Here is a 72,089-nt window from a genome sequence, read left to right as displayed (position 1 = left end):
ATTCAGTGTTAAAACAGTGTTAGTGTTGGTCACTGTGCTAATGATCCCTTAGCCCTTAGAAGGTGAACAGAAGAGCTGAACGAGGTCCAAGTACATGGGGCTTGGTCCTAAGTTTGACAGTGACTGAGTATTTTGACTGTCTCAAAAGTCATGTCCACCTGTATTGCTAGAACCATGCTTAGACTTGCATTCTGCTTTATGTGACAGAGGCAGATCTTCGTACTAATGGAAGATCATGTTTCTTCATCACATGTCAGCACTGCAGTCCCACATCTTAGTTTCTAAGTCTGTTAAGCCTAATGGGATCCCAGAGCTTCCTCTTACCTAGATTTTGCAAAGACTGATGGAAGTATTGAGTATCCAGAGAGAGACAACATTGAGGTGATCTGGGAAGGAATTCTGAGAACAGGCTGACTCTGCGGAGAGCAGATAATCTTTGATCTAATGTTGAGATATGAGGGAGGTATTGGTGAGGCATCTGAGGAAGAAGCCTGAGGTAGTAAAATGCTTACAGTGTTAAATATTGGACAGACGCACAGAGAAATGGGAAAACTATACAAGCACAGGTCACAAGAACTCTTCAATCTGGTGTTCAGTGAACATCAAGCTTTTGTTTCTCAGTCCCAAGTACAGGAGGGAGACCTTTTATAGTTCACTTTGTGATTCCCCTGGTTAAATTCTGAAAACCCTTTTGTTTGTATTTTTCCAGCAAATTCTTTATAGCATCTTCTAATCAGGGTCACTGCAGGTATCAGCAGACTGGAACTGGAAGACCTCACTTATTATGTCCCATGGGCTTGGTTTTTGGGAGTGTCACCAGTAATTAGTTCCCTCTAAAGCCATATCCATGCCTAATTTTCTATTATTCTTCTTGCAGAACAGTCTTCATTGCTCCATCAGCACACCAGAACTACCCTCTTTAGATCTGGTCCCCAGACAAGCACCAAAGCAGAGACAGGGAAGCATATAAGGACCAAAATGTATGGATTCTAGTGTCTCTTCAAATGTTAAACTTTCCTCATAGAAGTGCAACATGAAATTTAGCACCTGGGCTCCATTTATGTGAGAGTCTATTACTTGATCCTTCCTACCTTCCTCCCACCCTCCCTCCCTTTATTTCTTCCTTCCCTTCACCAACACCTCATTATATAATTTTTTGAGATTTTGACTAATTTTTAGAATCTAATAGGGCTTGGTCTTAAGTTTGACAGTGATAGGAAAAATTTTATTAAATTTGCTTGACTGATCATCTTTTTTGGTTTTCTATGTAACTACTAGGATCAGCAGGTCAAATTACAGAGCCACAGAAAAACAAGAAAAAAATCCCAAACACATTTTGGGGTTGATAGGCATGAACTTTATACATAGATACTTTTTTTTCTTTGGGACATAGTCCCCTCCAGTGATGCTGTAGGCCTACAGGCCCTCATCCCACTGTGCTCTGGAGCCTTAAATAGGAGATCAAACTCCTATGTGTGCTAAGTGCTGTGACTTATTCTGCACTCCTGGGGTTCTTACATGCCTTTTAGTTGAGTCTCTAGTTTTGCTATAGAGGTCATTACATCCTCTATTAAATGTAGTTCTATGGAGAATTTTGTCATTCTTTTGAAACAATTTTAATGTGACATAGCAAAAACATTTAAAAGTATAAACAAAAGAGGAGTTATTAGTATTATAAAAATACAATTTAAAAAACTGAACTTATATCCAAATATCTTTCAAAACTCTTATCAATATGATAATATATCTGTAAATTTCTTAGGTTACTTATATGGGCCGTCATATTACCTTAAAATAGCAACAATTTTGGTTCTTATTTCCAATTTTTGTAACGTTTTCCCCTTGCCTTTCTATGTCTGCTCTAGCATACTGATGTTTGACTTAAATGATGATAGTTGGCCCTTTACTTACTCCTAATATTAGAAAAAATTTGAAACTTATTTTATATATGATATTTATATGATCATATTTTAGACATTTTCTTCTATTTCTAGATTCCTAACTTTTTACTATAAATTTGAATACATGCTAAGTTTTATCAAATGCTTTTTCTACATATAATTAATATCTATAACTTTCTTCTCTTTGATCTGCTGATGAATGACTTTTACTCATTGATTTCTAAAGAATGACAATGCATCCTCATATTCCCAGAATAGACCTGGAGGTTATGGCAGAATAAAATTTCATATATATTGCTAACTTCAATTTGCTAATAATGAAACAAGGATTTTTTTACATCTATATTAATGAAGAACAAATAGCCTGCAATTCTATAAAAATATTGTGTTGGATTTTGGTATCTAAATTAAGTCAAATTCACAAAGTAAGTCCATTATTTCTTCCTCTTTGGAAAAGCTGAGAATTTAGGTCATGTGTCTTTTGGATATGTAGTATAGCTCTTTGAAAAATTTAATCAATGTGGTAGTTTTCTGTGTGAAGATTTTAACTATTGATTCAGTTACTTTATAGGAGATGTCAAATTTCATTTTCATTCTTCTTCATTACTAGGGTTTTAATTATTTTTAAAAATAATTTTGACCTTAGGTGTCAGCCTCATGTTATGTTGTTTTATACTTCGCAAATGAGTGCAGTCTTTCTATGTCTGTCCCTCTCTTTCTGACTCATTTCACTTAGCATGATACTCTCCATGTCTATCCATTTATAAGCAAAGTTCATGATTTCATCTCTCCTGACAGCTGCATAGTATTTCATTGTGTAGATATAACAAAGTTTCTTTAACCAGTCATCTTTTCTAGGGCACTTGGGTTGTTTTCAGATTTGGGGTATTGTGAACAGTGCTGCAATGAACATATAGGTACAGATGTCATTTCTACTGTGCTCTTTTGCATCCTTGGGATATATTCCCAGAAGAAGTATTGCGGGGTCATATGGAAGCTCAATTTCTAGTTTTTGAAGGACTGTCCATATTGTTTTCCAGAAAGGCTGGACTAGTGGGCATTCCCAGCAACAGTGAAAGAGTGTCCCTCTCTCCCCACATCCACCCCAGCACTGGTTGCTTTTGTTCTTTTGAATGTGTGCCAGTGGTGTGAGATGATATCTTATTGTTGTTTTGATTTGCATCTCCCTAATGGCTAGTGATGTAGAGCATTTTTTCACATGCCTTTTGGCCATTTGTATTTCTTTTTTGAGGAAACTTCTTTTCATTTTTTCTCCCCATTGTTTGATGGGTTTGGAGGTTTTTCTCTTGTATAATTCTACTAGTGTCTTGTATATCATGGATATTAATCCCTTGTCATATGGGAATTGAGTAAATTTTCTTTCCCATTCTGTAGGCTTTTTCTGTATTTGGGTCACTGTTTCTTTTGAAGTGAAGAAGCTTCTTAGTTTGATGTAGTCCCATTTTGTTTGTGTTTGCTTCCACTTGCATGGTCAGTTTGCTCCATAGCTGGAAGCCTGCCTCATGAGCAAAGGGGAGAAGGCAGCTGGAATAGAGAAGGGATCACTAAGAAAAAGATGGCTGGAAGAACTGGTCAGGATTGGAGACGTGTGTAGAAAGTACATAAAGGACCTAACATGATAACCTCTCAGGGTCTGTATTGCAAACCATAATGCCCAAAAGTAGAGAGAGGTTATGGGGAATCATGTCTGCCATGGAGATAGAGGGAGGGTGGGAAAGGGGGGTTATACTGGGAATATTGGTGGTGGGGAATGTGCACAGGTGGAGGGATGGGTGTTTGATAATTGTGTGATTGTAACCCAAACATGAAACTTATAACTATCTCATGGTGATTCAATAAAATTTTTTTAAAATTTTGAATTAAATTAAAAAAAAGAATTTTGATAGGGGGCAGGTGTTTGTCCAAATCTGGCTGTGCTCACGTTTACTCCTGGCTAGCTCTATGCTCAGAGACCACTTATGGTGTGCTCAGGGAAATGTATGCTGGGATTGGACCCAGATCAGCAGGGTGCAAGGCAAGCTCCCTACCTACTGGACTATCTCTCCAGCACCTTAATATTTCTTAGGAGTCTGAACATTTTAATCTAAATTTTCTGCTTTTAAAATGGCCTCATTCAGCTTAGTTAGAGAAGGGAGCACCAAATAAAGGGTGTTGGGAGAATCCTCCCAGGATGGGAAAAGCATGCTGAAAGTAGACTATAGAATGAGCATGATTGCCACTCAATGCCTCTTTTGCAAACCACAGCACCTAAAAGTAGAGAGAGATCAAAAGGGAATCCTCTGCCACAGAGGCAGAGTGGGATGGGGGCGGGGGAAAGGGGGTGGGAGGGATACTAGGATTCGTGGTGGTGGAAAATGGGCACTGGTGGAGGGATATGTACTTAATCATTGTATAATTGAAACCCAAGCACAAAAATTTGTAAGTCTACACTGTACTTCATGGTGTTTCACTAATAAAAATTAAAAAAAAGATAAAATGGCCTTATTGTCCTTTTAAAATCTGTAGCATTTAAATGATGTTTTCTCAGTATGGTGATTTTTCAGAAAAAAAAAATAGAACATCCACATGACCTAGCAATTCCATTTCTTGATACCTACCATTAAGATACAAAAGAAACATTCATTTAAAGAATACGCATATTACTGTTTATTGAAACAATTAGCACAATAGCTAGGATACGGAATCAGCTCAGGTGTCCAACAAGTGAGCAGAAAATGAAGGTGTGTTATGCATATACAATGGAATACTATACAGCTGCCAGGAATGATGAAGTCATGAAATTTGCTGCAATTCAGAGGAAAATGAGGATGTTATTTTAAGTGAAGTAAATTATAGTAGTGTCAAAGAGTGTATGATCCAACTTAACTGGGGTATATAGAATAATAAGACAAGGGAATGTAAGGTGGTCAAACCATTGACCCTAGATAGAAAGGTTGGACACCTGAGCTGATTAGAAAAATTTGGATTGGGTGGGTGCATCTAAGTAAGTAGATGTGTATGGGAGGTCATGGGCAAGGCTCAGGGGCCTAGGACACATAGGTGGTGTAGAGGGGTGGTATTATGTCCACACCACAGAGCCAACAAAAGTGTAACCATAATTATGAAAATGTGTTTGTTAAGGAAGTGGACTGGAGAATGGGAGGGAACCTGAAGGCATTGGTGAAGGGAAATTGACGTTGGTGGTGAAATTGCTATTGTAACACTGTATGCCTGAAACTCTATTATGGACATATTAGTAAAGCACAAATCTGTAAAGCATAGTGCCTGTTAAAAATTTTACTTGACAAAAACTAAAGTTATGTTTTTTGTTTAAGTCCTGAATTACTTTCTCTTATGTTTCTTTTTTAAATCATTCCTGACATGTTAAAATTGCTCGTTTTAGAGAATAATATTTTACATAATTTTTCATTACTTTTATTTTTCATTTAATATTTATCTGTTTATTTATTTTGTTTTGAAACAGTGTTCAGAGGTTGCTCCTGGCTCTGCATTCAGGAATTAACTCCTGGTGGTACCTGGGAGACCATGTGGGATGCCAGGGATCAAGCTCAGGTCTGCTGCATGCAACACAAGTGCCATACTCTCTGTACTATCATTCCAGTCCATTAGTTTTTATTTGATTTTTAGCAAGCTCTTTGAATTTTTTTTTGAATATTCTTTCATTCCTTAGCCAGAAAACTTCTTTCTTAAAGCTATAGATTTTTTACATAATATTAATATTTAAGACTACTGTTTTCATCCATATATAAATTTATATTTCATTACATTTTGAGATGCATTTTATTATATTTCAGTTTTAAATATTTTTAATTTTATATATATATTATTGAGTCACCATGAGGTACACAGTTACAAAGTTGTTCATGATTGGTTTTCAGCCATACAATGTTCCCTTCACCAGTACAATTCCTACCATCAATGCCCCCAGTTTCCCCCCTGTTCCCCCTAGCCTACCTCGACGGCAGCCGCTTTCTCTCTCTCTCTCTCTGTCTCTCTCTCTCTCTTTTTCTCTCCTGCTCTCTCTCTCTCCTTTTGGGTTTTATGTCTCACAGTACTGAAAACATATTGTGTTTGTCATTTTACCTACTTTCAGCACTCAGACCTGTTGTCTCCCTACCACCACCTGTGGCAAGCTGCCAATTGTTGACCATTCCTTCTAACCCTTGTTCCCACTATTATTGGGTGTTAATCTCATACTAGGATTTTTTAGAAAAGATATATATCTCACAAATGAGCTCAATCATTTTATTAATGATTAGGGGGTAATATCCTAGATATATGGGGAACTGATAGAACTTTACAAGAAAAAAATATCCAACCCCATCAAAAATGGGGAGAAGAAATGAACACAAAACTTCTTTTAAAAAGAAAGACAAATGGCCAAAGACACATGGAAAAATGCTCTGCATCGCTAATAGTCAGAGAGATGCAGATCTAAACAAGAATGAGATATCATCTCACATTACAGAGTCTGGCACACATCAAAAAGAACAAGAGCAACCAATGCTGGTGTGGATGTGGGGAGAAAGGAACTCTCCTTCATTGTTGGAGGGAATGTCGACTGGTTCAGTCTTTTAGGAAAACAACATGGGCATGTTTCAAAAAGCAAAAATTGAACTTCCATATGTTCCAAAAATGCCACTTGTGGGAATATACCCTGAGAGCTAAAGAACACACTACAGAAAAGCCATCTGCACTTTGATGTCATTGCAGCACTATTCACAATTGCCAGAATCTGGAAACAACCTGAGTGCTTGAGAACAGATGACTGGTTAAAGAAACCATGGCATATCTACACAATTGAATACTATGTAACAACCATGAAAAATGAAGTAATTAAATTAGCATATAAATGGATGGATATGGTTAATTGTTGATACTTTTACATTTTTTATAGCCTGTCTCATCACTTCTGAAATATTCTCATTGTCTAGGAGTAAACTAGCTATGTTCTATATAGTAGGGAGTTCCCCACACAAACTATGATTTGGGATGAAGACACATTCTCCTTCCATGATGTGCAGGAGACTTTACCCTCTCAGAGATCCAGAAACTGTTCTTTGCCAAGTTCCATGAATTAAGAACACCACTAGGTTTCAGGACAACACAGTCTCTTAAGGGTTTCAACTCTACAGAGAGTTAAGTGTCTCTAGTCATATAAGGGTTCTGGAAATGCCATTCTTTTCTCTATTGTCCTATTGGATGGGGACAGAGATCCCTGATTTTAAAAAAAGGAGGGGGGAAGGGAGTAAGGAATAGATAGATAGATAGATAGATAGATAGATAGATAGATAGGTAGACCAAGGTATCTATCTACCTTGGGTGCTTCTGAGAATGTATTTGCTTGATCTTTGGGAAATCATTGCATTAGGTAGAATAACGGCCTTCTTGATAGACTTAATGCTGGAACACTGGCAAGAATGGCTGAGAATTCCACCTAGGAAAGGTGTCTGAGCACTTAGAACCATGATGCAGACCCAGAGGTTCCAAGTTCCCAGAAATTCTGCGTGGTTCTTCCATTGCAAATTCTTCAGTTTCTTACAAAAAAAATAAATACACAAGAGCTAAAGCCTGTGTTGAAATTCTGATTCTGGGGCCTGGAAAGATAGCTAAAGTGTTGGAGCATGTGCCAGGCATATGCAAAGCCCTGAGTTCAATGCCTGTCATCTCAAAAACTCCCAGAGCACCCCAGGGCATGGCCTTGTAGCACTGGGTGACCCCGGATGACCACTGGCTTGAGCACTGTTGAGTATACTGGACATACACTGCCAGATGTGACCAGTAAGAAAAGAAAGATCCTGGTTCTGCTATGTCATGCTATGCAATCTGGATGAGCTTTATGTCTCCCTTTCCTTCTTTAATAATGAGGAGAAAATATTACCTAACTTAGAGGATTGTTGTGAGGATTAAATGAATCTTTAGCTTCTACTACGATCTATAGTATGTTTTTCTTAAAAAGGAAGATGAGTAATATTCCTACTTGAGTGCACACTCTAAATCTGCCTTATTCAACTCTGAGCTGTAGTTATCTTACCTCTTAAAGATCTGGGCTACCTAAACTTTTTCTTGTCTTCTAGTAGCTGGTACCTCTTGCCTGTCTCCCATCTCCTCAATCCTCTAAAGAGGTTAGATTCCAATAGTACAGTAATAGTAGGTTGCTTAGACTTTTCTGGGAGGGGCAGGTTTTAATTTACTTTCATAGGATAGATGGGGTTAGTAGTTTGGGAGACACTCATGCATTCTGTCATTTTCTGAAGAATGCCTCTCATGATAGACAAGCTTCGCTAATGGAATTTTTAAGCAATTTACAGTGCCAAGATTTAGAAGAACACACTTTATAAAATAATCTGCTCTTGCAGCAGTGTCAATTGGATGAGGATAATTTAATCTACAGCATGCGTTTCTGACTATGTCCTTTTGGTAGCAAATTTAAAAGATGTTGAATAGGAAGGAAGTATCAGAAGCCCATGACTCATTCCTATTAGTCGGCTGAAGAGCCTCAGCAAAGAGATGGAGATGGAGATCTCTGGTGTGAACTCTCAGGGGACTAATTGTCTACTAAAGGCCTCTAGCGAAATGAGGGATTCCAAGAGTGCTAAACCCAGAGGCAAAGAAACAAAGAGCTTTGTTGATATTGATGCTGTAGTCACAGCCTCTGAAGGGTGAGGGTTGTCCATAAGGTGCTCTTAATTTCTGGGATAATTTCTCTCAGTGGTGTTAGCTCTTTTAAGTAGCATTGTAAACATGCATTGGCATCCCCATCTTTTCTGTGCCTTTTAATTTATTTGTGGAAGGTCTGTTAAAACAACGTTCAGGCGACTTAAGGGCCCCTGCTGTTAATACTTGTCCCACAAGACTGGATGCTTTCATGCTTGGGTCCAGTAGTGCTGGAGGCCTCTAGGGCTATACTTGCAGTACTAGAGGCTCTTGCAAGAGCTGGGGATGGAACAGGGGGACTCATACATGTGAGGTGTGCACTCCAGCCCTGAGCTCTCTTCCCCATTCTTGTGCCTTTTAAGGAGGCTTTAGTTGGCACTAGCTCTATTGCATATTTTAATGTTTTACACTTAACATTATATCACAAGCATTTCCTCAACTTATTAAAAATTCTCCGTAACATCGTTTTATTGCTGCAGAATACCTAATTGCATGTCGGCATCATAATTCCCCTAACAACCCCCTAATAATAAGCACTTAAAAAGTTCTGTATTTTCCTCGGCATAAATAGGACTATAATGGACCTTTTAAAATGGGAATTTTGGTGTTTATTTTGGCATATTTTCTCAGAAGAGAGATCTAGAAGTAGCATTTTCATGATAAAGAATGTGAACCCTCACAAAAATTTGACACATTATCAAGTGCATTGTCGGGGAATTATGTTCAAGTCCACACTCAATGGCACTATGCCTTTGGGATCTTAGTGCCTTTGTATATACTTCCTTTAGATAATCTTATCTTAATCAATAAAGCATGCAATGTATCTGGATATATGCACATGCATATTTGTATGCACACATGTGTACAACACACACTTACATGTATATGTATACATATATATTTCATTTATGTATATATACATATATATTTCATTTATGTATATATACATATATATTTCATTTATTAGCTTGCAGCTGCACATTTTCCCCTCCCAGAATGATCTTTTAAAGGCAGGTGATTAATAGTGGGTGGAATAAACAAATTAGGGAACTTCCTTCTGCCTCCCCAGGGATAATTACTCTTAGCTGCGAAGAACTCCAGTTTAGCTTGTCTTTTTAAACTTTCCAGCCTTTTTTGTAAGTCCAATATATCTGAGTCCAGGGTAGGGTGTGGAGAGACTCTTTGTATATAAAAAAACCAAGATATCTTTCTCAATACTTGAACAAGATATTGAAAGAAAGGGGAAAAAAGATTCCTGGTAGAGACTTTTGGGCTTCAACACATCCGAAGAGCTTCGTCAGAAAGGGCAGAAGACCTTTCTATCTCCTTCCTACTTGTGTGCTAATCAGAGCTCAGAGAAGGGAGACTCTGGCTCTGCTACCTGTCATTTCCCAGGAACCTTCTTACAGGCTTCATTCATGTTTTAAGAAAAAATAGTACACTTGAAGTTATGCAACTCATCTCAGTTTCATCATTGGACACGACTATTTGAGATTAAACATTGTTTTCAAAGCACACATGATCCAAGAAGGGTTGATAGGGATGCTTTGACAGGATGTGAGAGCTAACCACTTTATTCTCAATCACTGTGATGAGAGTGCTCTGAATGATTCTTGGGTACCTGAGGGTGGATGTGCTCTGAATGATTCTTGGGTACCTGAGGGTGGATGAGATGTGATATACTTCAAATGACTTACCTTCATTACCATCCTGCTAATCATTCTCCCAGATTTTATCTAACTTATCAGTGTATCAAACTCAGCAAAGTATAGCTTCCACTCAGCCACCAGCTGCCACCACTCAGAGCTCTGTCCCTCTGTCCAGAGGAGCCCACAATAGAAACAAGAGTGTTAGTCACCACTGGGCGGGACCAGCAGACCTGGGAAGTCTTGCAGCTCTGGGTCTTAGTGGATCTGTGTGCTTTCATGAAGAGCTCATGCTGATTCAGCTTCCCAGCTGCTAGAAGGAGGTTCCTCTCTACTCACGCAAACCTCGGTGCTCCCTTGGCTTCCAGCAACTCCTTTAATCTTTCTACAATTTCTCTGTAGAGCCTGTGTTTCTGGTATAAAGGGAGCAAGAGGCCATCCACCTGGAGGGTGATTGTGAAGATAAAAGGAGGAGCCAAGTGCAAGAAGCCAGAATTTCAGTGTGTACTTGTTGACTCTTCCCTCTTCCTCCAACCCTCCCTTTTATCTCTCCTCTCTTTTTTCTCTAGTTCCCTTCTTTCATTTGATTGGTTTTTGGAGAATTACTGTGATACTGTGATTTATAAGAATATTTTTGAGTCACTCTGATGATCAAAATATATATCCCAGATATACTTGGTCTTTTTTAGAGTTCCTGGTTTACAGTTACCCTAAACTTTGATGTTTTCTTGAGGAGAACAATAAATGTATATTTTGATGTGTTGCAAAGATGAATTTTGAAACTGGTGGCAGATCAGTAATGGAATATTGCATATGTCTAAAACCCAATTGTGAATTAACTTTGTAAATCATGGTGTTTTCACAAAATAAAATGAAGAAAACAAAAGAAAAACTTTAAAATGTATTACATATACACAATGGAATAATACATGGCTGTAAGAAAAATAAAATAGGGGCTGGAGTGATAGTACAGCAGTTAGGGTGTTTGCCTTGCACATGGCCGACCCAGGTTTGATTTCCAGCATCCCATATGGTCCCCTGAGCACCGCCAGGAGTAATTCCTGAGTGCAAAGCCAGGAGTAACCCCTGTGCATCATCAGGTATAACCCAAAAAGAAAAAAAAGAAGAAAAAGAAAATAATGGAATTTTTGCCAGGTGGATGGAACTGGAGAGTTTTGTGCTAAGTGAAGTTAGTCAGAAGGAGAGGTAGAGATACAGTATGATCTATATTATATACATGACATGCGAATTTGTCATCATTAGACAGTTTAGCATGGTGTGGGTGACGGTGTTGGTGAGGGACACTGACACTGGGGGAGGGAAGCCGGCACTTGGGTGGAGGGTGTGGTGCTAGAATAGTTTAGTTTAAATATAAAATTCTACTGGTAACAGTATGTAAACCACAATACACAAAATAAAATAAAAATGTTAATGACTTTTAACAAAGAGATGACTTTTGGAAGTACGATAGGATAGGGATTACCAGCCTTGAGAATGTCTCCTAAGATTAGAAGGTATGAAGTTCCAGTTCTAGGTCCTATTCTCAGCCCTCAACTGTAGGGAGCAGAGAGGAGCTAGAGGTACAAGATAACTTCCGGACATTAGGTTCAGAATTATGCTATTATTTTAATGAAGACTTATGAAAAACTCAAGAGAACAGACTTAGAGAAGTTTGGGGTTGGTGAAGATGTGAAGATTTGGGGAGAGTGGTTTACATGAGAAGCCATGGAATCTCTCTCTCTCTCTCTCTCTCTCTCTCTCTCTCTCTCTCTTTCCCTTATACCTTATCCTCTGCATTTCTTCCATCTGTCTGTTCCCAGATTATATTCTATATAATGACAAATTGGTCATCTAGTGGGTACATGGGCTTCCTAAATTCTATGCACTATTCTCACAACTTATTTCTTACAACTGGAGAGGGACTCTTGGGAATCCATGGCTTATAAACAATTTGACACTAACTAACAATCTGGGCTTGAGACTTTTCTCTGAAGTAGAAGATCATTTGGGATCTATGTGCCCTTAACCTGTAGAATCTGGTGCTAGGTCATCATTGTCAGAAGTGAATTGGAATCTACAATCCCCTGCGGGTGGCTGAGAAATGCTAGTTGATGTGGCCTCTACACACAGTCATGTTGGAATTGATCCTGATGCATGCATGTTCATGCTTAATTGCGTCAGTCAACATTGGTCTCAGGCCTGCTGTGTGGTGATATTGGTTCAATGATGCAGAAGGCTCCAAGAAAAAGGAAAGCTTAAGGGGCACTATTTATTTGTATAATAGCAAGTTCTTGATGCAGGGATGTCATCTGCACATGCACACCATCAAGTGGATTCTCTCTTAAGTGCTATAGATTGGACACCAGCCTGAGGCAGTTTCCTTCTTACTGGCATATCCACTGGGCCACAATGGTAGACCCAAACCTGTGACTTCTATGTCACCACTATACCTGATTCAGGCATGGCCTGGGGATTCTGTGGATTGAGGAGTCGGTTGAACTTCCGCATGGTTTCCAGAACATTAGGGTAGGCAGGAAAGAGAAGAGAGGGAGAGAGGCCAGTTCTCAGAGCACTATATGTACAGAGGAGGGAAGAGGGTAGTAGAACACACTCCTCTTCCCTATGTAGGCACCAATGCCAGGCAGTCCCCAGGTTCCTGGCTTTTCCTGCCCTTGACCCTTTAAATCAGGGTATGTTCTGTGGTGGGCTCTGAGGGTCTTCTTGGTGCCCATTAGCAGAGGTCTGATCTCACAGACTTTGAAGACATGATCATATGCTCACATAGTCTCATAAACAAAGGGATATCACTGTGGGAAAGACATGAGAAGTAGTTTTGTGGTTTCCAAACATGTTCCCAGAAACTCTTGGCTTGCAAATTTGTAGCAGGCATTCTGGGAAATAATGGGATTGCCACCTAAATATATTTTGGAAATGTTGCATTACTTTCTCTATTCCATGCACAATTTTGAATAAAAATGACACTGATACCAAGAAGTCTTGCATTGGGTGTATGGTGCCGCCAGCAGGTCAATCTGTACCTGTGAGGCAAGTGCATCAGCAGCCTGATGGCGCCTTCAGACTTCCAGATACCCCAAAATAGCAGCTGTGCCTTTGGCCAGACCCCAAAAACTTGGGGCAAAGTTTACCAAGAAAGTAAGTGGCCAAAAGTTAGGTATGTAGGAAACACACCCACAAAGCACCTCCGGATCAGCAATATAATTGGAGGCATGGCCTCTCTGGTTGCTGATCGAACTGCTTAACAGCCATGATCCCAGAGACTCAGAAACAAATCTTGAAACTGAATGGCTCTTGACAGAAAAGCGTCCAGTCCCTACAGTAGGTTCCAGGTGCTGGGCCACCCCAGGTGGGAATAGATTTCGTGCTTGGCCTGTTCCCCCTGGCGGCCCGATGGCCACCATCCTCCAGAGGCCACTGGGCAGTCAGGTTTTGGCTCGCAGTGACGAGACACGCAGGGCCTCATGGGATGGGGGTGGAGCTGGCCCTTTCATATCCGTCCCAACAAGACCCCAACTCATCACCCATGAACAGCCTCTCTGGCTCCTGATCAAGCAGCTTAACGGCCATGATCCCAGAGACTCAGAAACAAATTGCGGAACCCAGTGGTTTTTGGCAGAAATGTGTCCGGATCTATGTAGTAGGTTACTGTCGCCTGGCCATTCCGGGGGGGAGGGTGCTGTCCCTCTGCCTGCTCCCCCTAGGTGGCTCGGTGGCCACTATCCTCCAGAGGCCATTGGACAGTCAGGTTTGGGCCTGCAGTGACGAGCATGTGGGGCCTCACGGGATGGGGGTGAAGCCGACCATTTCCTCCCCATCCCAACGAGACCCTGAGTGGCGACTAATGGCCACCCACTAATGGCCTTTCTGGCTTCTGATCAAGCTGCTTAACAGCCATGATCCAAGAGACTCAGAAACAAATCTCAGATCCCAGCAGGTTTTTGCAGAAATCCCTCCAGATTTAAGTGTTAAAATTTTGGAATTTCAAAATCTAGTGGCCACTATTGAAGCTATGCAACATCATATGTTATTCATAACCAGCAATAGAAAACAAATTGTCTACGGTTGCCTTTTCAGCAGATCTGAGTGTTGGGGTAAAATCCCAAATAATAATGGTGGGTCTGGTGTCAAAATATTGAATATAATCAAAGTAGAGAGAGAGGAATGTGGAAATCATCTGCCCCACAGGTAAGGGGAGGGTTGGGGATGGGGGAATACTGGTTTTTTTGGGGGTGGAGAATGGGCACTGGTGAAGGTACAAGTGTTTCATTGTATGACCGAGACTTAAACCCGAAAGCTTTGCAGCTGATCTGACAGTGATTCAATAGATAAAATTATAAAAAATGAAAAAAAATTAAGGTGGAGTTCATGCCTAATTCAATCAGCTAATCAGTGGCTGAATAAATAGCAATACTCCTACATTAAAAAAAAGAAGTCTTGCATTGGCTTGACTCACTTAATATGTCATTTTACAGAATGATTTGTACATGGACCATTCTTTTGGTTTGGGATTCTTTGTTGTCATTTTGAAAAATTCGTGTTTACTAGATCACTACTTGGGAAATATGGATATAGCCAAATCCCTTTTTTATGCATGAGAAGGTCAGTGAGCATGGGTCCCTGATGGAAAAAAAAGTCAACCTTTTTTCCACTAACTTCCTTAACCAGTTTTCTTTTCTTCTCTAATCCACTTACCCATAACAACCTGACAGTCATTATGCCATCCATCCCGTTTGGTTGGTGTTCATTTCCTGCTTATCTTGGACCTATAATATCTCTAGGAAGAATGATGGAGACCTTTGCACTGACTGTCATGAATGAATGAAGTGGTCTTACGAGTGATGAATCCTGAAATTCCTGGAATCCTTGGGATAGAGTATTTAATCCTGGAGATGTTGGCTCTGGAGGGATGGCCAAGCTACTGAAGTCTAAGACTCTCATAAAAGAGGATGGTTAGCAAGTTCATTTCAAATTGTGGTTACTGATCATGAAGCACTAAGAAATGGTGTGATGAGGAACATTCATTTATCAATGTACACACTGCACACTGAGTATAGGACATTAGCATCAGAAGACAAGTTGTCTTTTAGCACTTGACATATTTGTTCCTGTCATCAACCTTGAAAGCCCACTTGTATCTTAGTCATATTCACTTGAGAAACAAGATCCCTAAGACCCTAGAGGTCTTAAAACTAAGAAAGGTGGGCCCAGGGATCAAACTCAAGGAGTGGAAGCCTGCTATCTGCATTTTGACCATGATGCCATCTTCACTTCCTGTCATTATGGGAAGGAAGGGATTCATGTTTGTTTAAGAGGGCCATATTTTTCTAACGCCATAAAGAGAAAATCAACACTTTGACCCATGCTTTGCCCTGGGACAATGTATTTCTAAAGGAACAAGGAAGCTTCTGTTGTTTGGGGAAAGGAATGAGGGTCTCTGGCTTGTCTCTCCCTAAAGCGAGGCTCCTGTGTGATTTCTGCTTTCTGAGAACTCTGAGAACCCTCCTGCTCCCTTCCCAAACTCTATCAGCTACCACAAAAGCCGACCCTGTACAACAGCAATCTTTTACCCAGACAATTGCAGTAATGTCATTTGACTGAATGCTTGGTTACATTTCAAATTTATTTTCAATTGTTTTGAGCTGGATCAATGGGAAACAAGAGTGCCTTTTTAGCTTCAGCACCTGCTGTTTCCCCCCAAATGTCAAGGGCTGACATTTGATGCCCTTATCCCCAATCAACGTACTGATGACTCCCTGTCTTGCTTCCCAGGTGCTCCAGGCCCATTGCCCTGCTCACTCTCTGCAAGCCGGTCACACCATGCTGCTTGCCAATGCACTGCCCTGGGAGAGCCAAATCCTCTCTCTCTTCCTGGCAAAGAAAAGGCCTCTGAGGTGGTCACTTCACCCCGGGGGCCCTGGGAGAGGATGTATGTGAGTCCTCCTCTTTTCCTCCCTCCTCCCTGGGTCGGCACACAGGCAGGGTGAAGACTCGGAACCAGGTAAGTGCTCTCAAGGTTCGCCTGGTGGTGCAGGTAGTGGGGTGGAGTGCTTGGGTACATTTTCTCTCTTAGAGTAGGAGGACGTGTTGGGGAGCTGAGGCCGGGCATCCCTCAGATGAAGTACTCTTTCCTGCTGTTGTCCCCGGCATCCTGGAGAGAAGGGTCACTCTGCAGAGCTGCGTCGGCGCTCTCAGCGAACTCTGTGCCCTTGGCCTCATTGGTGTGGTATGTGCCCTTGTGCCTGTACATGTAGTGCAGCATGATGAGGAGGAGGCAGATAAGAACGAAGGCCACAGCAGCAATCACACCTGTAGGTGGTAAGATATTCGTGATTATGGACCAGGTCCCCTGATTAGGAAGCATTAGGAAGCATTGTAAGGGTGGGGGTGCTGGGTTTGGGTAGGATCTGGGAGCGTTGTGTCAGATCAGGTGTCCTCCTACAAAAAATGTCACTGGCTCCACTTCTTTCCTGCCTCTCTTCTCCCTGCCTGTTGGGTGCCCATCAGGACTTCTCCCTTCTCTCTCTTCTCTCCTCTCTGTCACTCTCTTCCTTCCTGTCCTCCTACCCCGCCCTCTGCAGACAGGTTGAAATTGAATCCTGAAAGTGATCCCGGCGCAGAGAGGCAGCTGCTCACAGATGAAGACATAGAGACCTGGGAAGACTTCAAGACAGCATGTGCATAATTTACACAATGAAGCTATGTGGGGTTTGCTTAAAACTTAAGGGATTATAGGGGTTGGAGCAATAGCACAGCAGGTAGGGCGTTTGCCTTGCACGCGGCCAATGAAGGTTCGATTCCCAGCATCCCATATGGTCCCCCGAGCACCGCCAGCAGTAATTCCTGAGTGCAGAGCCAGGAATAACCCCTGTGCATCACCGTGTGTGACCCTCCCCCCCCAAAAAAAAGCAAAAAAAAATTAAGGGATTATAGGGATCATCACTTCAGGTTTCTAAAGCAGGACAACCCCAACCCCATCTGAGGAACTTCCTGGACATGGGGCTAAGGGGATAAAACTGGCTGTCCTATTGCACACTCCTTTGTGGAAAAAAAATACACCCTCATCCTCCCTGCCCTAGAGATTTGTGCTCATCATTCCATTACACTCTTGTGCTTTGAGAGGAAATGTGGGCTACGAGATTGGCAGAGAGCAAAGGGAGAGGCAAGCAAAGGACTGAAATGGGATGTATACTGAGGGATAGAGATCTCACCAAGATAAGGGCTGGTGGGAATGGTCAGGTTTCATTTCTGTTTGAGGCCAGGAAAGGTCAGAAAAGGTCAGGAGGTTGGATGCGGGGTTGGGCAATAGTGGTCAAGTCACTCAAGGATTTGGAGCTATGGGGGGAGTGGAAAACAGTGAAGAGGTTCAGTAGGGACTAAAGGATATGGCTCTTATGGTAGTAAAGGGGTCCTGTGACTTCAGAACTACAGAACAAACTCTCTTTGAGGTAAGGACTCCAAGAGACCTCAGCCTTTTCTAAGAATAAAGGTGAATATCAGAACCCTTGGCGAAGAGTTGTGGAAGAACATGGGGGGACAGGTTAAACTGATATTTTTATAGAATACTCTCTACACTTTGCACTGCTAACAAGGGAACATTGGCATGCACAATATAATACTGCTACAAAAAGGACACCTCTGAGTCTAAGGAGGTGAAGAATGTCTAATGGATAGAAGTGAACAGTCTACTTTGTCTATCTGTTTCTAGCTGCAAAGTCCTCTGGCCTATAAAAAAGCGAGTGATAAGTGTGAATCTCAAAAGAGAGAAAGATCAAGTCCAAATTTAGCCCTTCCTGAAGTAGCTTGGGGTCACAGGCTTGACATGTGGAGCCTGTGTTAGGTTAGAATGAAGACTCAGGTTGCCTCTCATCTCTATGAGGGTGGAGGGACAGGGTGTGAGACCCGGTATGAGGGATATGGAAAAAAGCTCCAGGAAGGCCTGGTCAGTGCAAAAGCAACACTGACTGTGGGCCTTCTCACTATCTCTCTCATCCTTGCCCGCAGTAAGCTGTGTTGGACATCATTTGCAGGAACCAGCATTTCCAGGCTGCACCCCAAAACCTCTGAGGAGAGGGCAGAGTGCTGAGTGTGCCATCCCCTGCTCCTCTTCCCCTGCCCCTCTCCCTGCCCAGATGGCTGGGCATTTCCTCCAACCCTCCTGACCACCCAACAGTCCCATAACAGCTCACCTGCAATGATGGCGATGTCTGTCTTGGTGGAATCATTCCCTGGGTCGAGCTCTGTGGAAAAAACAGTAGAGCCAGAAGTGAGAGAGGAAGGCTTGCCGTGAAGGGAGCTGACCTGCATGCCATCTATGTAGGACTGCACAGCGCGTGGGCCCGGGGTGAACAGGAAGCAGTAGGGGGCACGGACAGGCCTCTTGCCAGGGGCTCACAGAGCCAGATGCAGCCTGAGCATGTTTGCATCTTTAACTGGGAGCGGGGCTTGCATCTGGAAGATGCAAACAGATACCTGTGAGAGATAGGAAGACGTGCATGATGCAGTGAGTGCCAGCACCTCCAGTCTCTGTGGGTCCCAACTTGTCTCAGGGTAATGGTAAAAACAGGCCATTTGTGGAGCATCTGTGCATTCCATCCAGGTGCTGGTTTAGTTACTTCCCTTCTGTTTACTATATCAGGAAGACTTTGGAGGTTTCCCAGGAGGTGGGAGGTGTTGTTAGTCTATTTTCTGGCAGAAGCCTGAGGCTAAGGGTCCAGTGCCTATAGTCATGCAATTTGTCCCATAGTGTACCAGGACTTTAGAGGTTATCCTTTCTTCTGGGGTGTATTCTCTATCTGTGGGAGAACCCCCTGCCCCAGGACTCATGTCTAGATGTTCTTCCCTGTGACCCTTCATAGTTCTCTGTATCTGGTCTTCTGTGGGAAGGATCCCCTCATTGATCCATGTTCCCAAGCCTCCACAGCCTGACCTGAGGTTGGGATGTCAAGGAGAGCAGGAGCCTGCCTGGGACATGAGCTGCTGCACAAAACATTCCCTTTCTCCTCTGGGAGATGAATGGGAGAAAGGATTTTATTAGACGATGAAACTATCAATGTTAACATGAAAATCTCATGCACCCGTTACAAGGGCTATGCATGTTAAAACAGAGAAAAATTCTTCATAGCAGTCATTTCCGCCCAGATAATTCTTTTAATTATAGTGCCATGAGGTCATTCTCTCCAGCAAGACTGCCAGATGCCTCTTTCTGATAAGAAATGGCTTGTTGGTGCCTTATCCCAGGAGGGACAGTGGTGGAAAGGAAGTGGAGGCTCCAGGCTGGAAGTCCAGAGGAAGCCAAGCTAGGGAGCCACAGAGCCTGCAGTGGGGGAGGAGGAGTAAACAAGACCTGGGTCAGCAGAAGCAAGAGTAGACACATATCGCAGATGGGCAGGAGGAGGGAGGAAGAGTCACAAAGTCAGCCTGACTGGGTCAGGAGCAGCAGGAAGTTTTTGTGCCTCTGTGACTCTGATGCAGATCTGACATGCAGCCTGTGATTTAGTGTCCAGCACACAGTGGGCACTCAATCAATGTTTGCTGAATGCATGGGAGCATGAATAAATTCATGCAGACACAGATGAATAGAATTGGATGCTGGCATTCTAGATCTCTTAAGACATTTAGTCACTAATCACAATTCTTTCAGCAAGAAAGAATAAATGCTTTACTGAATTCAGCCTGGACAGTTAGAGGCTTAATTCAAGAATAGTTCTTACTGACTTTCCGGCAGGGAGGTCATTGGGCCTTAAGTCAGTTTCTCCACCATAGCCAGGAGCAGAAGGAATTGTTATTCACTCTGTTAAATTTTTTAAAAAGTGACTAAAATTGTTTGCCATGCGTCTGGTACTGTTCTCAGAATTAAAAAATGTTTTAACTAATTTGCTCTTTGTGATAGCAATTTTCAGTATTAGTTTTTATATTCCCACATCACAGATTTGGAAGTTAAATCCCACAAAAGTGTTACCCCTTTCTCTGGTTTGTACTGTTAGCAGGAGAGTGAGCAGTTCATCGATTGTGTCTGGTCAGTGTGTTGACCCTGACAGGCATGTACCAGTGACTAAGCTGGATATATACCAGAGGATGTCCTGGTTAGAAGATATCTTGGTGGGAGAGGGGGGTTGGAGGTGGGACTGGGAATAGTTTAGGTATCCTTTGGGGTCCACATCCAATGAGGTGCGTAGTAGATAGGACTACCACTCTCCTGCATGCACCCATCGAGTTGGGTGGAATCAAATTGCAAGATGTACTGTGGGACAGATCCCAAGGTAGTGACTCTTCAGTGTAAACTACCATGGATATTGGAACTGGCACAAAAGAAGAATTCTGGACCTATCAGGGAAAGCAAGGGTGTACAATAGAAGGCCCCCTATGTGTGGTCCTCCGAACAGCAGCATTTCTGGGGCACTTATTAGAAATGCTCATTCCTAGTACTCGGAGTCCACAGAGGATAGACACTAGGCGCCAACCCCCAGTGTTGTCTCAATGGGACTATTACACAGGAGTCACTAGCAGCAGTGTTTGTTAAAGGGTAAGTGCCAAAGGGTAAGTTCATAATGAGAGGGTGTGATGAGGGGACTGGAGAGACAGGGGAGAGGAAAAATACAATGACAAAGAGGGAGGTGAGAGGGAAAATGGAGACAGAGACCTTCCCCACAGGATCTATCATGTGCAGATGGGTGAGTATCTGTTAGTGGAGCTGAGATTTCATCTTCACCCTTTCCATCACAAGCACAAGGACAGGTCAACGTGTCAAGAGCATTTCTCATTAGGGTTTTACCCACCAAAATATTTGAAGCAATAGCACAGGGGGTAGGGCATTTGCCTTGCTCGCTGCCAACCCGGGTTCGATTCCTCTGCCCCTCTCGGAGGGCCCAGCAAGCTACCGAGAATATCCCACCCACACGGCAGAGCCTGGCAAGCTCCCTGTGTCATATTCGATATGCCAAAAATGGTAACAACAAGTCTCACAGTGGAGATGTTACTGGTGCCCGCTCGAGCAAATTGATGAACAATGGGAGGACAGTGCTACAGTGGTACAGATGTTTGGAGACTATAATTAAGGCAACACTACTACAAACAGGGGAAAAAAACAAATCCTTGCTTATACCGTGTTGGGTTCAGGAGACCCAACTACAAGAATAAGTTACAGAGCCAAACACAGCTTCACAAAAATGGCAGTAGAGTGGCTAAGTTGTGCAACAAGACTGGGATTCTCAACACCCAGTGTGGCCCCTGGCTGCAGACCTGGCCCCAAGGCCAAGTTCAGTACAACAGATGCTTCCTGTGAGCTGGTAGATCCAGAAACAGGAAGGGAAAGTCTGAGCCTCACAGATGCTCTTGCTCCCAGTGCACCGAGTGGAGGGAGCAGGAAGGCGGGCCCCTGTGCTCATGGAATCGCAGGAAATCTGGGTGTGGGAAGGATGTTCCCCTGACTATGGAAGTGATGCCGTTCCTGCAGGTCTGGTCCCGTGATGTGAAGACAAAGGGGAACACCTTGTCCTCTGTGCCTTTACTAGCTTCAGGCCCTGAGAGAAAGTGCTACTGAACTCCACATTTAATACTACAGAAAGTCTGCAAAAGGGAAGCTTTTCTTAAGTGACAGATAATGAGTGATAAAAGAGGTCACTCATCTTGTCAAAAATCTCTCAATCTACAAAAAAAAAGAAATTATTCTAACCTGGGATTCCATGGTATTAAAATATACTCATTCAGAGATGATTGGATAAAGAAACTATGGTATATATAAGCAATGGAACACTACTCAGCCTTAAGAAAAGATAACGTCATACAATTTCTGCAATGTGAATGGATCTGGAGAGTATCGTGTTGAGTGAAATCAGTCAGAGGCAGAGGAACAGATACAGAATGATCGCTCTTATATGTGGGACATAATTAAATCTCACAGGGAATATCATGTAAATGCCCAATGGCAATGGAAATGAAGAGCAAGAGAACCGGTCTTTAAAAGGAAGCTGGACACTGGGGAAATGGTGGGAAGGATAAGTTAGGGAAGGGAATACTACGACAATAAAAGAGGGGAAAGTGCTTACCACTGAGTCAGGTTGGGGGGATATCAGGGGCATTGGTGGGAGGTAGTGGGCACTGGTGAAGGCATGAGTGCTATAACAGTATATGACTGAAATTCAATCCTAAATATCTTTGTAGTTAATGGTAATTCCATAAAATAAATATAAATATATCTTTTTTAAAAATACCCTGCTTATTCTCTATAGTGCTGCTGTGTATACACATATGTTCCCATGAGGTCTATACGCTGGGTGACAGTGGCCTTTCACCTATAGAACCTTCATTTACCAGCAGTAATATCCTTTCTTATACTCAAAGTCCATCGGGTGGTCAATTTTTCTCCTCTGGCTGTCAAGGCATAATTGCTACCCTCTTTGAAGGTGAAATTCTGTGCTATAGTTTGCAGCTGGGTACAGCTAATAGGCTGCATAACTTCTAGAGCAACTGGATTCTGGAACCTTGATGTTGCTTCTCAGAGGTTGATGGAGAGTGGTGGTTGTGTCCTGGCCTCAGACATACACGGCCACCTTCCTTGGATAAGTGGAGCTATGCTGGGAAATCTCTGTCTCTCTGTCTTTGTCTCTCTTTGTCCCTCTCTCCCTGTCTTTTTTTCTCCCACTCTTTCTCTTTCCCCTGAAAAGGCTTGTTTCCATTCCTCCAAGGCCATAGCTAATGGATTTTCCTTCGTCCTCAGAGTTGTTGGAGGAAGAGCCCCACTTCCAGTTTCCCACTCTCCAGTTTTGAAAAAGGAAAACTCCATCACCACTCCCTGAGTGATCAAGTGTAAACATGAACCAAAAAAAAAGTGTTTGGGTGGGAGTTGGGGTTGAAGAGGGGATTCCCCAGTCAGAGTCATCTTCTGTACTCACAAATTGATCACCTGAGAGTAAGTGCATGAGATTGTTTCTTCATTCCTTCCATCAGCAAATTTTCTCTAGCAGTCACTATACCCCAACAGTATGTTTCTTAGTGAAGGTAAGGCTATCCCTTCAGGGAGCTTACTGTGTACTGGGGACAATTGTATCTGTGGGTAAATTCAGAAAGGGTTGTTCTCTAGTTCTCAGGAACGGCTTCCTGGAGGAGATTACTAGTCTATTAGACCTCAGTAGACCCCAAGGCTAGTCCACTGAGAGCGAGGGGTGGGTCAGGGTAGTAGAGAAACTGAGAGTAACAGTAAGAGTAGGACATGGGGGAAATTTCCTAGTATTAGTGCCATTAGCAGGGTATCTGTGGGGGACTAGAGGACCTCTATCTGCATCTGTTATGCTACCTGGCCATCATGCCAGCACCCAGGGTCTAGGAAGTTGCTCTTGGCATGTCAGGGGCCTAATCCGCTAGAATCCTGCAACATGGGTGCTTCTGCCATCTATGAATAACACACAAGTCCTAAGTTCCCATACCAAATTTACAGTGTAAGGTGACACCTGGCCAGGAATATTCATGTGAATAGGATCACAAAGAACTGGCTTTCCAAAGATGTCCAGAACAAATCTTCCCAAGACAAATAAATTTGACATGAGTATTATTTTAAGCACAGATCAATCAAGACCCTGCATAATCAAGAGAAATTTCTTACCACTCCTTTCACTAACTAGAGGAGTAAGAATTGAGGGGTATTAGTTTTAGTGTTCTCTAGAAATAATGTTTCTGGAAGAAAAACTACTTATATGACAGAGAAAATGTCTAGTTACAGAGCATCTGGTTTTGTCATGCAAGTGCCTCTGTTGTCCTTTCTCTTCTTGACCCACCCAATTCTTTACCTTTGATTAAATACTCTCAAGTTGTTCTATTTTCTTTAAAATCCACATTCATGTTGATTCTTTACATTTCTCTTTTCCCTCACTAATCTAATATTAATTTGATTGTTCCAAAATCTCAAGAATAACCTTGAAAGTTTTGGGAAAATTCTCTTATATTCTTACAAACATCTTAGAATCTCAGAATATACCTGCCTCTCTCAAGGTCAAAATGCCCTCATGGTCCTGATGTGTCACATGATAAACACTGTGTTCCAATCCCAGAATCACTCAAATGCCCTGCAGTGTGGCTGACTGCTGAGACATACAGCTGTGAATATATGCAGCCATGCTTCCCTTCCCCTAACCACTATCCCTCATCTTTATGCTCCCTTGGTGGATGTCACTGTGTAAGAGCAGAAACAAAAAGGCAGTGGGTATCAGAGGTTTGGAGGTGGCAACATCAACTACATCAAATCGTTGCATGGTAGACCCATGCTTGAGACCCACATGACTAGGAGGACAGAAGATGTAGTTTCTCTGCATTCTTGGACTCAGTAAATTGGGGAAGACTACATAACCAGAAGCTATCTGTGGAAAATTAGGAAAGGAAATCCCTTCCCTGTGTACTCTATGGAATCTTACACAGGGAGTTTTTATACCTAGGCAATTGCAATGGAGCAGAACTCATAGAAAAAGGAATGGGGGAAAAAAAAAAGAGACGATGACATTACTAACAACCAAAGTATCTATTCTTAGGTTTTCTCTACTTTTATAACTCTGCTCTTATCTCTGAGCTTTATTTACAAATTTATTTATTTTTTAAAACGGAATCTTATTTCAACACATATCCAATCCGCCTCAGTTGGACTGCAGGGTCTAAGTTAAAAGGAATGAATGCTCTGATTCCATCCTTGAAACAGAGTGTTTCTTAAAAATGGAATAATACTCCCCATTTTAACTATAAAAAAGAATGAAATGTGACTATCTGCAACAACGTGTACTGACTTAGAGGGTGTTAATAAGTGGGGAACATTCAGGTGGAGAAAGCAAACACTGTAGGATTTCATTTTTATTTAGAATACACCAAAAAAAAAAGCTAAAGAAAAAAAGCAAAGAACACAAAAGCAAAGCGAAACTAATTGTTAGAGAGAGCATATTGGTTACAAAGGGAAAAAGCATTGTGTGGGTGGGGAGAATGATGAGGATAAAGGGAGTCAATTATAAGAGGAGGGACAGATGCTTGACTTTTGGTGGTGATCACAATGCAACATATTGAATTATAATGCTATACATCTGAAATTATAAATAATGTCTATAATATTATAGATGCAATGTTAAAAATTTTTAAAAAGGCTGATGATATTTCCTAACCCCAGAATGATGTTAGCAGAGGAAATCACGTAAAGTGAATCTTGAGAGCCAAGGATTGGCTAGGAAGTGGCAACTTTAGGAGAGGGTACTTGTCACCTTAGGATTGTGTGGGGTTTAGGGTTTATTAAAAGCAAATACCCTCCTTTGACTCATGGTACTGAGGAAGGAGGGGAGAACCATTGTCCCTTTCCTGAAGATACACTCTGAGGATTTAGAGGAAAATTCAATTCGAAATAAAGAGGAGAGGAGAAGGTTGTAACCAGGTTGTGGAGGTTGTCTCTTGGGGAGGAGGGTGGTTAATTGGGAAGCTTTCTGGGGCTTGATCCACATCCTGTGAGGCTGGGACAGAAAGAAAGTGTTTGGTCTCAGCAGGCAAGTGAAAAAGCTCAGGATTAAGACAATGCTAAGGCCACTGAAAGGGAGTGTAGTATATTTTTTTCTTCTTAAAAGTACAAGAAAGTCTAGACTTAAAACAGTTGGTGCGGCTTTTGCAAACCAGGAGAGGAAAACCAGCTGCTTAATGCCTAATATGCACCTGTCTCTTCATCAAGCCAACTGATCCTTGTAGTGGGAGAAGAACAAAATCTTTAAGTGGGACTTGATGCTGAAGAGAAAGGCCCGGAATATAGCCTGGGAATGAGACAACGCTTGCTCTGAACAAGGGCAGCATTCAAGCTTGAGAGGACTAGACTGAACACCTCCCAGTCAATTGTAGATGGGTCACTCAACCTCATTTTTATGTGGTCTGTGTGGGGAATTGCTGCAAACTTTTATGAATTAGCCCAGTTCCCCCACCAGTGCTCCTCAGCTCCTTGCTCCTCCATTCAAGGGAGCAATCAGCAGCCTGGGGGTAAGCTTTGTCCCCACAGATATTCTGCAGCTCCATCGACCTCTCCCCAAATCCAATCCACTTTCTTTCTTTTTTTTTCTCTTTTATTTTAATGTAATTTTATTTTTCTAAAGTAGTTCATAATATTTGATTACATTTAATATTCGAACACCAAACCCACCACCATTACACCTTCCCACCACCACAGTTTGGATGTTTCCATCCAAATTCCAGCCCCTGCCTCAAAGGAGAACCGAAATATTTTTAGTTTGTATTGTTTGCTATGAATAAACTGCTGAAAATGCTTCAAAAACTTCCTTAGAGGAAAGTGTGTGAAGATTGTTGTATTTCACCCAGGGCCCATTAAGCCCTTCTGTAAGAAATCACTAACATGCTGCTAAAGGTTGAGCCTTGTGTGCACATATCTATCTATGCATCTATCTATCTATCTATCTATCTATCTATCTATCTATCTATCTATCAAAATATATTCCCCTTTAAAATTGGTTGCCTTCTCCTTTAAATTCCACCAAATGTGGTGCCCTACTCTTGGAGTATGAGTGGTGTGAGGTATGAAATGTCACGTAGTCCAGAGATAGGTTCATTCGTGGGTGAAGCTCTGCCCTAGAGTGTGGAGAGTGGCCATAAGCATGGCAGTGATTGAGTTCTGCAGAGTTTCGGCTCCTAGGGCTGGATCCCTTGGGGTGTGGAGGGGCCTCACCCACCCATCTCTGCCTGTCCAGTTTCTATGCCTGGATTTATAAGCCTTAAATGGGCTCTGTTGTCTCCAGACACCAGACATCAGTAGACCCAGGCATTCCTCTACTTGGGTTTCCTGGGAGGAGTTCTACTCTGCTAAGACATTTATACTCTGCTTCCCTCCCAAATCCTGGGGCCCTTGTTTGTATACCTTCTTTTCCTTAGTTTGACAAGCTTGTTTGGAATCTATTTTTTGCTGATTTGCCTTGGTAAGGCAGTGATGATAAGGAAGATTATTACCAGAAGCGCCCCCCCCAACTCCCCTCAAGATTTTCAGCTGACCTCCTTGAGATGCCTCACTTTGACATGTAGATTACTTTAAACTGAGATCAAGAGACCCTGGAGACTAAAGAGAAAGTCTTGCTCTTACTTCCTAGAATAATGATGATCTCCAGGGATAGTTTTTTTTCCGGTAGAAATGATCTCACCATCTAAGAATCTTATTTCAGAATAAATATAAAGAATCCCCTGCTCATGACATTAAGTTACTTCTCTGTCCCCTTGCATCCCAATCCATTTGTTTGTTTAGAATTTCAATCCTGTTTGTCCCTCCTGATAGGTAAATCCTTATCATTTATGCTGTTGATTACCTATTAATGTCTATAGTATTAAAATGATTGTTTCTTTTGCCAACCAATCTGATGCTAGAAGAATTCTCTGTAGCACTAACCCACAAAAACATTGTGGTAGGAGGTGGACCACTGACCTGTGTGAACTGTATATCCGGTACTTCTCTACAGCTGCTAGAGTGGACCCGTGTGAGCCCAGCATGGAATTAATGTTTATCCATGTGGGGCTTCCTGGGAAAGGACAAACATCTTATGTTTCTATTTTTCCTTTGGAACCAATAGGAAGCAACAAATATGGGAGCACTTGGTAGGAATTTGCTGAGTGATGGATAACTGGGAATGGATTAATGTTTTTACCATCAGCTGAGATCCTGAGGAGGAAGGATTCTAATCTACTCACAAGGAGTCATACCTCATCTTTCTAAGCTCTCAGGAGTTCACCTAACCTCTAGGGCTAGCTCTCCCAGGTAAGATACCATACCTCTCCTCTCTGCCTTTCCTCACTAGTAAAACAGAGATGATACTGCCCAAGGGAGCTATTGTGAGCCTGAGAGCTAAATTGTTGGTTCTCAAGCCTTATGAAACAGCAGAGTTGCCAGTCGCTGGATCACTGACCCCAGCCCATTCTGAGCCAGTAGATCTGGTGTGGGTTGGAGAATTTGTGTTTTGAACACAGTCCCAGGTCATGTTATTCCTGCTGTTTCTGGTTCAGGAGCTCTCTTGAGAACCAGCTATTTCAGTGAGAGGGTGAGAGGGGCTTATCCATCATGTGATCAGTTCTCCTGCTTACACACACACATACACACACACACACAAACACACACCCTTTTGCTAGCGGAGATGTCAGATTTCAGCAAACAGAACTCTGAAAGATTGACAGTGTGGCCTGTCAATCATGCTAATAAAGCCTTAGCCCCTGGGCTTGGTATCCTTTCTTCTTGGAGTTAAGTTATATGATTGGTGACCCAGCCCTGGAGCAAACTGAGACTCTGTTACCTCTGCCAGCTCTCCTGTCTGTTCTGTAATGACCAGAGTCCTGTGGTGCATTGTGCTAGTGATACACATGCCCTGATGATGATGGATCACGAGGAGGCAGCATCCTTAGCCTTGCTCTTTGGACATTCCACAGAGTCTGCAGCTACTTCCTGCATGTGATTTGTGTGCTCAGTGACTCAGTGGGATGAGTGGAAGGGAAGACAATTCCTGCTGATTTATTTATGCTCTCTGATGAGGCAACAGCAAAGTGCTTCTCCAAAGGCTGGTATCCTGATATCAAAATGGGGAAGGAAATGAATGTTTGGAGCTAATTCAAGAAACCAAAAGGGACTGGGTATCTGAATCAGCATTTGCTTCCAGATCCGAGCTTTACCAGAACTGGCTAGAACACAGCAAGTCCTGAATATTCCTGTGCCCAGCTCCAGTTCCATGCAGATGGGGAAAACTGGGGTGCACAAGAAGATGCTAGCTCCCAGTCTCAGGGTCCAACATCCACATATGTACATGTGAGACCAGAACATTGACTGAGATGGTCAGGCTTGGAGCTGACATGTCAAAAAGTGAGAGTAGAGGGAGGGTCATGCTGTAGAGGTATTGAGACAACAACCTCTCCAGCCCCCACCATCCAATCACAACTAGACCATCTTGTAGTATGCTGTGGCTTCTCAGACTTCAGGATCCTTAAATGTAAAACGTGACAGTGCTCCTGAATAGGATCCTTAAAAGACAGTATGTGGTGAGCACTCTGCAGTGTGCAGGGTGGGTCTGCAATTTGAATATTAGCTCTTATCACTGATATCAGTGTTAAACACGATCTTGGTCGAAGTGGATTCTCAAAAATGGACACCTTAAATGTGTATGTGAGACAGCTGACAAATGCACCACTCACTCTGAGAATCAAAAAATTCAAGTAATTGATCCTCGAGAAATAAGTGGAAACAGAAATTTATGATGGAAGCGTTGCAAAATAGCTTAAATAAAAATCACAGTATCAGTATCACAGTCCTCTCATTGTTCATCAATTTGCTCGAGTGGGCCCAGTAACATCTCCATTGGAGACTTTGTTGTCCCTGTGTTTGGCATATCGAATACATCACGGGTAGCTTGCCAGGCTCTGCCGTCTGGGCGAGATACTCTCGGTAGCTTGCTGGGCTCTCCGAGAGGGGCGGAGGAATCGAACTCGGGTCAGCCTTGTTGGCCACTTGCAAGGCAAACGCCCTACCACTGTGCTATTGCTCCAGCTTTAAAAGTTCCATGGTGGGAAATTGGCTATGCAAATTATGATGCACCCATATCGAATATTATGCAGTTACTGAAGTGATGCATGGAGGTTTTTAGTGACAGGAAGACTTGCTTGCAGTATTGTGTAGGGGAAAGAAACAGAACTCTACACATACAAATTATATTAAATATTTGGAAATCCTAGCAAAGGAATAAAGAAAATACTCAACCTATTGAATTAGTGGCTTTGGGTAGTGAATGTGGATTATGAGTGGTGCTGTCTATTCTAATATGTATAGTTTTCTACACTTTCCAAATCATCTACTACAAAGGTGCTGTTTTTATCAAGGAATGGCAAAAATCTTCAGAATTGGTTATGATCTCTAAGTCTTATGAAAGACTTTAAACTTTCAGAGTAGAAGGCCCATGAAGGTTCCTCCTGTCCCTCCCTCACCCTCCATCGGTGATTGGCTGTGTCTCTCACAAGGCATATTGAACTGCCTTTGACTGTCCTCTCTGAAACATCTGAGTCTTTGTTCACACACCCTTTGCTTAACCTGATAAGGATATGCTTCATGTTCGCAATTTCCTTTCCATTGTAGAAGTGCACAATGGGAAAAGAAAGTGTTCATGTCACCCTCTCCTGGGCTATCACTGCAGATTAAGGCATTCTAAATGTTCTTTGAGTTCAAAAGTCCTAGAGATCCTTTATCAGGAGTGGATATTGGAAAGTTCTCTGGGAGGGGACAGAGAAAGAGTATAAGAAATCTCAGGATTCCCAGCCTGCATGTTTCACTTCTCTGTTTTCATTTGCTTGGCTAGTGGCGTGACATCTTTGAAGATACCATTAACTTCAATGTCGTGGAGGGTTTTGCCAACTTTGTCTTCAATGTACCTTATGGATTCTGGTCTGATGTTGAGGTCTTTAATCCATTTTGATCTCACTTCTCTAGCGCTGAGATCATTTTGGTGCCCTATTTAATTGACTTCTCAAAGTTCCAGGATTTAAAGCTATTTAAAGGGCTCTTCTCACTTCCTCATTTTGTCCAGAGTCCCACATCCAGAAAGCTCTGAAGAGAGTCCTTGGTTGTCCCTCAGACCCCAGCCCAGGGCCAAGGGCCTTAGAATGGAAGAGCCAGACTCAACTTTCCTTCTAGGCCTCCTCTATCTTGCAACCCTACCCTCAATCTCTTTTGCTTCTTTGGGAGGGTGGGGGCGGGCTGGGAGGAGAAATCACTAATCTTCCATAAATGATTTTGTCCTATATTTTTGGAGTCTATCCACTTATGTGTTTATCAAGATAACTTTGTAATTCACAGTGATTTGATGAAACAAAATTAAAACAAACAAGGAAGCAGTGGCATTTGGACTCTTGAAGCAATGATTCCTTTGGAAGTTGTCTTATAGATAGGTATACTAAATTGGGTAAAACTCTCCTTTCGAGCAGAGAGAAGAATTTATAAAGATCCTATAATCACCAAATGCTTCTTATTGTAACATAGGGGTTGCTAGAATTGTATCTCAAGGGTGCTTTATTTTTATTTATTTATTTATTTGCTTTTTGGGTCACACCCGGCAATGCACGGGGTTACTCCTGGCTTTGCACTCAGGAATTACTCCTGGCGGTGCTCAGGTGACCATATGGGATGCTGGAAATTGAACCCAGGTCGACTGCATGCAAGGCAAAATGACTTACCCACTGTACTATCACTCCAGCCCCTGTATCTCAAGGTTGCAAAATGCTTTTCAAAATCTACAGAAGGAGTTGGGTGAGGAAAAATAATCTATTAGTAATCTAGTAGTGAGTTTACATTTATCTGTTTCTGGGATCACAGCACTTTTGTGCTGGAAATGATTCTGAATGTTCATCCTGGCCTTCCTTGCTGGGATCCTCCACTGCAACATGTCCTCCCCAGAACCTCTCTAGCTTATCAGCCCAGTCCCATATTCCATGTCTTTGCATCTGCTGGGAGCCACCATGCCCCTGGACCCAGCTTGTTATCTGACTTTCTTCTGAGTTACATTATCTATCTGGAAACTATGCACCAACTGGGGACTGCCCCCAATGTTTTACATTTTGAGTCGGAAGAAAAAGAAATACAAACGGGCTATAACGATATTTAGTTAATAAATTCTTTTTATGTATTTTTCCACTAAGCTTCAGCACATAATACTAAAATCAACCACACATTCACAATGTAATTTTCATTCTGGTCTCTTACTGTTATGCCTGGAATGAGTAGGTGCTGGGAATCAGACCTGGAGACGGGGGTGCTCTGTAATGAGAGAGAGGCAGTGCCAGAAGAAGGAGGGTTCTTATGATCCTACAGTGGGGAAACCTCATCTCTCCTCTTGACCATGCTATCAGTCATGCTCTGTGAAGCTGGCCTTGCCCCTGGACCACATCCTGGGTACATTAAGTATTTTCTAGGATCTTCCAGGAAGAAACAGGCAAATCTAATGAAAAGCTTTAGATTCACATTCGTTTCAAAGAACCTAAGAAAATGAGCTTTAGAAGGGTTAAGTCTGTGACTCTACTTACGTGACTAATGTAAAAGAGTCCACTCAGAATCAGACGGTAGGAAGGTGGTTACCAGGGGCCAAAAAAGAGGAAGTGAGAGCTGCTAACTGACAGTTTCAGTTAAACGAGGCTGCTGAGCTCCGGAGAGTGCTGTTCACAGTGCCTGTAGTCAACTGTCGTGTATCGTCAACTGTGTGAGTTGGAGTTTCTGTTCTAAGGAGGGAGTTAGCAACCACGAATTCATCTGAGGATCCATGGTACTGGCAAGGGAGTGATGAGTACTATAAAGACATGCAGAGAAGAGGAAAGGAGAAAGTCTTTTGGATTTTACCTCTCACTGAATGCTTGTGTCCTCTTCATACCCCCATTTGCTTGTGAAATGAGTCATGGGGAGAGACTTAGATCATAAGGGTGGGACACAGTGAAAGAGATTAGTGCTTGTATTAAAAGAGACCACAGAGAATTTACACCCAGGGAGAAAACAGCCACTGAGGACCCAGGGAACAAACCCTCACAAGACACCCAATCTGCTGGGGTCTTGACCTTGCACTTCTACCTTCCAGAACTGTAAGAAAGAAATGTCTGCTGTTGAAGCCTACACATCTAGAGTATTCTGGGATAGAAGCCTGAAAGGTAGTAGTCAGGCTGAGATGAGGGAGAGAATGAACTCTAACTACTTTGGAAAGAGGAGTGTCCCATTAGAAAGTGGCCCATTTAAGTCTAATGTTCTGGGGTATGTCAGAGGACACTGGGTAGCCCAGGACAGCTTGATGGCTGTACTTTGCAGCCTCAAGACACAAGAAGGTTGAGCTCTTCCTGCACTGTCAGGAAATGACAAATGTAAAAGAAGAGGCTGAGGTCAGGGGATGGTCATGTAGTCACAGGTCCCAGTGGGCAGAGAAGTGGGGAGCAGTGGCAGACTGGGTGGAGGGAAGGTCTTGGGATGGGAAAGACCAGAAGGAAGTCTCAGGAATTGAGGGGGTCTTTAGGTTTGGGGTCAGGTCTGATGTTTTCACAGGTCTATGCCTTCTTTTCTCACACATTGTTCAGACCTAGAACAGACTCTCATGCGATTCAAAGGCTAAAGATAATGCCTTTTGTCCACTGAAGTCCCTCTCCATTGCCTCTGTCAGGAATAAGTGACAGCCATTAATATTGTTGAAGCCTTGGTGTAAATAAGTGGAGTGGCTGTTTAATGTCTGACTTGGAGAGTCTTTGCAGGGAGGGTGTGTATATGGGAGATGAAGGGGTGAAAAACAAACAAATAAAACAAAACAAAACAACAACAACAACAACAACAAAACACCAATCCTGATAAAAGACTCAACTGGGAAATAGCAGAGGAGACTTTCTGCAGCAAGAGTTGTTCTTTCCTCCCAGCACTGTGACAGCTACTGAGGGTCAAGTGTACCATCTGGCTGGATGGCTGCCTGTGCTGCTGCTACAGCTCTCATCCAAGATCAACTGCGAGGCATTTCAGAGTCTCTGAACTCCAGCAGCACTCATTTTAGGTAAGAATATCCTAAATCTAGTGTTCCTTACTTCTAGTGTGTGAGCCAACTCTTTGCAAGAAGCTCCTGGGAGGCAGTGCTGAAACCTGCCAGAGAGCATCTAGGTCTCACCAAACTCTTGCTCTTTTGTGGAGCTCAGATGTCACCTCCTATAAGAAGTCATCCCTGACTGCTACCCAGGACTTCTGTATAGCTTCCTCTATTTCTACCACAGGTGCAAAGTCTTCTTAATTATAGTTTTGGGCTTTAAAGGTCATATATGGTCTCCACTCCATGTTCTATTTTATATGTCATTTGCTTTATTTTTTTCTAACCCTTTATACATGTAAAAATGAAACAAAACAAAATATTCATAGCAAGTTTAACTACCAACATAGGCCAAAGGATGGATTTCACCCATAGGCTGGAACAAATTGTGCAAATCGCCATTAAAATGCTCTGCAGCTCTTTGTCTCCACACTAATTTTGGAGCTACTAGAGGGCAAGGACTATATTTCATACCTTCATGCCTGACACATGCTGAGTGAATGAAAAAGTGATGCTGCATAAAGTAGCCTCTGGCATGTCTCAGCTGACTCTTTGATCATGTTTTTTTTTTCTTCTATACACCTGCCTCTCCCGTGTTAAATAAATAATCCCCCCTAAGAGTCTCCAAGCCGACCATTAAACAGTCACTCTGCAGTTGTACACTGAGCTTTCAATAATATTAATGACTGTCATTTATTAAGCTCCTGGTATGCAGCAGGCATCGTATAGTAGTGGATTTGCAGAGCCAAAGTTGGCAAGTGTGTATGTGTACGTGTGGTTGTCTGTTTGTATGTGTGCATGCACACTCAGACAGGATTCAAGAGTAGTCTCTGCTGTCTAGAGTCATGCCACTGTGCGCTGAGCGGGTCTTGCTCTCTGGCTGGATCACGTGCCCTAATTCTCACCACTTCTCTGGAGGACTTAATTCACTTAAAAAATCATATAATTACATTTTCAGCATAATTAGGTACCTAATTACATGACTAAATGTCCTCGATTCAGCTGCATGTGTAAATAATGATGATTTAGTTAGCCACACTTTGTTATTGGGTTTCCAGAAGGCTCATCAGTTGGTGAACAGGATGAGGAAAATGGTTTTCTCCTTCCTTCACTGGGTCTGACAGGCGGAAGCAGCAGTTTAGGTGTCAGGAGATTGGTCAGGACAGCGAGGGCATGAGGAAGGGTGGACACCTGTGCTGCCCAGCATGTGGGTACAGATGAGGCACAGTTTGCATTTCAAGGTCAGACAGAACCTGCTAAGGGGACGCCTGGATCACCCAGAGGCAGAACCTGTAGTTTATGAACCAAGAAAGTGGTAAAGAAGTCAGTCAGGAAAGAAGCCTCAGGAGCAAAACATGCAGGTATCATTCCTCCTCTGTTCCTAGAATGATCCTCTTCATCCCAAACCAGGAAGGGAGGTGGGTGCTGAGTCATACCATTTTCATATGGGTCATAGGCACTATAAAAAGTGGCACACATACATGAACTCTGTGCGAGTCTATCTGTCCTGCATTCTAGTTGGTTGTGTGCTATGCTTTTTTTGATTTGTTTTTCTATTGGACAACTGCTGAAAATGGGACAAGAGGGCTAGAGTGATAGCACAGTGGGTAGGGCATTTGCCTTACATGCGGCCAACCTGGGTTCGATTCTCAGCATCCCATATGGTTCCCTGAGCACCACCAGAAATAATTCCCGAATGCAGGTCCAAGAGTAACCCCTGTTTATCACCAGGTGTGACCCAAAAAGAAAAAATGAAAATATGGCAAGGGGACAGTCGTGCATTTGGATCTCAATATGGGGACCATATTTCCTGGGATGTTGGGGACTAGGACATGCACACATGCACATAACCAAACAACTCTTTGCAAAAAAAAAAAGTTCTAGAGTGCTTCATGGCACCCTAAAACATGATTTGTGGTGCCAAAGAGATGAGTTGAGTGTCCTGATGTCCTGCAAATGCCTAGTCCCAGCTGCAAATGAACACTCTCTCCTCAGCTCAGTCATCTGTAGAGAAGGTACTGCTGCATATCTCCCAGGGAGACAGACAAATGGTGCACACACACACACACAGAGCACATAGATGTATGTGGAGACATATATAGACACATAGATATTCAAACCCAGAGAGACATGTATACACACACAGAGACACACACAGAGGTGCATACACAAGCACAGGAAAGGAAGTTCCTATAACCTGGGGCTGGGGGGCAGGTTATGATTATTTCTCTTCTAGAATAGTTGGGCTTCCTGAGTCCTGCTTTCTCCACTGCCCCTGAAAATCATAGCGACTCCAAGAAGTCACTAATTCACCGACTTGTTTTTTTTTTTTTTTTAAAGTCCAGCGACAGAGCAGGAAGCTTTCTGCACTTGGCTCAAGCCTCTGTCCTATCTGCTTGGGGAGAAGAATCCAGGTCTCCTCACAGCCCCCACTCCCTGTTTCCTGGGCTGCTGACGATCTTCTCTAATAACGCTCAATCCATCATGGTATGCTCCTATTTTTGTCATCCCAGACCCCGATCAAGTCTTGTGATTTATACTTCCCCAACATTAATCTTTTAAAAGCAAAGAAGCCACAAACACATGCATAACTCTTCGTCCCATCAGTCGAAATCCCATGACACAAATCAACTGACATCTAAATTAAATGCTGCTTTCATAGAAAGTGATAAATGCCCTGGAGACTAATCAAAGGAAAGCCAACAAGCTTCACTCCACTCCGGAATTCTGTAGGTGGCTGAGTTAAAGTTCGTCAACTGATCATTGTCTAATGACCAGAGGTACAGAGGACACACTTCTGCCGTTTTAATGCAGCCAAGGACAGGCTAGGCTTTGTCTAGCTTTCCTCATCAACGATCTTAGACTTCAAAAGCAGCTTTGAATCTAACCCATAATCATAGGGGGAGAAGGGAAAGTACAAACATAATTTATTGTTCTGTCAAACTGATGTGTCAAATTTCTTTTTAAGCATACTAAATAACAGAGAAAAAAAGTCACCAAAAAAAAAAAAAGACATCAGCTATAGGACTAGCTCTATTTGAGTGGTCAAGATGACAAACTTCCCAGATAAATAGTCTCAAATAGTCTCAAAACAGTCAAGATGCCAAGTGACTGTGTCCTTAGTAGCAGAGATAATTTCTTTCTCCTCCATCAGTAAGTTTAAAATAAACAAACAAACAAGGAAATTCAGAAGACTTTGTTAGGCAGTCCCAAAATGAGAATATTTTCTGTAACATTTCCTGTAGAGTATCATAAGTTGTATAGTGCCTTTAATTTTAGTTAGTCCCGTATGCAGTTCAGTTCATCTCAATAATATAGTGTACACTAGTCACTTCCTCAAATCTTTATTCTTGGAGCAGCCTCTGGGAACGTGCATGCCTAGGGGAGAAGCTTTGAGAAGTCTCAAGTTGTTAGAGTACACTTAAACAGTCACTTTTGTGCTGTCCCCTTTTATACTTATTGTCATTAGTTTTCAGTACTGCAGAATTTGAAGGATATACATTAACATCTTTATATGATTTTCTGGTTTACTATACACACCACCAAAGTTCTAGCACCAAACCAGGGTAATTCCTAATGGAAACATATGCAAGTTTTAAATTTTATATCTTTCAAATAATTTTAAAAATACAAAAGATTTGGTATTATGGGAAGGAAGAAAAAAAAACCCGAATGACTATATCTGTAACATATTTTGAGTTTATTCTCCTCTCTACCTTTTCTTTGTCTTATATTTGTTCCTCATGTCTACTTTTAAAATAATTGATAAAATTCATCTTTTTTGATGGGGCTGGAGCGATAACACAGCGGTAGGGCGTTTGCCTTGCACGCAGCCAACATGGCCGACCCGAGTTCGATTCCTCCGCCCCTCTCGGAGAGCCTAGCAAGCTACCGAGAGTATCTCGCCCGCACGGCAGAGCCTGACAAGCTCCCCATGACGTATTCGATACGCCAAACACAGTAACAACAAAGTCTCCAATGGAGACGTTACTGGGCCCGCTCGAGCAAATCGATGAACAATGGGAGAGCCTTTACCTTTACCATCTTTTTTGATAAGTAATGATCAATAAAAAGTCTTAAAGATAGGATTATTAATGGGGTCTTCTGGGTCAGAGAGACAGTATAGGGATGGAGGCACTTGCTCTGGTTTGAAACCCTGGTATTGTATATGGTTTCCCAAGCATGGCCAGGGTTGATCCTGAGCACAGAGCCAGGAACACTCTCTGAGCACAGCCAGGTAAGCCCACAATTAATTAATTGAATTAAATGGTGGCGGGGGTGGGGGGAACCAGGTCATTTCTTTCTGGAAATGAGAAAGTGAAAGATTATAAAAGAGATTCTCTAGAAATCTTGACACACAACAAGAATAAAGAGAAAAGCAAGTTTAGAAGAGAATTTGGCAATAACTGTAAAGGATCAATCAGCTCAACACAGGCAGAAGACAAAGGACATGGAGAGTTTGGGTGTGGGGGTAAAGTAGGGCAGACTAGACAAGATAACAAAACCAGATAATGCAGGAAGCCCACAGTAAGGATCTGAGGTCCTAGCAGGGGTGTGATTCACATAACTGAAGACTGTAAGATTCACAGTGATTTAATTTTTAAAAAAGATTTTTTTTAAAAAAGGAGATGATAAAATGCAGAGGTAGAAGCGCTAATGAATATAGATTTATTATTTCATATTAAAATGTATCCAATCACTGAATCACTTCCACAATAATTATATTGTAATGTCCTAAGACATTACTTAAATCTTAAGAACTAGGATGTGTTTTAGATTTTAAGACCTGGGTAAAAATATAGGTTTCCAAGCATAGTGGAAGGCTTCCAGAATACAGCGAGAATCTTGTAAAGCTTAGTTGAGGCTGTGGTTTTAGATAGGAAAGCTCAGTCTTCCCAGTATTAAGACTTTTTGGTCTGGAACTTGAGTAACTGGGGAAGTAGCTTCCAGCTGGAATTTCTTTGCTCCTAGTTCTAAACTTCAGCTGCAAATCCCAGGGGACCCTAGACAAAAACACCCACGCTAGCTCCCATTTTCCTCGGGTTGCCAGACAAAACACAAGGAACCAGTTATATCGGAATTTCAGATAAACAATAAAAGTTTGAGTAAAAGCATATTCTAAGCTTCACGTGCCAGCAGCACAAACAGTCTGGCTCTTCGACAGCTTACCTCAGCCATACCAGAAAGCAGCCCTGTTAACTCTATGGCACCAAAGTGCTGTTTCCACACACACCAGGAGGTCCTGCGTGGACACACCTGAAGGAATGCATTGGAAAGTGCCGGGTCTGAGTCCAGAGCACAGGCTCAAACCAGCAGAACTCTCCCAGTGTCATTTAATACCTTCACACTCCTATCTCCAGGAGACCCCTGTGACTTCCAATTCAATTTCATTCCTCTAGGTTCTATTCATACCCTTCACTCAGCCAGAATGGCTGCTACATCTGTAACATATCTTGAGTTTATTCAGTATTCTGCTGAATTTACACACTCCGACCCCTACACCAGTTCTTGGCCACCCCTAGGTGATGTCTGTTCTGGCCTCTTGGGAAGATGTGATCTCAATCTTCTGTGTATACACTCATTAAATAAATGTCAAAATGCCTCAGAATGCAGGGAAAGTTATGGTATCTTCCTCTGCGTGTCTGGACATCTTGCAACCAAGTATCCTACATGGAATGGCCACCGACATTTTTCCTCTCAGCCAGCAGACTGAAATACAGCAGGAAAAAATACCCAGAGTAGCTCCATTGAAAGTAGGAGTTTGCATCCATCACTAAATTAAGTGAATTGGACACTTAGCAGCTGCTTGCTGCTAAAATCACGTTTTGCAATTACCTCTTCACACAGCCAAGAATTTCTGTGTACACCCCTATTCTGACCCTTGGAGTTTACAGGTGATGCTTTGACTGATTCCAGGAAAGAAAAGCGAGGAGCCATCACCAAGCAGTCCTCAGATGCTGTCTCTCCTGGGCAGAGAGCCAGGATGCCTGGCTGCTCTCCCTTTGGCCAGCCTTCTCTCTTGCTATTCATGGTTTATCAGCCCCAGTGACTGCTGGGGCTTGTGGCCTGCCTGGCAACTTTTCTAATGAGGTTTACCTTGAAGGAACCATGGGAATGACCAGGGCTCATGTGAATGAGTAGGCTAGACCTGCCCTGCTGGCCCCTGTGGAGCCTCTGAATGGCGTATCTTCAAAGGAAGACACCTGTCATAGGCCCAAGTTCAGGGAACCTCTGTATAACTCTGTCTACATTGCTGACTGCCTGGTTTGGGAGCATCCACTGGCATCAGAGCCTGGGCTTAGGGCACCCAGTGCATCGTAAGTGCACATCAGAGCTGGGGTAAGAGGGGTGTCAGCTGGCTGCTATGTGCTCCAAGCTGGGGGATGGGGGGAGTGGTACCCTCTCCATCCTCTCATACTCAACTATCAAATCCTGCTCTCCTGAAAACAACTGAAAATCACAAGTATTCATTCACTGACTGTCATTTCCCTGGCAGCCATGGCAGCCCTGTAGCAGTTTCACTTCTATTTTGCACATGAGAAGACTGAGAATTAGCCAAACAGTCACCTCCCCAGGACCTAGCCAGGATTTAAGGCCAAACCAGTAGACCCACGGTCTACTGCTGAGCACTCACCCCTTGTCCCCTCCCTGCCAGATCCAGGTAGTGCATCCCAGGGTGGGACTGAACCTGGTGGTGGCAGCCCAACCTCTTGTGCCCCTGGCGGGGTGCAGGCTGCAGGGCCTCCACGTGACAAGAATGATCAGCCCATTTTAGAGATGAGACAAGTAAGGTTAGAGAGGCTAAGTTATCTTCTCAAAGGCATATTCAGCTCACCCAGTCTGCCCTTTTCGAAAGAGAGAGCAGGCAGGCCATTCTCATCTTTGAAGAGTTTTCAATGGACCTAAAGGGAACACAAAATCCTTCTGTGCCCATGGGAGGTGCTTTCTAGTATCATCTTCGGGGACCCAATACTCTGCATCATCTTCTTCTTCAACAATCCTCCTTGCCAAAAAAACCAAACAATTTCCATTAGATACTATTGCTGAGGGCTAGAGCAATAGTAGGGCCGGAGCAATAGCACAGCGGGTAGGGCATTTGCCTTGCACATTGCCGACCTGGGTTCTATTCCTCCATCCCTCTTAGAGAGTCTGGCAAGCTACCAAGAGTATCCCGCCTGCACGGCAGAGCCTGGCAAACTCCCTGTGGTGTATTTGATATGCCAAAAACAGTAACAACAAGGCTCATAATGGAGACATTACTGGTTCCCACTCAAGCACAACAACTGGATGACAGTGTTACAATACTACTATTGCTGGAGGCCTGCTTGAGTCCTAAGAAAGCCAAGAAGCTTCCTGTGTCTAACTGTGGAGGTCTGAGAAAGCTGCTAGGGTGCTCAGGGCCCCCTTATCAGCACCAGGCCCGCCCAGCACAAGCCCCAGATCCCTCTGCAGCTGTCAGATAAGATAAAGCTTTCTCAGAAGCCAGTCAGAGGCAGGTCTGGGTGAAGGACACATTTCCATCTACTTAAATAAAACAGGAGGGAAAAGGGCCTTGAAGACATAGAAATTCCTTCCACTTAGACACAGCCTAGCTAGCTGGTCCCTAGGCACCAATGCCCCTTTTCCCCCAGCCCCAATCTCACACCCCTTTGAAGCCAAGCTCTGTGCTGCAGAAGGAGGCTCAGCTTAGAGTGTGAATGTGTCTAAGGAGCTGTTGAGAGTCCTCAAGCAGGACGGGGCACTCAACAGGAACTGGTACTGTGATCAGAGGCAAATTCTCAGAGGTGGGTATCAGTAAGACCCACAGTGTGTGAGAATGTTCAGGCATGTGCGTGTGTGTGTGTGTGTGTGTGTGTGTATGTGTGTGTGTGTGTGTGTGTGTGTGTGTGTGATGTGCTCACACGCCTACACACTCATTGGAAAATCAGAGACTGCTTATGCATGAAGCCATTTTTCTACTTCACACGGTTGCACAAAAAGCATAGGGCTGGAGAGGCTGGTGCCGCAGAAGTTGTTGCAGAGGTTGTTGCAGAGGTTTTTGCAGAGGTTGTGGGACCAGATTCTAGCTGAAGTACAGTCTGTTCTTAGGACATACCCCTTCCAGTACCCACATAAAGTGGCAGCAGGACCCAGACTCCCCCAAACCAGTCCTCACAGGGAGCACCGGCGGCCAAAGCAGCTTCCTGTGCACAGACAGCCCACGCCCTCTCCACCCTCAGCCTCCCGCCACAGGCCACCAGAGGAAGAGCAAGATAAGGACTGTCATTTGCTTAGGTTCACAGGAACAGTTGCCAGCACAGAATCAGGCCTTGGGGCCAGACTTCCAACAGAATGGCTAAACAGAAAAGAAAACCTGCCACTTAAAACTAGATTCTGAGAGGTAAGGAGACAGTGCGGAAGTACCTCCCCTCCTGGGATTTAACTAGGCCCCTCACCTGCTCCTCAGACTGAGGAGAAAGGTGTGCACCTATAAGCAAGCAGAGTTTGCCACACATCCTGCCATTCTTATGTACCTGATGGTTCATGGGACTTTTCTATGGGAGGAATCATATTTACTTGTGTATCTGATATGGGAAAGACTGAGTTGGTAAACTCCTGGGTTCTGTCTCATTTGAGCTGCTCAAGACTGTGCTAGTCTCTTGGGCCCTCTGATTCCAGGAGGATATAGAGTTCTATTTTCATTTCTCTAGGGATGGTTAGGTGAGACTGAGCATGCTGTCAGGACTTCCTTCTCCAGCCAGACTGTAGTTGGACACCAGGAGCACGGGCTACAGACTCCCTTTGTCCACCTGTCTGTGCTACAATCTGCTGGGCTATTGCCCCACTCCCCTCACTCCCAGGTTTACAGTTACTCAGAATTTCAGGTGTCGGGCCCATGAACATCCTCTAGCTCTGCAGGCACTGGCTTGGGTGTCCTCATTCCTAGCTGTTCCCAAGGGATCTAAATGCTTCGTGGACTAAAAGTGCTGCAGTCAAGGACCCCCTCAAATTCACTCCTTTTCTGTAAAGCACATTGTGAGCTCTGGACTGCATAAAAATTTCAACCAGAGAAGCAACTAGCAATTTTGTAGGTGTGCTTCTGGCAAATGCTCTAGGAACTGACTCAGGATCAGTGCCTTAACCCCTGTACTACATCTCTAACTCTTCATAGAGGTTTTTGAAAATGGTATGTTTGTGTGTGTGTGTGTGTGTATGTGTGTGTGTGTGTGTACACAAACATGTGCATGAGCTCATGCACATATGTGCACATGTACAACTAAGGCATCTATCTTGAAAGACTGAAAATTAGGGCTGGAGGTCCTAATTTTAGCACAGAGGCAGGGCACCTGCCTTGTATACGGCCGACACTAATTCAATCCCCTACAGCCCATATGATCCCCTGTGCCTTTCAGGAGTGATTCCTGAGTACAGAGTAAGAAACAACTCTTGAGCAGATCCAGAAGTAACCCTTGAGCACTGCAGGGTATGGCCCCCAAACCAAAAAAGTGAAAAATACACTAAGCTCCTCCCCTCCCTTCCTTCATCCTCCATTTCAGGTACTCTTCACTACCACCTTCTTTTTGTTGTTGCTTGTTTGAGGGCCATACTCATCTGCACTCAGAGCTTACTCCTGGCATAGATTGCGGATCATATGGGGCGCTAGGGATCACACCTGGGTCAGGCTCATTCAAGGCAAGAATCACACCCCCTGTAATCTCCCTCCAGTCTCTGCAACTACCTTCTTGGTTCTGCAGTTTTCTCAGCATCTGCCACCTGTCATATCCCACCCAGACTATGTTCTCAGCCCTAACAAGAGTAGAGCTGAGATGCTGAAGGACACAGTTCTGAGCATCTGGAGGGGTAGAGCCCCTAAACTCAGGAGGATGCTGGAATTCCTGTGACTCCAACAGGTGTGGGAGATTATCCCATCACTTCTAAGTCAACCATCCTCACCTGTTTCACAATATCTCATGATGACAATTCCTACTTCTTCCCTCAGCTGGACTGGCTCCTGAGTGGTCCTTGGTCAGGCCAGGGATGCATCTGTCTCAGGGCCTTTGCACCTGAGGTGTTCTTCCTTTCATGTCTTCTCTCAAATATCCTGCTCCATCCCTTTTCCACCCTCTTGGTATAAACTTCTCTGACCACGCTCTTGCAAACAGCATCTCTATCTTCAGCTTCCCTCTCTCTCTCCACCTGGCTTCATTATTCTCACTAGCACATGGTACCTTCTATTGTACACTTCTCTCCTGAGCATTATGAGTTTGTTTCAAACCCACTTAGGAAATGTTAAGATGCTGCTGAAACAAAGATGGACAAAGCCTGCTGCCTACAGCACCTTCATTTAAATAGTGGAAGTGTGCGATCACCCATTTATGTTGTTCAGAAGACATTAGCCAGTTGCCTGATTTTAGCCATACTACCTTCCCTTGTATTCTTGGACCTTGTGCCCACTTTCTCTCTTCCATAGAATGCAGATCCTTGGGAATTGCTGATGGCTGGCTGGGTTACCTCTCCCAGGTTTGACTAGAGTCTGACACACACTTGGTGCTCAACACTCTTTCAAAGTATCTGACTCTGGGTCCAGAGACTTGGTACACATGGCAGAGTCCAAGGGCCTAGGCACAGACTCAGGCACAACTGCTGACCCACCATCTTATCACTATTCAAATGTGAAGATGCTGCTTCTATGAGTCTCCTCTCCAAATCTGAAATGTGGGCTAATAGTTTCCTGATTGGGAGAGAAGTTTCAGTAAGATCCAGTAAAGTACACATGGCCCAACATTGGCATTTGGAGATAAATCTCTTTGCTTGAACCCTCCCTTGGTCATCTAGGACTGAGGTGGGTCAAGTCACTGGAATACAGTATTTTCTGTATGACCATGTGAAGGGCCTTTCTGACTGCTGCCTGGATCCTGACATTTCCTGCAGGTCTCTTTTCTGTGGCTTCTCATCTACCATGAGGATATGGTGTTCCTGGAGGAAGGTATAATGGGACAGGTGGCCTCTAGGTCTAAGTGCAGCCATTAGAGCTTCTATTATTGACTTAAGTTGGCCAAAATAAATAAATAAATAAATTAAAAGTCAGCAAATATTTTAGCTACAGTGCTGTAGTAAATAGTTAAGGCTTTGTGGACCAGATGGCCTCTGTCACTGTCCCATGAAAGATATTATGTAAACAAATGAGCACAGCTGCTGTCCACTCGAACACACCTGGGTTCAACTGGCCCCGCAGATCTTAGTTTGCCACACACTTAATCTCTGTGCCACCACGTTTCTCTCTTCCCTCGAGATCAACACCAACTGGGTGTTTGCTCCACACTAGGCCTGGATCTCTACCTGCATCTTCTCATGGAAAGGACTTGTAAGAATGGGGCTGTTGAGTGACTGAGCTATCTTTGAACCCACATCTGTCACAACTGAAGCCTAGACTTTTAACCCATGCAATGCTCCTGTTCCTTGCTAGCTAGTTGTCTACTACTGTGGCCACATCTACAACATCAGCCACATACTGGCTCATCTTATCTTGAATCCCATAAGTTGGTGTGAACATGGGCATCAAGGAATTGGAGGACAAAAGCTATGAAATCACTATTCCAAGTGTGTCCTCTGTGGTGAGCAGTGGAGTCAAGAGAGCAGATGGTGAGGGGATGTGGGAGAGAGGAAGTGGGATTCTATGTGGAGTTAAACCTCTAGGATAAGGCGATGGATTGTAGTAATGACTGTCTGAGATCTCCCTGACCCTGGCTCTGAAATCATATGAGTGATTACTCTCATTGTTAAAACCCTATCTCAGAGAGGTTCTCAGTGATCCTTGACTCCCAAGAGACTAGGTCCCAGAACAGGACAAAAGTCCAAGCGACCATGGTAAGACTATATGGAAGGGCATGGAACAAGCATGCCAGAGGACTTAGAGTTTGCAAGGAAACACTCAGAAGAAACCTGGAGGCTCAGGAGACTATGAACAGAGACAAAGAATCCTCATTTCGCTGCCCTCCATTCCCCCTGAATTCCCCTTGGGGAGGATCCCTCTCAGTCAAACATGAAAGAGAATGACAAGGACCACTTAGGTTCAGGAGGCAGGGCAGTGAGAGGTCAGGCTTTTAGCCGCCCAGACAGTCATCCTCTGTCCTCACAGCCCTGGGGCAAGGAGAGGAAAATGGGGCCAGGAACTGAGATAATTATGCCTCAGAGACAGCAGGAGAAAAGGACAGTAAAGAAAGCTGAGACCAAAGCCTCAGAAAACAAACCACCCAGAAATGCCCATGAGTGGGAAAGAGGATTCCAGGGTGACTGTCTGAACTTTAAAGGAGAAACCATGGATCCCTCTGGCTTTGACTGTGGGACCATCAAAGCATTTGAATTTTTCCAACATTGTTTGCTTTTACCATTGAGTGACAGGCAGCATCGCTCTTAAATGAGTGTTTAAAAATAGCTTAAAAGAAAAGTCTTGTTAGAAATCTCTCCATTCTTAACTAGGAAATGACCTAGGGGTAATCACCAAAGGCTGATATAAAAAAATGAAGTTTAAAAAGCCCATTTGAGTCAACTTTCTTTTATTCATTCTGTGAAAGAAAACCTTGTTTTACCAATGGGACTCCCTGTTTCTTACACTCATGAATGGTGAAGCAGGGGTGGACCACCTGGGTTTGAATCACAACCCTGCCGCTCATAGCCATGCTCTGCTTCCTGAGCACAGGGTGCTGCCCTTGGGGTCACTTACAGAGAGAGATGCTGGCCTGAGATAAATGAGATTCGCTAACCAACAGTGCTCAGTAGTTACCCAGAAGGATCAGCCCTGCACTCAACTGGCACTCAGATTATTGGCATTTTTCCCTTTTTACATTCTTAAGACTTTTCTTCACTTAACTCAATCCTCAGAGTTGTATATTCTCCACAGTCAACACCGACTTAGATCTTATCAAGAAGCAACACAGATCTTTGACAACTTGTTGTTCAAGCATAAACTTTCATCAAGATGAAACTGTGCCCACTAAAGTAGAAATTGACCATAATTGAATATTAGTTATCAGATAATGATAGCTGACTAATATCTGATATCAATGTACATCTCAGGGGTATATGGTGATCTTTTTAAATGTCCAGATATTTATCTAGCTACTTAAGTAATTAATCACAAGACATTGGAGATTAATTTGATACCCAAATTATTTTTTTCTTCCCCCCCCTCCCCATACCCAAATTTTTGTGATTAATTTCCCTATGTTTTGTTGCCCTAAAAGCTCAATTATGCTTCTGAGGGCAGGACTCTCACACACATAGACACACACACACAGACACACAGAAACACAGACAGTCACACACACATATGCACACACATACACTTCAATATTCTTTGACCAGGCCCTTGTCTATTTCAACTAAGCTGAAGACCCTTTGAGACATTTGTCCCTGTGTCTCTTTGGCAAACACTTGCACAAAAAAATGTGTTCCTTGAATTAAAATAAAGATGCATCAGATTGCACCATGGTAGACTAATTTATTAAAATTGCATGGAACAGCTGAAGGCTCAAGAGACCTGTTACACAAGAGGTAGCAGAAAACTTGATATTTGGTAAAGGATCCCAGATCATATGATAGGCTGGAGTGTGCATAGGGGTCAAATTTGGGACTGGTCATAAATTAATTACTGGAACATTTATGTATCTCCAATATGACCTACCAGAGCAACAGTTAGCTTTATTCATAGACTTTCTAATCAATTGTTACCTTAATTAAAAGACTTGATGCAGGTTCTATGCAAAATACCATAGGCAAAATAATCTGACCTCCACAATCACATTGACCTTGGGTGATATCTTTAGATAAAGAGAATATTGCAAACAGTCAGGCAGATGACAGACCTTCTAGATTGAGGCAGAGAAACTGGAACATGCCTCAGAAATGATGGCATACAAAAAAACATTCCAAAAACATGTGCATGGCCATAACGGTGGTAGTAGTAGTTCTTGCATTTGCTTCAAGCTATCTCTGGGATACAGGTAGGACCCATGGATTTTATGTCTGTCTGCCTTGGCTCAGGACAGATTAAATTTTCACTTGCTGCTCTTAAACCTGCAACAACACTGGCCTGTTGCTGTGGAATGCAGGTAAGTGGAAAGCAGTTGCATACCCACAGAAGCGTGTGGCCTTCTGCGCATACATGACGCCTATGGGCACTCCTGTAAGGAAGGGTTGGAGACAGGGAAGGTCCAGTTTCATAGTTTCTCTCTCAGTCACCTGAAGTCTTGGTATTGACTCTTCAACATCACCCCAATCCTCACTCCCACTTAACACAATGGTTGAGTTTGTGGTGCAGAAAAGTTCACCCCAGAGGAATGAGAGGCCTAAATTCAGTCTTTCTCCATCTAGTATACCTGACTGTGTGAGTTTTAATAAATCATTTCTCTTCAGTGAGATTCACCTCATTTCCCTACCCAAAGAGAGAGTAGTAACTCTTGCTTGAAAAGAAGAAATGAGGGGCTGGAGCAACAGCACAGTAGGTAGGCATTTGCCTTGCACGCGGCCGACCTGGGTTCAATTCCCAGCATCCCATATGGTCCCAGGAGCACTGACAGGAGTAATTCCTGAGTACAGAACCAGTGCAGAGCTAGAAGTAATCCCTGTGCATTGCTGGGCGTGACCCAAAAAGCAAAAAAAAAAAAAAAGTAGAAGAAATGAGTTTAAAGGGGTCAGAACAAGGCATAGCCCCCTGGAATAATAGCCCCAATGACTGGTGATATTTAACAAAAGACACAGCAGCCAGCCCGGGGTTAGAGGGGCCTTCTATGGTGGAGGCATTCCAGGAATTGGCCAGGAATTGATGGGGGCAGGATTCTCTCCCTGTGCCTTTCTGGTGACCCTGAGAAGCAGCTGCTCATTGATTCCAGGGGGAACGTGGGACCTGTGTGTGGGTTGGTCTTGGCTGGCAGAACTCACCCAGTCAACAAGTGACCCTGTGTGTCTTTCTGAGCATTTCATTGGCAGCTGCTGGGTACCAGGTGGGGGGCAGCAGGGTACGGCAGCAGGAGCACATGTGATGGAGTGGGGGGAGGGGGGAGTAAGAAAGGCTTTTCTTTGGAGGTGACCTCAGGACCACAGATAACTTGGCAGAAAGGCAGTTATGGGCAGTCCCTTCTGATGGCTCAGGTTGCTGTACCCCTCACCCATTGTGCCCACTCAAGGCTGGAGGGTTCCAGTGCTTCTGTGCAACAACAATCTCTTTGAACCTCAGTGTTTGTATTTTCAAACTGGAATTAGTGATTTTGACATTCATGTAATGTGAGGATTCAATGGGTCCCAAGAAAATCCTTGCCCTTGGGTGTGGAATAGAACTGAACAGACATTTGCCAACTGCTATTCACCACCACCCACACTTTGCACCCATGCTTGGACCCACATCCTACTCTCTGCACTCAGACTCAGAATGACCATGTACCCCATCAGGCTTTTCCTTTCTTCATTCTGTGCCACTCACTGGATGGCCTTTTTGTTGTTGTTGTTTTGTTTTTCATATTTGGGCCACACCAGCGGTGCGTAGGGTTTACTCCTGGCTCTTCACTCAGGGATCACTCCAGTCAGGGCTTGGTTGACCAAATGAGAAACCAGCATTAAACCCAGATCAGCCAAGTGCAAGGCAAGCACCCTACCCACTGTACTAACACTCCAGCCCCTGGAGGGTCTACTTTACCAGGGAAAATCCCACCTTTCTATCGGCCTACATCTCCCTCTGAACTGCCTTTTGGCTGCCATCTGCTTATCCTCCGAGTACTTCAGTCACCTCTGTCCAAGAGAGAAGATTTCTATGTCCTTCATTGTGGTCTTATATAAATATATAATCACAATCATCCTGTTGTTCGTTGATTTCCTCAGCAGGCACCAGTAACGTCTCCTTCTTCCTAGCCCTGAGATTTTAAAACAGCCATTTCAATGCTCTTTCAGGATTAGGAGAATGAGACCCATCATTGTTACTGGTATTTGGCATATTGAATATGACACAGGAAGTTTGCCAGACTCTGCCGTGCGAGCAGGACACTTTTGGTAGCCTGCCAGGTTCTCCAAAGGAAAAATAAGATAATAAGATGTCACGCAGCCGCAAATGCAGCTGCGCGCTTCTGGGAGCTGGGTTTTATAGTCTCTGTATCTTGGCTGTTGATGGGACCAACCTGGCGCTGGTGGCAACTGGTGGGTGTGATGCCTACCTACTGGAAGATGGGGGTCTGGTTGGAGAAGGCTCGCTCTCAATCCGAGGGAGACCTCAGTCCCAGGACCCGCATGCCTGGGTTCCTCTGCCAGTTCTTTCATGCATGAGGCCCATCCGGACGTGTGTAGCACACGCACTACTCAAATATATAATAAAACAATAAAAATAATCTGCTGAACTCAGAAAGATAGCACAGTGAGATGAATTCATGCTTCGCATGTGGGTGACCTGGGTTTGATCCCCAGTAATGGTTCCCCAAACACCACCATAAGCCTAAGCACAGAGCCAGGCATAGCTCCTGAGTACCACCAGGTATGCCTACTCTAAACCAAAACATTAAAAAAGGTTAAAAAATAAATTCCTTCTGTAATTATAAAACAAGGAAGAAAACATTCTATTTGAATCTTGAAAGCCAAGATTAGTCTCACTCTAAGACATACAAAGCCAAGATAGTAAGAGAAAAGCAGTGTTGGAGGGGGGAAAGAGGGAAAGAAAGAGAGAGAAAGAGAGAAAGGGGAGAGAGAGAAGTGAGACAGAGAGAGAGACAGAGAGAGACAGAGAGAGAGAGAGAGACAGAGATAGAGCAGAAAATGTGGCACCTCAGGACATTGATATTGGACTGAATTACTGGAGGACAAAAGTCAAAGGCAGGCAGAGACTGCTGGATTGCAGTTCCCTGCCCAGGGCCCTGGCATGTCAGGGCAGACTGCCGAGGAGATGTGTGAGGACTAGAGGATGGACAGCCATGTGGAGGAGATTAGAGCACAAGGGGCAGAGTCAAGTAGGGACAATGGCAATACAGGGACTGTGGGCATCCCTGCCTTCCCCAAACCCCCAGTCTTGGCAATGCTGAGTTATCGCCACAGCCTGACCCTCATAGACATATGTCTAGTCTTTTGTGGGACCTACCTTCTGCAAAACAGTAAAACTTGCCTTTTAAGGTGGTATCAGCAGAAAGACAGTACTAACACTTAAATCTCAGGAAGCTCATTTGTTTTTTTTCCCTTCCTATTTTAAAAGAAGCAAATATTTTTGTGATTCTCTGAATTCACTGTGGGCCCTAAATCCTATGCATAATGTTCAGGCTATGCTGGTCCTAGAAAACTTTCAGGAAGCGTGGATGAGAGGGTCAGCTGTGCCTCTCTGTAAGTCATGCTGCCTCTTAGTTTCATGTTTCAGTTTCATCACATGCAAAATAGAGATAAAAATAGCTTCCAGAGGGCTGCTGGAGAGGGGCAGAGATAACCTGAGTGAAGTGAAGTCGACTTGCTATGTTTGGAGTCTGAAAGCCATTCACCTTAGGAGGACAGCAGGCCAGAATAATTTGTAGAATTGGTATAAATGGAGGAAAACAATTGAGAAAAAATAATAAAAGGACTTGTTGGGATTTTCAGCCATAGTTGAAACGAATGCTACTAAAATGAGACCTTTGGCAGCAGCCAAAGAGGACTATTGAAACGAGTCAGTTCCGAGGCCTGGTCCAAAGCACCAAGGGACAGTGCTCTGCAGGCAGGCACTGTGTCTGGGGTTGTAGCTGGAAGGAATGAGAAGACAGACTCCTCGGAAGACAGGTAAGCCTCAGTGTCTGAGAGGGTTCTCAGGAGGAACTTGAACAGACGGCGGCACTGAGGAAATGAGAGAAATGGGTGATGAAAGAGGACATTGGAAGGTGGAACACATAAGGTGAGAAGAGCAGAGGTTCCACACAAACACCAGTTGGGGTGCATAAGGAGCACTGGGAGGACAGAGGTCAATGAGCTGGGCTAAGTGCAGATGAGGCCACTGTTTATTCACCAAGGAGGGCCAGGGTCTTTTACAGAATTGGACGAGGACACAGGTGAATACTGGGGCAATAGTTTTCTCAGGAAATCAGCCTTTGCCTATGCAGGTTGGACCTCCATGTTCTTTCTCTACTCCTCCCTTCTCCCTTTTCTTCTCCCTTCATCCTTTCCCCCCTTCCTTCCTGCCAGTTTAGGTACAAGGCAGTTGAAATACCTTTTGTTAAGGGACTGGTGTTCAGGTGAGATGGAATGGGCCACCTGCAGCAAAGTAAGGAGCAGTGACTAGGAGATTTGTCCCAAGCCACACCGCTAGTGTGACAGGTGATAGGTCTAGTCCACATGTGTCCTCTGGTCTGTTTCCCTCCATACCACACTGGCATACTAGAGTCAGGTCTCATTATTCAGAGGGATCAGAATGCAAATGCTATTAAGATGTTATTGAAAGCCCTCCTGGGCCTTCAGTCTTTGCTATCATTCAAGGGGATTTGGTACAAAGTCCTACTCGGTCCTTAGGTTCTATTTCCAAGTGGACAAACAGACAAGACTGAGATTAGAGGGGAGCTGGGTGGTAGGGAGGGTTCCAGCATCATTCAGGAGCCAGGGAATCAAAAACTCAGTATGTGGCAGTTTTTAACATGGACCAGGTACTACACTCATAATTTCAGCACTTGTAGCACTGTCATCCCGTTGTTCATCGATTTGCTCCAGTGGGCACCAGTAACGTCTCCATTGTGAGACTTGTTACTGTTTTTTGGCACATCAAATATGCCACAGGAAGCTTGCCAGGCTCTGCCGACTCCAGTGGCACAATCAGTTAGCACGCTGTACTCATAATTTTATCTATAATAATATCATTAATCCCTTGAACAAGTTCCCGAGGGAGAAATAATCCTTATCTCTCTTTGTTGTTTAAGACTAGCTTTAAAACTGTAGGCCATGGTGAAAAATGAAAGTGTGAGGTTCTAGTTCAAATATTAAAACCTTCAGGATAGTGACAGACGTATGTGAGGGACCCTCTAAGGGCTGGGCCCTCTCTGACTTCAGGGACATTGTGCCCTCGAAGCCAGCCTCATCCTGGATGATGAACTAAACAAAGAGCGGAAAGGGTTCAGGTTCAAACCAAATCCTTAAACTAGAAACCTGGTGTTCTAACCTAACTTCTTTATTGCTAGTAAATCAATGCAAAGTGTCCTGGGGCTAACCAACTCTTTTTAAATAGAGGAGGAGAAACTAGCCTTGAAACCTCTGCTTGCTAAAGTCTGTGTTCTGGCAAGAGCGGGTGAATTCGGAAGTCACAAACTGAGGCCCAACACACAAATGGCAGGAAGTCATGACGGCTTTATCTGGGTTTCATCTAGCAAAAACATATTCTTCTTCCCTTTAAGACTGCTGAGAGTACATACGCACACAGCTACTGATAAAATGTGACCCATTCTTGGGTTCAGGGCCAGGGACGTCACATTTGAAGGCCTCTTAAAACATACACCACAGGCAGGAGAAAGTATCAGGAGCCCTGAGTGTGCCCTGCGCAAGGCTGTGCCAGCCAGCAGCAACACAAGGACCAGAGGCAACGCTTCTATGAGAGTGCAGTGGGTGCAGTGCGGTTAACTGGCCAGAGTTTTCCCTCACAAACAACTGCTCACATTGGCTCTCTTTCCTCAGAGACCTGGAAGGAGCTGACATGTATCTACCGAGCCCCAAATATTATGCTAGAGACTTCTGTCAATAAGAGAGGTTGGGCTTCAACTACCAAAGGGGGTTGCTAAAGAAGAGAAACAAGAGAAACACTGTATTCAGTGTCTTAAAATATTATTAATCCTGGTTGTCTGATAATTCTCCTGACCCAGCCATGTCTGGAGACTTGCCCTGTCTCTTTAAACTCATATTTTCAGGGCTGTGGGGATAGTCTGATTTGATTTGATTTTGCCTTTCAGTATACTCACCCTTCCCTCCCTCCCTCCCTCCTTCCCTCCCTCCCTCCCTCCCTCCCTTCCTCCCTTCCTCCCTTCCTTCCTTCCCTCCTTCCTTCCTTCCTTCCCTTCCCCCTCTCTCCCTCCCTCCTTCCCTTCCTCCCTCTCTCCCCCAGGAGAAAAGAAACCACTCTCAGTGCACAGGTAAGGGGTAAAACATGGTTCCATGGTCATACAATTAGTTCTCAGTCTATTCAGGAGCCTGTGTCTCAGAACGGTTAACCATCATCCCTCTTAATGTTGGGAGGAAACATTTATTGTTGGATAAGATTTTGCACACTAACATTTGTTCTGGAAGGACACACAAAACTTAAAACTTATAATAACAGAGGACAGGAGCCATAATTTCCTCAGAACTTCAGATTGCACAGAATAGGGAAGGATGGAGGTGGGGATGGGGGAATACCAAATATGATTCAGTGCTGGAGGGTGAAAAGAGCCAGATGGAGAGGACTGGAGCCCATCACTGTTTCCTTAGAATTTGCTTTTGGTTTGACTTACTGTCCATTTTAATTTATGCTTCCCGGATTTCCATGTACATACCTAGTTCTGGATTGAGAACTGCTGAGAGTGTGAGTTTTAAAAGGTACTTTTGGGTTTAAGATGGACATGAGCCTGGGACTGCTGCCCTCTGGTCTTCTGTACAGGGTCACTTCCTGTGCCAAGGAGTGAGGGGGACAGGCAGGGTCACAATTGGAAAAAGTCTAGATCAATTCCAGAAATCAGACAGATCAAGGAATCTGTCAGAATCACAGTGGACAATTTGCTAGTGTTCAGGGAGGGCCCAAGCAGTGTGGGAGGGGTGTGTGTGTGTGTGTGTGTGTGTGTGTATGCACAAATTCAACCCTGTCCAGCAAGCAGATAATAACAAGACAGAGTGGGGTGTCAGTATGTATGTATGTGCATGGGTACATATTTGTGTGTGTTGGTGGTGGGTACCTAGACAGACTATGGGTGGCCGCAGAGATGAAGCTGGAGACTCAGGATGATATTAGCATGAGGAGAGTCTATGAGAGAAAATCTTAAGAAACAACCCCAGTCAGCTCTAGAGGGCCTAAGAGAGTTGAGCCTGAGATTGGAAAAGGAGCCTGGTGTGGAGGGCAGCAGTGAACTAAGGATGGCACAGGCCCACCTGCAGAGCTGTTGGGTGCTTGACAGGTCTGAACATCTGTGCCTCACACAGTTCCTTTGAGTAAGAAACCACAGGGGTGATTTCCAGTCCTCACCGTGAGAAGGTGATAGAAAGGGCAGATGCAGGCAGAAGGCCTTACCCCAGCTCTGCCAGCCCTAGAGTCTGACAGCTTATGTCCATGGCCTGGCTGTGCCCTCAAGATCTGGGTGCCTGAAGGTACATCATTCCCCCATGGTCAACATTCCAACTGCAAACTTGTATAGAAGAAAAATGTCAGATGATGCCAGATTGTGAAAGGGTGACCCATTCACCGGCCACCGCAGGGCTTAGCACCTCAGTACTGTTGCTGATGTTGTTACATTAGACAAGCAAAACCACCAGCTGTTTTCAAGGAAAATAGAGATTACCAGCACCTGCAGGCCAGGTCTGCTTTGATAAATTCTGTTAAGGAACCCAACCACCAACACCACCAATGCTGGGCATAGTGCCAGGCTCTTGTGCATTCATTCATCACCTGATCTTTGTGGAGCAACTGGTATTTTATCCCCATAGACAGACGAGAAGAGTGCGGCTCTATATACTCCCTAGAACCAATTTGTGTTGGAAAAGGGTTCAAACTCAGGTCTGACTTCAGCACTTAGTGTTCTACAGTCTGCTCTGCCTCGAGCTTGCCAGGAAAAGGAGGGCACACCATTAATTTCTGGACACATTTCCTCTTTGGGGACAGGAACTGATAAAATGAGAAAAGGCAAAGGCCATTTAAAGGTACTTTCCAAAAAAAGAAACATAATACCTTAGGGAGATTCCAAAACACGACCAGCTTCACTGGTAATTACAAAGACACATTTAGAAATGAATTTACTTATTGTTGGCAACCAGGATTGGCCAACACAAAGACATCACTGTGAGTGAGAAAGTGGGGAGTAAGAATTCTCATTGGCAAATGTTGTCAGAAATTTACGTGCATATTGGAGGGTGAATCTTCAGCTGTGACTGACATTTCAAATGTACATATTCATTGTCTCAGAAATTAAATTTGGGGATATGTGTGTGGATTTATCCTAAATGTACACAAACTTAAACATGTAAAATTCTACTTTACAAGAGTTGCCATAGCAGCACTGAGTCTGGTTTAAAAAAAATTCAAGTAACGATTGTACACAACCTAAGTGTCCATTTGTGGAGGAATTAGCTAAATCAAACAGCCAATTTATTCATATATTCACAACAGCCATACTCTGAGATGAATGAGTTAGCCTGCATAAGGTGATCAGGCATAATTTTTAAGATACAGCCTTATGAAAAATGACAAAATGAAGTAGAAAATATAAAATATGCTTCACTATGTAAAATAAAAAGTAATCATGTATACCTATAAACTTCTGGAGGAATTCTTATATATCAATAAAGTTACTGTTCTGGAGGTATAAAGTTGTCTTTCTTTAACTCATTGTTCTTTGTTCAAATTCATTTGTTTGTTTTATTTTTAGTCCATTGGGGTCACTCAGGTTCAGGAAGGTGTTTTGGTTGGGGCATCAGAAGGGCAATTAGAGTGTATATACCTGTCAACCAAAGACACAAATGGACTGACTTGCCCAAACTCTTCCTGCCTGTGAGGGCCCTCCCCCCACTCATTGTAGATGAGGAAAAGTGCTCCCATTGCCAACTCAGAATGTCCCTTACCCCACCTCCCTATTTCCCAGGGTGCACCGCAATACTCAGAAATAGCAGCCCAACCACAGACAGGCACCCTTGAAAAAGTCTAGCTGCTGCCTATGCCAATGCCTTGTGATTCTCAACACCACTGATATCTGGAGGAGTTAAGCAATGGCTGAGATAGAATTTCATCTGGGACTTAATGCAATCCTTTCTGCTTCTGCCAGAGACAATTCTATCTAAAGCTGCCAAACCTGGCCATCTCCTTTCTCACTGAGCTTTGACCCCTTCCATCCAAGGGCAAGGCCCCGATGGATTTCCGTGCATGACTCATTCAAAATAACTGTGGTTTGCAGGCTTATAAGAGTAGGCTGAGTCTAGCTGGGTAAGGCAGGCCTGGCAAAGAGAACCTCGGCTCCTCTAACCTCTGGTTCTGAGGAGCAACCACGTAAACTGAGACAGGATACAGACACATCCTGCCTACATTAGCAGCAAGAAAGAGGGTGCACAGCTTTTTCACAGACGAGATGCCGCCATAAGTCAATTCCTCAGGGGTAATCTGGTGTGAGATGCAAGTAAGGGCTTTGTCCCCACCAGTTCTGGAAGGGAGGTGTCACAGTCATTGATCAAGGTCTGAAATTGAAATGTAGAACTGCAGGGGGTAGGGTAGGGACAAGACTCTGGGGTGGGTAGAAGCGTTTCTCTGGATAGGAGAGTGGCTTCAGGCTTGCATAAACTCAGATGACAGCAATGGCTCTGTCCCTGCAACCCTGGCATACTCTCCCCCTGACACACACACGCACACAAACACATGTGCACACACAGCATGCATGCGTGCATATGTGTACACACTCAATAAGGTCTATGAGCTTACAGAATCATGGTCTCAAGTCACTGTCACTGGCACTGTCCTCCCGTTGTTCATTGATTTGCTCGAGCGGGCCCAGTAAGTCTCCATCGTGAGACTTGTTGTTACCGTGTTTTGGCATATTGAATACATCATGGGTAGCTTGCCAGGCTTTGCCGTGCGGGCGAGATACTCTCAGTAGCTTGCTGGGCTCTCCAAGAGGGGCAGAGGAATTGAACCCAGCTTGGCCGGACTGGCTACGCGTGAGGCAAGCCCCCTACCACTGTGCTATCGCTCCAGCCCATGGTCTCATATAACTGAGTATAAAGATGCCTTACCTTTGTTTTGTTTAGTTTTGGAGACTATACCTGGCTGTGCTTGGGGCTTATTCCTGGCTCTGGGCTCAGCGATTACTTCTGGTGGTGCAAAGAGAATCATATAGGGTCCAATTGAATCTGGGTTGGCAGTGTACAAGGCTCAGGTGATAGCACCCTATAAGCTGTTCCATTGCTCCAGTCATCTGACATTTAAAAAATACTTTGTATGTGCTTGTCTCTGTGCTGGGCCATTTTTATTTGCTCAATTTTTATGTGCTCCGTTTTTACAACCCAAGCAGGAACATCCTGTTATTCCCATTTTGTAGATGATGAAACTGGAGCTAAGAGATGTTGGCTTGCCTCTGGCACTTGGCTAATAGTGGGCCATAAGATCCCCAAACAAGCAGGGAAGCCCTCACTCCCCTATGTCCTGTCTCTGCACGTTCAGGGCACATGAACTTTGCACACTCAGAGCCCATTACATAGGAATAAAGACCCACAGTCAGGTTTGCCAGGTGAGGCTCACAACTACCTGAATTTCAGACCCCCAAATGTGAAATGTGTTGGTGTCTTCATAGTCAACAAAATTATCATATTAATTGCTTAACTTGATTACATTCTAGACTCAGGCTTTCTTCTCCCCTGGGTGACAGTTTGTAACGAAGTTGCTGTGTAGGGTGGGAATATATATAGCACTGTGGTACTGTCCTCCTGTTGTTCATTGATTTGCTTGAGAGGGCACCAGTAATGTGTCCATTATGAGACTTGTTGTTCCTGTTTTTGGCATATCGAATATATATATATATATATATTTTCTTTACAAAACTAATTCTTTTTGCTACAGAACATGGTAGGGGAAGAACAGAGGGAGGCCCAATCATGTTTTGAAACATGCTCACAAAGAATCTCATGGTATGTGATTTCCTGCCAGCCAGAAAACATGTGCTAGTTTTTAAAAAGAAAGCCATGAGGAGTAACAAAACACTAAAAGGGTCAGGGTGCACAGATCCCCCTGAGACCTGCCTAGACTCGGTCCTGGGGGCCCTGGGATCTGCGACGGGGAGGAGGGTGGGGGGGCGAGGGGGAGGGGGAAAAGTTACTGTTACAGTTAGCCCTGAGCCCCAGCCGGGCTGCCCAGAAAGCAACTTGTTGCGCGCCTTTCTTCTCTCCGGCCCGCTGGAGCCGTCTCGCCTGGAAGACTGAGCCTTCATTCCTGATTCTTTCAGCCTGAAAACTTTCTTGCCCCAGTTGCTTCCAGCCTCCCCAGCCACACCACACAAAGAAACAGAAAGCGAGCGAACCGGCGGCTGGGCGAGCTGGTCCGCGGCCCTGTCCTGGCCGGCCGGCCGGGGTGAAGGCGCGCACAGGGTCCGGGCGGAGCGATCCGGGGGTGGGGGGTGGGTGGGGGGCGTACCTAGGACCTGGAGCCCAGAGATACAGACACCCAGAGACCCAAAGACCCCGGAGACACCGAGGTCCAGGGACCCAGCGACGGGGCGGGCGTCCTGGTTCTGAGCCCAGCGCCCATCTGGTCCAGCCAAGTCCGGACACCGTCCCGAGAGTGACCCGGACCGCCCGGGCTCGGCCTTGCCGCCCCTGTGTCCCGGCTGGGGTCCGCCTGGCCTGGGGCTCCCCGACCCCCGGGCGCGCGCGCCGCCGCTCCCCGGGGACACTCACCTCGTCCGGGCGGCGGTGGGGTGCCGCTGGAACCGCTCATCGCAGACGGTGCCGGGCGCCGGCCCGGGAGGACGCCAGGGGGGCTCCCTCGGAGTGGCAAGGGTCGCGCGGGCCCTCCCGACGCTCTGCAGCGGGAGGAAGCGGCACCTGTGTCACTCGGGTCTGGCGGGGCCGAGGGGAGGGACTCGACCGAGATAGGCAGACTTCATTTATGTTTTTCTGCAGCCCGGGCTGGTCTGGTGGGGTTTCCACCCCTCCTTTTTTTTTTTTTTTTAACACACATACCCGCCCACTTCTGAACTCTTCTTTGCTCCAACTTCGCTGCGCAAGAATCACTTTTTTTTTTTTTTGCCCCCGCCTGCTCTGTTCTGTTTCCATCTGCAAATAGCAGATACAGAGACCGTGGTTGAGAATGTCCCCCTGTGTTTGAAAAACACTCAAATGTGGAAAGCTGGCCCCAGCAATGTCAGGGACGTGACCATAATCGCATTGGGACAGACAAGTCTTTGAACCTTGCTGGCTGCTCTACTGCTCCGTGGCTAGGGGAAAAACTCCAGCCTTGCTGGCCCCTCAGGGACCCCAGGTCTCCATGCCTGGGCTAACATTTGGGAATGATTCTTAGAAAAAAAGAATTTGGGGAGCAAAAAGGGGAGTACTGAATATAAGGTTCTTGCCTTGCTAGCGGCTAACCTGCATTTGAAGCCCAGCACCCTATACAGTCCTCAGACAACTGCCCAGAGTGATCCCTGAGCACCGAGTAAGGAGCAAACCCTGAGCACCAATGGGTGTGGCCCACAAACAAGCAAACAATAACAACAAAACAACACCAAAGTAAAGTAAAAGAAAAAAAAGAACAACAACAAAAAAGAATTTCTGGGCAAAAGTCTTGAATGTATTGGATCCCCTTTTGTGAGGCTACCAAAGTGGAGTTTGCAAGTGTACACTTCAATCAATTAAAACAGGACATATATTTTGGCAGTTTGGTTAGTTAAATATATTCCACCCACAAAGCCCACAAAGAGTGCTATGTTATACGTAGCATTATTATACTCCTCCTCTGCTCCATTCCATTCCAATCCTTGGAGAAAGACAGAGGTTGGAGAGTGTCACCCTTGTTTCAAATCCCAGCAAGTCTGCTCCATCCTGTAGGACTTGCATGGTGTTCTACTCAACAGTCCAGGGGTGTAGAACTGTAACTCCTCCCACCTATTTATCCTCCTGGGGGGGGGGGAGGGCAGGGAGAGGAAGAGGGTATGTGAGGGAGGACCAGGTTCCAATTGTCTGTATCATAAATATCATTTACAGTGCAAATATTATTTACGGATCTCAGTGCAAGGCTGCCCCCTAGAGGTGTGCAATACAAACTTTCTGCTCTGCTCTACCCAGGCTGGACAAACTTGTAGCATCCTGATTAGGAGTGTTTGCTTGCTACATCTGGGACAAGCTCATAACTTTAAAAATATTTTAGTAATGAGGAACCTGTCATTAACTTAACAGATCTTTATTTAAATTTCCTACCTGACATAAACACATGTTGAATTGAAATGAACTAGTCACAGAGTGCCTTTGGCCAGGTGTAGAAACTTTTAAGCCTTGGTTTCCTTATCTACAAAATAGAGACAGAAAACTCACATTCCAGAGCTTAGAGACGTAAGTCTATAAAACAACACTGATAGAGAAAAGAAGCTAACAATGACTTTAGTAGAAACTAACTATGTAAGAGGTCAACTTTTTTTGTTTTTTAATGCATATTGGTGAGTGATACCTACAAGATGGTCAGACTTCTTCGTCAAGACCCTGAATGATCGGTTTGAGGCTCTGCATGTTCCTAGAACGAACAGATACCATTGGGCTATGCTAGCACGCAACCGGGATGAATGGAGACGTTATTGGCACCCGCTCGAGTAAATCGATGAATAACGGGGATTAAGTGATTAAGTGATTGGTGAGTGATAGGGACAATCCCTTGTGTTTGGAGCCTAAAAAGCATCTTTAAATATCTGACCTGCAACTGGGGTGCTGGGAAAAAAAACTGAAGGAAATTCTTTTTCCCCAGATAATCAATCATTGTACCTCATTAATGGGAAGTTTCTCAAAAGCTCACTTATAGCTGACTAGTCTTTATACATATTCAGAAGAAGTTAATTGATTTAACTTTTTTGATTAGGACAAGTCAAAAGTACCAAAGTTTAAGAATTCGTTATGGAAAGGATGACTAACTAATTTTCTATCTAAACTGTACAGGTGAATTTTTCTATAAACTAGCAAAGTCATATGTAAGAAGAAATTGACATTGACTATACAATTAAAGTATTTGGCCCCAGCCAGGCAGATGTGACTGGTTCATGCCATCTCAAGTAACTGAAGATTTTGGTCTCCATCTGGATTTTTGACTTTACAGTTTTCTAGACCTGGGTAACCTTTAGCTTTGACCTAACACTTCTGTGTTTCAATTTTCTGATTTATGAAATTGAGACAAACTTCAAAGGTAGGTTGTGAGTAATACATTAGACTATCAATCATTAATGGTATAATTGCTATTCTTAGTCTACACATAGAAGTTACTTAATGATATGGTTTTCATGTACCTCATAAAAACAGTTGATTTATAGTATGGATCTCATACTTTTCTTTTCTCCAAAGAAGGTAAATAGTGCTTAATAGTGAGTAGTGGTTTGGTAAGCTGAGAATGATTTATATGTTTCAGAGTTAATCAAGGAAGTTTCAATTTTAAAGGAGCGGCCTAGTTTTAGAAGTAAAATAAGTATATAAAAATAGATTATATGTTAGAAGTTGACATTAAAGCACATAAATGTGTTATTACGGTCTCTTCCTGCACTTAATACTTAGTAATAGAGTAAAAAGTTGAAGAGGGTACAGAAATTACATAAAGCAAGGAAGGAATTATCATCAGTTTATATAGAAACATTGTAGAGTATTTACAGTCCGACAAAGAAGCCTGCTAAATCATACCAAATCACACATAATGCATAACATCATACTCTTATATAGCATAAACAGGAATTCCACATGAATCACCTGACTTGAGTAAGTAGTTCCTGGAAGGAACATTGCAAGTTTGCTGTCAAGGCTATGGGTACACAGATTCTGGAATGGCTACCTTGTGTAAAACAAAGGTGAACTCTATTTTTGCTCTTTGTTGATCACTTGATTATTTGACATCCCATTGCTCATCGATATACTCGAGTGGGCACCAGTAACGTTTCCATTTGTCCCTGTCACGTGCTAGTGTAGCACAATGGTGTCTGGTCGCTCCAGGAACACGAAGAGCCTCAAACTGATCATTCAGGGTCTTTATGAAGAAATCTGACCATCTCATAGGTGGGTGGCCATGCCGTCTTTTGACGTTCCATGGAATCCAGTCGGTAAAGACTCTAGTCCGGCGGTCATCTTTAAATCGCATTATGTGTCCAGCCCATCTGATTTTCAACGCCTTGGCAAACGAGACAGCATCCCTGATTCTTGATCGCCGATGGAGGTCGGAACTCCGGATTCTTTTTCTCACTTGAGTGAAGCGTGATACTCCAAGCATAGCTCTTTTGATTCCTCTTTGGGAGACCCGAATAGTGTTCTCATCCTGTTTTTGTAGGGCCCAGGTCTCTGAGGCGGACGTTAATGCAGGAAGAACAGTCGAATCAAAGAGTTGTGCCTGGAGCCAGCGGTTCTTCGTCCTCTTAGCTATTTCTTTGAATGTGTTTCAAGCCACTCTCCTCCCGAGCAACTCAGGTGCCAGGTCATTCGTCATGTTGACTTCTCAACCTAGGTAGACATAACTGTTGCATTCAGAGATGGTCGTTCCGTTGAGAGCAAATGGAATGTCAGGAACGAGACTGTTTCTCATAAACATTGTCTTCGTGAGATTCAGCTGTAGTTTGACCTTTCCACACTCAGAGTCAAAGTGAGTACCTCCACTACCCAGCTGTCGCCATGCTCCAGGCCACTTTCCAGAAGCTCGGGCTGAGACTCACGCACGTGTGAAGATCCACAGAACCTGGTAAGTGGAGCTCTGCGACCTTGGACTCCAGTCTCAACGGGACCTGGGAACAGAGATCCTCTGCCTGCTTTCACCAATCTCCAGGGACCCAGGGATTACACCCAGAAGCACCACCCTATCGGTGGGGCTCATCAGCAGACCTACACTACCTCCACAACCTCCACTACCCAGCCACTGCCATGCTCCAGGCCGCTTTCCCAATACATCATAAGACACTTAATACCCATCTTCCAAGATTACCGCACCATATTTGATGGGGTTCAAATATGGTTTGAACCATGGGAACACCTACAAGGGCGATTAGAGGCCACCCTAAAAACCTCTATCCTTCTTGGAGAGCCTGGCAAGCTACTGAGAGTATCCCGCTGGCATGGCAGAGCCTGGCAAGCTATCAGTGGCGTATTTGATATTCGATATGCTCTTTGTTATAAAGGATAAAATCCTCTTTGGATTTCTTTTGGTTACTTAAAATGTGCTCTCAGGTAGTTAGATATTTGTGTGTGTGTGTGCTGACTCATACCTGGCAGTGCTCAGGAGCTACTGTGTGTTGACTCAAACCTGGCAGTGCTCTGGAGCTTCCAGCAGTGCTCAAGGGACAATACGAAGCTGGGATTAAACAGGAGTCAGCTGGATGCCAGGAAAATGCCTAAAATCCTGTATTGTTTCTAAAAACTAAAGGTTTTAAGAATAATGGTTCAAGTAAAATACAATTTTTAAATAAAGTGACCCACTATTTCATTATGGGGGATCCAGTATTATCAAAAGTCCACACTAAAGGTGGGAAATATGAAACTAGGAAAAGTGACAAAAACTAGTGCAAGTCAGCTCTGCCATACATGTATAATACATGAACTCATATAAGCTACTAAGTGTCTGTGAGAAATAGGTAAATATGTCAGATGTCAGATTTTGGAAAGTTTTCTTTTTTTCTTTTTCTTTTTTTTGCTTTTTGGGTCACACCTGGCGATGCTCAGGGGTTACTCCTGGCTCTGCACTCAGGAATTATTCCTGGCGGTGCTCGGGGGACCTATGGGATGCTGCGAATCAAACCCGGGTCAGCCATGTTGATTCCTCTTTGGGAGACCCGAATAGTGCTCTCATCCTGTTTTTGTAGGGCCTGCTGTGCTATCGCTCCAGCCCCGAAAGTTTTCTTTTTCTTTCCAGTACTTCTAGGTAGAATTAGTCCATGGGAAGTGCTTGGGTTCATTTGAGAGATAGTGTGGAGGTCCCTCTTCTGCAGTGACTCTCTTCCAGCTGTAAATTCTTACAAGCACAATTATGCAGATTTTATCTAGGTAGATTTTAAATTTCAAATGACAATTTTCCCCATCAAAGCAATTTATGATTATTGTGTGAAAAATATCAAGTGGAGGGGAAATAAATTGCAAACCCTAATGATACATCAGAAGCTGTAGCATAGTAAGAAACACTTGCTTCTTGTCTTCTCTTTACATTTGTGGAGATTGGGTATATATTATTGAAATTTTACTGAACATATTATTTGGAATGCTGCATTCTCACTAGCAGCATTATATCACAGCCTTCCTCCCATACAAACGCATAACAAGACTTTAATTTGCTTAAATTGCTAGGTTGTTTCTTTTCTTTGCTAGTTAAATTATTGTAATAAACCATATAAACATAAATATCTGCATTTCACATTTTTTTCTTAGCTAATATTCTGGCGAATAGAACTGGATCAAAGGTTAAGAGCATATTTAAGACTTTTTATTTATGTCTTGATTGTAACAATGTATATTCTTCCTATCCAGAAGAAATATCTCAGAGACTTTTGCCAAGGTTAAGCGGTAGATTTTTAAGTCATTGGCATGAGACGAGATTATGGATGAGAAAAATATGTCTTTATCTGAGTTTGTATTTTCTTGAAAAGTAGTGAGGTTGAATATGCTGTCATTATAATTAACAGATTGCATATTCTTCTTTTTTGAAATCCATTATATCCTCTTCCCTTTGATGTTGATGCTGTTATGTCTCTTCATTGTGGTGTCTGCCAGAAACACATAGTTTGTTGCGGGGATAGCATACATTTTGTGTAGGAAGAGTTTAAATAAATCAATAAGAAAACAATAAAAGCTTCAGTGTGCCAGAGATTTCAGAATACCATCAGCAGTGCCACAAGGATCACAAATTCCATGTGAACCAATGCCAGGGAGAAAACTCAAAATTGTATGTCTACAAGGCACTAGGACAGTCATTTCCTCAAGTCTCAAATTGCACATTATTTAGTATTTCCTTCATGTATTTCCTTTTGAGAAATAGCTAACTTTTTGTATTATTATTGATTTTTAAACTATAAATGAAAGATCAACATTTTATTTTCTTTTGTATTACAAATATTTTCTCCTGAGCCTTTGGAAAAAATGTTTCTTATTTGTACAGAAACATAGTGCGACTCACTTGATTGCAAGTTGACAGATTTTAAGAAAATCCAACTATGGTTATGCACATTTTAAGAGACTTAGGGAGAAGTAATGGGACTTGGTTTAAGATAGCGATGTGAAGAGTGAAGAGCAGAGAGTGGAGAATGAATGTTTCACAGAAAGATCAGTGGCAGTCTGCACTGGAATATGAGCAGAAACCCTCCACCCCACCCTCAGCAGTGCTGGGGACTTTCCAGAAAGAATACATTAATAAAGAAATTTGAAGGTTGAGCCATGCAACTCCAGGCATGAGAAGGGACTTGATGCTACCTGCTAAGACTAGACTGCTAGGCCTTCTTTTTCTGTTCTTTTCTAAAAATTAACTTTCATTTGACCATGCAGAAGTGAGAATGGCCAAAGTAACTGAGCATATCTTATGCCAGACTCAAGCTGGTCTCTAAATTACACTAGTTCCTTGAAGGGTGCCGTGAATGTCGTCTAGAAACTTCCTAGGCGAGGAGAAACAGCTTAGAAACCCAACAGGAACATTAGGTGGTCGGGGACAAGAATGAAATAACAATTGGCGTCAACCTATATGACGGGGAAGATGGATTGTCAATTGTTGGAGTACATACCTAAAAAATTCAAGACCTCAGTTCAATCCCTGGCACCTCATGATCCCCTGAGCATCACTGGGTATATCCCTAATGAACCCAGAGCACTATGGGATGTGGTTCTAGAAACTAAAACAAAAACATATGCCTAAAATGGGGCCTAACTTGAATTTCAGGCAGATAAAAGGAGTCAGTGAAAAACACACAGCATATAGGTCAGTCTGGTGGTTCCAGCACTTCAGGATATGTGTGAGTTTCCATAGAAACACATTCCAGCAGGATTATAGAGGTAGGAACAATTTCATAGGCACCTGACTTTGGTCATAGCTTATGTCACTAACACAGCTGCTTTACAGGATGGGTGGGGTTTGTTACATTTTTGTTCCCTTTCCCTCTTCAATTTATAGAAAAGGAAACTGAAGTCTAAAGAGGCAGAGTAATTGTTCAGTCTCCTTGATAGAGTTATTCACGCAAGAAGCCCTGAGACACAAGGAAAGGAGGCGGATACCATGGACTTGAATGTCTTCCAGCAAGTAGAGATGAATTACTTTCTGTGAACTTTATTTGGATCACAGCCCTTTCCCTTTGGGTATAAGGCATTGGTATGAAAACTGAACTAAAAATGACATTTCCAGTTGCTCTAGGTTGAGCTTTTGGGCCCTCTAAGGGAATGAAGCAATTTTCTCCTTAGATTTTTTTTCTAAAAACAAAAATGTGTCTTTTATTCTCTTTGGTCAAGAGGAAAAAGGAATGTGGGATATACAACTCTGTGACTAAGAAGGAATGATAATTTCCCTTGTCAAGTCTTTGCTATGATCTCTATGTATTTTATCTTATTTAATCCTCAAAACAATATCATGAGCAAGAATAGAGCAGGGTTTGGAAGCAGCAACCATAGCATCTCTTTCCTGGATCATAACTTGCCATTTTTTTAAAGTGACTTTGCTCCAAATTTTAACTGCAAAGTGGAGTTAATGGAATCTATATCATATATATATATACATATGTATAATGTATTGAGGCTCAATCATTCATTAAAAATAAAAAAGATATGGGGTGTATGGGTTATGGTGCTGGCAGCAGGTCAACCTGTACCTGCGGGGTGAGTACATCAGCAGCCTGATGGTGACTTCAGACTTTCTGATATATCAAAATTGCCACTGTGCCTTTGCCAGACCCCAACAACTTGGGATCAAGTCTACCCAGAAATTAAATGGTCAAAAGTTAAGTATGTGGGAGCCACACCCACAAACCTGTATAGCTGACTCAGCTATACAAGCTCATTAATTGGCCTTATTTCAGAGACCCATAAATCTCGAAAGAGATCAAACGCTGCAATTAGGGCCAGAGTTGCGCTGCAGGCAAGTGGGCACACCCAGCAGAGCATATGTCAATAGTTTATTTCTCTGGAAAAAATGAAAACAAGGGCCATGATCCGAAGACACACAAAAGAATCTCTGAACCAAGCAGCTCGCTGCGGAGATGCCTCCAGACTTTAAGCCAGGCCAACTTCACCAAGGTGCCCCAGACAGGGGCAGGAGTCATCACTCCACTTGCCCCCTATAAAAATCCCAGCGCCCACCAACTTCCAGAACCCAATGACAAGTGCAGGTATGCAGGTTTAGTGACGGCAAACTCCAGGCCTCAGAAATAGGGGATGGCCCAGTCATTCTCATCCCCATTCCCCACGGGACCCTGAAGTTCACACTCATAAACTGCCTCTGGCTGCTATTAAAACTCCTTAACAGCCATGTTCCAGAGACACTAATCTCTGAACTGAATAGCTTGCTGCAGAGATTTCTCCAGACCCTAATTATCTAAAATTTTAGAATTCCAGGAGCATACAGTTACTCTTGCAGCTGCATGACATCTTATGTTATTCATAACAACTAATACAAAAGAGAGTATGGGGCAGATTGTCTGCCTGTACAGGCAGGGGAAGGGATTGGATGGAGGGGTGGGGATACTGGGGACCTTGGTGGTGGAAGATGTGCTCTGGTGGAGGGTTGGGTGGTCTATCATTGTATGACTGAAACTCAAACAGGGAAGCTTTGTGACTGTATCTCATGGTGATTAAAAATAATTTAAAAATAATAAAATTAAATTAACATACTGAATAAAAAATGTAATGTGGAGTTCATGCCCAATTCAATCAACTTAATCAATGGCTAAAAAAACATTCTTTTTTTTAAGAATATGGTAGAATATTCTTTTTTTTTAAGAATATGGTAGAAGCAAGAGAGCATAGTGGCTAGGGTTCTTGCCTTGCAAGGGCTGATCCCTGGCATCCATATGGTTCCCCAAGTACCACCAGGAGTGATTTCTGAGTGCAGAGCCAGGTGTAAACCAGAAACTCTGTCAGATGTGACCCCCCGCAAAAAACGTAAACAGTTAAAAAAAAAGGGAGAAAAACAATAAAGCATCATATCTTGGTAGGAAAAAAGTAAAATATCAGAAATGTAGCATGCCATTACTTACCTAGATATAGGAAGGTTCACCTACAGGTGAGAATGGTCATTCAAGGTCAAGGGACATGAGTGATTATATATTCCATTTGAAAAAAGCTCCTTCAAGTGAATGACTCAAAATAATAGGTTAATTATTGTTCTTTCCCTTTTAGTATCTCACTACTATTATTTTAAAGTGAAAACAAATGTCAATTGAAGGAGTTCTAAAGCAATTCTCAACATTTATGATATTTTTTTTTAAATCCAGGCAAAGAATGAGGTGTGGAACATTTTAAGAGATTGAGAAATAGAGAATGCAGTCTAGAAGAAATGCTGGGGAAGTTTGTGGGTGTGGGTGTCTGGCATCCGTGGTGATTGTATTTCTGAAAAACAGCCTGTCAGCCCTTCAGTAATGTGCAGTAAGTTAGCAGGTTAGAGAATAGGGCTTGGAAAAGAAAGTGAATGGCAATGAAAAGATAGGTCGAAGATCAACTTCAACTGGCAGATCGCACAAATTCAGATCCCACTATGATCTCGCCTTGAGTACAAAGTATCATACTGAACACATAAGTTTGTCCTCCACAGAGAAAATAACTGTGGGTTTAAAGAAGGGAACACTATACAGTGGTGGAGGGGGAAAGTGCCTGTTCTAGAGGCAGGTTGGAGGACAGGAGCGAAACTGGGAACAATGAAGGAGAGAAGTGGACACTCATGATGGGATTGATGCTGGAACATTGTATGCCTGGAACTTAATAATGATGAGTTTGTAACTCTGTAGTTCACATTAATTAAATATTTTTAGAATTACATTCTAAAACAAAAAGAGAAATAAATCTCACAACTCACATCAAATAGTGTAAGTTGGCCAGGTTACTAGTGTAGAAAGAATCCTCTTTCAGTCAAATCCCTGTCTCCCTGGATTTGGGGGAGCCATATCCTGTCGGGCTATAAGTAAGTAAGTAAAGACCCTCCCGTTGATCATCGATTTGCTCTAGCGGGCCCAGTAACGTCTCCATTGGAGACTTTGTTGTTACTGTGTCTGGCATATCGAATACATCACGGGGAGCTTGCCAGGCTCTGCCATGCGGGCGAGATACTCTCGGTAGCTTCCTGGGCTCTCCGAGAGGGGCGGAGGAATTGAACTCGGGTCGGCCATGTTGGCTGCATGCAAGGCAAACGCCCTACCGCTGTGCTATCGCTCCAGCCCTGTCGGGCTATAAAACCATAAAATTCAGAAACAGAATTCCCAGTCAAATTTCTTTTTCCTAGAACAAAAGCTGATCAGGAAACAGATGGTTTCCGAAACTAGAAGATGAAACCCTTAACAACTCTGTAAAATTATCAGTCTGATCTTCCAGTTTTTTATGTTGATAGGCAATTATATCTGACAATCAAGTCATTCACTGGAAATGAACATGGACAAAAAGCCCAAGCTGAACAAAAGGAAGAAGTAACCCCAGTAAAAGAATGGGAAATAATTAAGAGGAGAACTTTAATAAAACAAAAGAACAAGACAGAACTTTTAATATGCCCAGAGACTATTACAAGCATACAATGAGAGCTTTGTTATTTAAAAAATGAAAAACAATAAGAACAAATACTTGAAAATTAGTTATATATAGCTAAAATGAAAATTCAATTAAAGAAGTTAATGACAGTGGAAATTAAAGCTAAAGGAACTCTAGACTGAGAAAAAAAATAAAGAATGTTTGAAAGATGAGTCATAAATTCCAAACAATATGAAGTTTGCAGGGAGCAGAGAAAATGGAAGGTGTAAGTTACTAGTAAATTGTGTAAAGACAAAGAAGAATAAAGGGAGAAAAAGAAAATAGTTCAGAGTTAAAGAAGAATGCAGACTGGTACTCTGAATTGTATCAGTTGAACAGGTTAAATTGAACCATACATATAAGACACCAGTGATAAAGGAGATTTTTTTTAAGTGTTCAGAAACAGGTGGGTGGAGAGAGGGAAGAGAGAGAAGGCCAATCAGACTGGGGGAATGGGTGGGTGTTAATATTCTCACTTCACACAGTAGTCATTGAGATGCAGATGACATCACCACTCACATCAATAATACAGACTGTTATTAGTGTGGAGGTCTGGAGCACATTACAGGTTTCAGGACTTTCTTTTAACTCTACAGAGTGATCACATTCATGAGGGATAATTCTATAGAAAAAGGTTAAAAGAGGATAACATAGGTGAAGCATGACCATTGGAATGAAACTCATCTGAAAGGACGGTGGAAATTCATACATTGCTTTTCCATAACAACAACAAAATAATATTGACTGAAAACTCTCAAGAACCAATAAAAATTTGCACAAATAAGTCATGATGTAGATATAAAGCTAACTAAAGCACAACAGTATTTTGGAGCATAGATGGAGAATAAGAAAAGATCATTAATGTTACCACAAGTTTGGGTCACTTTAAAAAAAAATGTTGGAATCAAGAGATCAGAACCCAAGGTTCAGAGAAACAAACTTTTCACACCTCTGTGATCTGCCATGGGTTCTTGCAACATAGTCACTGTTCAGTGGTATTTCTGTTCACAATAAGCTGTAGGTAAACCAAGCAAACAAATCAACCCATAAAACAATGTGGTCTCTGAACAGATACACAACATCTTGCAAGTCCAGTTTCACAGGTGAATAGGTGTTCAAATCCAGAGAAGAGTGAGAGTGCAGATGATCTCATCTTGTAGAGCAGAAATTGAGAGGTAGGTTGTGTGCCCCAAGCACCTCTTAAAAAGTTAGAAGGACAATTAGCAAAGAACCAAGTATAATAATACAGCTATTTTGTTCACTGATTACATCCTCTTCTTCCTTCCTCGTCATGCTTATTTTGGTCTCCTATCACTGCTTTGTTTCTGCTACTATATTTCTGTTTATCATGTTTATCACTTTTTAAAATCTTTTATTTCTTAATTGTGTGTAGAACTCCTTTCAACATTTCTTGTAGACTCAACAATGTAGAACAACCCTGCTTGTGGTAAACTCTATTTGTGTCTTTGACAGATAAAAACCTTTATTTCTTATATATATACATCATATATACACACATATGTATATATAAATAAGGTTTTTAAATTTTTATTTTAGGTGTCATGATGGGCTGGAGCGATAGCACAGTGGGTAGGGTGTTTGCCTTGCACACAGCTGACCCGGGTTTGATTCCTCCGCCCCTCTCAGAGAGTCTGGTAAGCTACCAAGAGTATCCCGCCCACACGGTAGAGCCTGGCAAGCTACCCGTGACATAT

At 43.3% G+C, this 72,089-nt stretch overlaps 1 protein-coding gene across 1 annotated transcript; it reads right to left on the bottom strand.

Moving 5' to 3' along the window:
- Positions 1-15,842: 15,842 nt before the first annotated feature.
- Positions 15,843-59,660, bottom strand: GYPC (glycophorin C (Gerbich blood group)). The gene is made up of 3 exons (XM_056110339.1): positions 59,371-59,660; positions 18,430-18,480; positions 15,843-16,549 (listed from the first exon to the last, which is right to left on the bottom strand). The coding sequence occupies exons 1-3, from the start codon at positions 59,408-59,410 to the stop codon at positions 16,353-16,355; spliced, it is 288 nt and encodes a 95-aa protein (XP_055966314.1). The 5' UTR covers positions 59,411-59,660; the 3' UTR covers positions 15,843-16,352.
- Positions 59,661-72,089: the final 12,429 nt, after the last annotated feature.

The sequence above is a fragment of the Sorex fumeus genome, unplaced genomic scaffold, assembly GCF_029834395.1.
Source record: "Sorex fumeus unplaced genomic scaffold, SorFum_2.1 ptg000009l, whole genome shotgun sequence".
In the NCBI taxonomy this organism is placed as follows: Eukaryota; Metazoa; Chordata; class Mammalia; order Eulipotyphla; family Soricidae; genus Sorex; species Sorex fumeus.
The sequence above is the reverse complement of the archived record's forward strand: the minus strand, read 5'-3'. Positions and strand labels throughout refer to the sequence as shown.

What these genes read in the sequence shown, in the direction of transcription:
- GYPC (XM_056110339.1), bottom strand. Translation starts at nt 59,410, where the DNA reads ATGAGCGGTTCCAGCGGCACCCCACCGCCGCCCGGACGAG. An exon ending in CCCACCGCCGCCCGGACGAG is followed by an intron (nt 18,481 to 59,370) that starts GTGAGTGTCCCC and finishes TTTTTTCCACAG; the next exon opens with AGCTCGACCCAGGGAATGAT. An exon ending in AGACATCGCCATCATTGCAG is followed by an intron (nt 16,550 to 18,429) that starts GTGAGCTGTTAT and finishes TACCACCTACAG; the next exon opens with GTGTGATTGCTGCTGTGGCC.